The sequence below is a fragment of the Nycticebus coucang genome, chromosome 9 (assembly GCF_027406575.1).
Source record: "Nycticebus coucang isolate mNycCou1 chromosome 9, mNycCou1.pri, whole genome shotgun sequence".
In the NCBI taxonomy this organism is placed as follows: domain Eukaryota; kingdom Metazoa; phylum Chordata; class Mammalia; order Primates; family Lorisidae; genus Nycticebus; species Nycticebus coucang.
Genome location: NC_069788.1, coordinates 110516823 through 110582178, shown reverse-complemented (window position 1 = coordinate 110582178; position 65356 = coordinate 110516823). Strand labels below are relative to the sequence as shown.

Here is a 65356-nt window from a genome sequence, read left to right as displayed (position 1 = left end):
AACAAGGACTTCCTTTAAAAAAAAAAAAAAACAAAAAAGACGCCCTGGCTATTTTCCAAACCTATTTAACTATACTCAGAAAAATCTGAATTAGCTGCAATACCTATTAGAAAATAAATTTTTTTTGATATACTAGACTTATGAAGGCTTTTCACCCATGAAAAACTTTTCATAGTGTCTAAATGTGACTTAGGGAGGTCCAGGGTCAAGGCCAGTGTGGTGCCAGCTTTTACTGCATGGCAGCGCTGGCAACTTGGGGTTGCAGAATGAATTAAAATCAGAGTAGGGGTCAACCCTGTAACTGATTATAAGGGAAAGGCCTGAAAAAACTTGAATGATACAGACCCCAAGTATTAACAGCCCCTAATCCAACAGCCAGTGTGAAGGAGGCTCTCAGAAACTTTTTATGGGAACAGATGAGGTCTGGTTCCAACAGTTTGACTTTCCTTAATGTTACATCTGATCTGTATGTACTTTCATTGAGTTTTGAAACAGCAATTGGAATGTAAATTTGATGGCGTCTACTCTTTATATATTCTCTTTTCTTCATACCAACCCTAGCAGAGAGAGAAAACTTGGCCCCAAATGCCACGTACTAGTGTCGCTCTCCCTCCTCTCCTTTCTCATGTTTCTAGGATGATAAAAGCATAGAAATTCAGATACCTAACCTGCCTGCCCTAAAGGTGTTCACGATTATTTGGGCCGAGTCTCATCCCAGAACTGGAAAGTGCACTGATTACACCAACAACACATGAACACATGGGCAGCTTGAAGGGCACATGTGGTGACCTAGGTAGGACTCGTCTCTCACCAGGCAAACACTGCAGAGGCTGCAACTCAGCGGAGTGACTTTACCTGAACATCAGGGAAATACGCCTTCAGGAGGTTGGAGCTGGGGTACCGTGTGAAAAAGAACATTAGTTTGGCCTTCTTCAAATGACCAGGGTTTAGACCCTCCTGGATTTATCTCAGTGTCAAGGAAACATCAAACTTTAAAACACAGGTTTATCAAACAGTTTTATCAGATTATCCAAATAGTGGATTGTCCTATTCACTTGCAATTTTTATTGTGTCTTCCTTTTTTACTGGTTGAATGGTATACTTGCTCCATTTTTCTGTCTCTGGAAATTTTGGTCAGTTGACCTGGATACCATATGTGCACAGTTAAGTCACAGAATTTTTTAAAATGTTGATGTGTAAAAGTTGTATAGCATGTATGATATTTACAGTTTGTTGTACTTTCTGTGTATGTGTGTACTGCCAGAATAGGCTGGGAAGAGATAGCAGTTCTATCCCAATAAACCATTTGAAACCCCAAGTAGAGATTTGCCTCCCCTCTCTGCCTCAGTTTCTTCATCTATAAAATGAAAGCGGTCAACCAGATGGTTCCCACTCTCGCTCTCATTCTTATAATTGCCTTTACAGTGTCTAAGCTAGCAAGCATCTAACCAAACTGAGTACCAGCTCACATTCGCTCTTGCTCAAGAAGCTGGAACTGTTGGGCTGCACCTGCTCTGCGTGTGCCTGACAGAACTTCCCTCCTCCCCAAGTCTCAGCTCAGAAGCTCCTTCCTCTGTGAAACCCTTCCTTGCCAAATTAGGCCTGCCTTACCCAGGGCTACCAAGACCCTTCATACAGACCTGCATTGTGGCAATGACCTTATTGGAATTTTTACTACATGTTTGTCTCCCCATGTAGACTGTGAGCTACTTAAAGGCAAAGACCTTATCTTTTCATCACTGTGTTCCACATGCCTAGCCCAGTGCTGGGAACATAGTAAGTGCTCAATAAATGTTTGTTGGATGAAAAAGGGAGGGAACAATCAACCTTAATCCATACACACATGGACATTATAATCCAAGCTACACCTCACTCAGGGAACAGATTCCTCCTCCTTTAACAAGAGCAGAGGATGGGTGGCGCCTGTGGCTCAGTGAGTAGGGCGCCGGCCCCATATGCCGAGGGTGGCAGGTTCAAACCCAGCGCAGCCAAACTGCAACCAAAAAATAGCCGGGCGTTGTGGCGGGCGCCTGTAGTCCCAGCTGCTCAGGAGGCTCAGGCAAGAGAATCGCGTAAGCCCAAGAGTTAGAGTTGCTGTGAGCCGTGTGACACCAGGGCACTCTACCGGAGGTCGGTACAGTGAGACTCTGTCTCTACAAAAAAAAAAAAAAAAAAAAACAGAGGAGGGTGGCACCTGTGGCTCAAAGGAGTAGGGCGCTGGCCCCATATGCCAGAGGTGGTGGGTTCAAACCCAGCCCTGGCCAAAAACTGCAAAAAAAATAATAATAATAACAAGAGCAGAGGAGCTGTGGTGTGGGAGGGAAATATTCTTACACAAGTATACTTAGCATTCCCAGGGTCAGTCCTCAGGGTGGGTGAGAAGCATTTCACAGAGTAGCCCCGGATCTTTCTTCTGAGAGTTGAAGCTTAGGGACAATTAAGACTTCCCACAAGAAACCAAACCAACCAACTACAATTACGGCTGGCCCAGGTACCCAGGCTGTTGTGAGTAGAGCCCCTTGACTCCTGCCCTATTAATTATCCTTTCTACGGGTTCATAAATGTTATGGAAAGAATCCTGAATTTGGGAATCCAAAGTCCCAGGTTCAGATACTGACTTGTCATCTATTAGCTGTGTGACCTTGGGCAAGCCACTTTGATGCTCTGCACCTCATTTCTAAGATGAGCAGTATATTGGTTAAAGCTTGTGCCTGGCTTTCAGATCCCGGGTTTGAATTTTGGTGCCTCATTTACCTATCTTTCGGCTTTAGGCAAGTTAACTAGCTCACTGCTCTGTCCCTGCTTTTCAGATCCTAGAGTGATGATGGAGATGGTGAGATAATATTCGTACACGCCCACAACCCTTTATGTGAAATATGACAGGGCCAAATGGAGTTCGGATTTCAGAATTCCTGTTAATACAAATGTAATACGATGTGTATACCATACGTGCATTACCGTCCACAGCCCAGGAAGCCTGTAATCCAATACACTGATGTTTCTACAGCTACTTGTATTCTAAGTGGACTAAAGTCTACAAATAGCCTCCAATCAGTGCAGGTTGGGTCTTGCTACCAAAAAAGATTACATCAGTCTTGGAAAAAGTAAAAGGGTTTTTTTGAGCTTTTTTGGATTTCTGAATTGTGGCTAAGCGGTGGTAGACAGGTACACATGAACTGCTATCAAATGTTAGCCTCATTATGATCTTCACACCTGCCCTAGTCACAGGGGTGTCATACACATATGAATGTGAAATCTCTCTTAGCACTCTAAAGCTAGCTTTCATGGCCACGGCAACATACTTCTAGTGCTGGAATATATGTGGTAGGAATAAGAGGATGACTGGGAGCCAGGATGCTGCCTCGGCCCCAGATGGTTCCAGAGGTAGCCCAAGTGCTTCACCCTCACAGCTAGGCCGGATTTAGGTCTCTCTAAGGATGGGCCCCGAAACCTCCTCTCTGAAGCTTTGTGAGCCCAATCCCCATTTTATGGGGCAGAGACAGGCACATTTAGGTGCTCAACAAATATCAGCAAATGTTTAGTGATTGAGGCGTCTTGAGGTTCTTTGACCACTATCTGAATGTAATGGGGAATCTTAACTAGTTATCAAAGGCCCAGACAGAAAACGTCTCACATGTAGAAAGTTTGTCTATGTTGGTATCTCTCCATGTCGAAGATTCCCTGCTGCCCGAAGAGGGAGTAATGGGAAGTGTTCTTAGGTTTATGGTCGCTTGCTGCCTTCCGGGAAAGCTTCAGGGTGTTACCAACACCAGTGGCCAGCAGGGGGCGCGCGTAGCACTTAGGACGCAGGGCGGGCTCAGGCGTCGGAGTGAGCTGACCCCGCCCGATCCTGCCACTCACTGCAGTTGCCAGCCAGAGGACAGGACTCTGCACACCTGGATATGCGACTCCTCGGTCACATTAACCTCTAGAGACTTAACTCAAGACTACCCACGAGAAGCAGCAGCGTGAGCACATCTTTAAGTTTCTTTTTTTTTTTTTTTTTTTTGGCCGGGGCTGGGTTTGAACCCACCACCTCCGGCATATGGGACCGGCGCCCTACTCCTTAAGCCACAGGCGCCACCGTGAGCACATCTTTAAAAAAGCAACATCCCAACTATGTTCTCAGGAACTTTCATCTTGCAGATGCTTATTGGAAGAGGGTTCTTCAGTCACATGAATTTGGAGTTGAATACATTTTCCTCTTAGAGCTCCCATTGGACTTCAGCATGGGGACTTCTCTCAGCAAAGGCTCTGAGAAATCCCCCAGCAAAGAAACTCACCCAGTATTTTCCCAAGCTACTTTTTCTTCTAACTCAACAACAACTATTAACATCCTGAGAGTTACTCTGGGAAACACTTTAAGAAAGTGGAGTTGGGCTAAGGGCTGCAATGAGATCCAGATCCCTGCAGACCAGCCTGGGACTCTCAGGCTTCCCCTTGGGGGTATCTTCTCCCTGCATAGGCCCAGCACCCCATCTCCAGCCCATTTGGCTGCAGTTTGGAAGTTGTTCCTTAAACTGAAGGTTCTGGACCCCTTCTAGCAGCCTCTCTAGGCCTAGTCCCTGAGGAAAACTCCTTTGCCATCTTCCCCAGAAGTTTCTGGTCCTGTGAACGCTCCCCATGAATCATCTAGGCAGTGTAGGCTTTTTGCCTGTATAGCCAGGGGGTTGGAGAAGCCATACCTCAGATGAGGTCATTCCTTTGACTCTCTGCTAAGGTGTGTGGCAGCTGACAACCAAATTATGAGGCTCTTCCTTCCATAGGGTGTTTGTCACATTTTGGAACATGTGTGTTTAAAAACAAACCCCTTTCAGACCCAAAGGAATTAAGTCAACAGAGGCAGAATCTAACCGGTCACAGAAGATCAATGAACCTTTCCAGGATCTTAAATTCCAGAATGTGGTCACCACTTTAAAACCAATAAGCTATGAGTCAGGGAATGAAAACCCAGAAGCAACATTTTGAAGACTATGGGAAAGCAAAGCCATTCACTATGCAGTACAGTTATTTGTCCCCTGTCTTCCTCCTTAACTCCTAGTTTCCCTGTTTCTCGGGCAGTGCCAATGAGAACTTCAATTACTTGTAAAGGATATGTAGGAGGGGAAAGGACGTGCCTCAGAGACAGCCCGCAGGCCACCCTGCTCCATCTTCAGGGAGGGGAGAAGGGGCAGGCTGTCTAGATGGGGGGAGGTGAAGGGCGGGGGGCACTGCTGCTGGCTCCACACAGATGGTCGCAGTTTGGCAGCTTCCCAAGATGGTGGGGCAGACTCTGAGGATGGGTGATTTTGGGAAGATGAGTCCTGGGGAGGACCACCGTTCCAATGGCCCCTGGGTCCATGACCCAGCAGATGGCTAAGAATCTGATTTCCCTGGACGTGGGAAGGCACAGTCAGGGTACAGTTTGCTGGGGGACCCTGATAGGATTTGGAGATCATCGGTGGAGAGATAGGATACCTAGGAGAATCTAGAGGCTTGCCCAGTGGTAGGTTTCCCAGTGGGACCCCAGCTTGTGTCTGGACCCTCCCGGGCAAGGCAGTCAGAGAAAATGGACCTTTGTAGGTCCCTCCCCCGGGGGGTGAGGGCTCGCTTTTATCCTTTGGCACTTCCAGTCGCTGCCAGTCTCGGCCCAATTGAGCCAGGCGGCCCGGTGGATCCAATAGCACCTTTCGTAACACTGAGTCTACAGCCTGGGATACTGCCCCCGTGAGTTCTTCCCTCAGAATCTCCAGCAAAGCCTGTGCTCTGGGAGAGAGGAAACTGGCTTCCTCAGACTGGTATCTATCCTCAGACACTCTATGTGTTTCTGCCCCAGAGAGGTCCTTGCTGGAACCCTGGTGGTGGTCACAGTCCATGATCCAGGGCCCAGACCCACAGCCATTCCTCTGCTTTACACTCGGAGGGCCTTTGCCCTTGTTGGCGCCGCCTGGGCCCTGAGCTGTGCCCCTGGGCTCAGCAGCCTGCAGGACGTGTGCTTGCAGATGTCTCAGCTGTCGCCTCAGTAGGTGAAGTTGTTCTCTCACCCGAGGGCCCCCCTTCCTGTTGCCTCCGTCCTGGGCAGGGCCTGGCTTCAGGGAACCTTGCTGCCTGGGAAGGCTCTGCTTCCTCTTCCGCTCTCGGGCCTTCTCTAGGCAGCACGGGCTGTCCCTGGCTCGAGCATTGCTTGACACCAGAGGGCTGGGAGACAGACACATGCCTCGGACGATGGTCTCCACTCTGGCCCTTTTTGCCTGGACATGCACATCCCCAAACCAGTCAGCGTCAGTGGGGTCCTGACTCCAGGGAAAGGGGGAGTCTCTACCTAGCTCCTGGGGGCATGGGCTTCTCTCCCTCACCATACAGGGTTCTGTCAGGTGGGAGCAGGTCCGAGACTGAGGAGAAAGCAAGATGGAGTTTGGATCCATCCCCTGGCTCCCTAGGAACTTGTTCAGAGCCCCGTGGAGGAGCTAAGGAACTTCAGGAATCCCTCCTTATAATCTCCTCAGCTAGACATGCACCCAGAACCAGTTGGGTTCCTCCTCTGCACTTAGAATGGTGAAAAGGCACCGTCTCAGAGGAAGGATTCAGATTCTGGGACGTCAGGGCTTACAAACCTCCCGGGAAGACTCCTGAAATCAGAGACAGGAAGAAAACAGTACATGTGACTTTGAACAATGCTTTTCAAACTTGATGGTATAAACCAATCACATTGGGATCGTGCTGAAATGCAGGTTTAAGTTTAGCGTGTCTGCATCTCTAACTAGCTCCCAAGTGGTGCCCAGCCACTGGGCAGGACCCCACTTTGAGGAAATTCCCAAGCGTGATCCTCCAGGTAGAAAGATCTTCTCCTGCCTGGAATTACAAAATAATGATAATAACGATAATAACAATGCCAGCCAACTGAACAATTGGCATTATGCCAAGAAGATTACATCTATTATCTAATTTAATTCTTTTTTTTTTTGTAGAGACAGAGTCTCACTGTACCGCCCTCGGGTAGAGTGCCGTGGCGTCACATGGCTCACAGCAACCTCTACTCTTGGGCTTACGCGATTCTCTTGCCTCAGCCTCCCCAGCAACTGGGACTACAGGCGCCCGCCACAACGCCTGGCTATTTTTTTGTTGCAGTTTGGCCGGGGCTGGGTTTGAACCCACCACCCTCGGCATATGGGGCCCGCGCCCTACTCACTGAGCCACAGGCACCGCCCTCTAATTTAATTCTTATAAAACAACTCCATGAGAATGTTGTCATTCCCATTATTGACAAATAAGGAACTAGGCTCAGAAAGTTAAGAAGTTACACCCCAAGGTCATGCATCTAGCAAGTGACAGGGGTCAAACTAAGATCTGTCTGATTCAGGCCAGGCATGATGGCTTATGCATGTAACCCTAGCAGTACGGGGAGGCTGAGGCAGGAGGATCGCTTGAGCTCAGGAGGCCATGATCAGCCTGAGCATCAGTGAGACCCTGTATCTACTAAAAATAGACATTATGACAGGTGCCTGCAGTCCTAGCTATGAGGGAAGGTGAGGCAGAAGGATCACTTGAACACAGGAATTTGAGTTTGTTGTGAGCTAAGCTGACACCACAGTCTAGCCTAGGCAACAGAGTAAGACTCTGTCTCAAAAAAAAAAAAAAAACGAATAAAAAGATTTTTCTGATTCAGAGTGCCCTTTTTATCAGTGAATAAGAACAATAGAATCACCCAGGTAAAAATTCAGGCCAGGCACAGTGGCTCACATCTATAATCCTAGCACTCTGGGAGGCTGAGGTGGGTGGATCCCCTAAACTCAGGAGTTCAAGACCAGCCTGACAAGAGTGAGACCCTGTCTCTAAAAATAGCTGGGGCCAGGCACCGTGGCTCACGCCTGTAATGCTAGCACTCTGGAATTATAGGTGGATTGCTTGAGCTCAGGAGTTCAAGACCACCCTGAGCAAAAGTGAGGCCCAGTCTCTACTAAAAATAGAAAAACTGAAGCAAGATTGAGCCTGAGTTGGAGGTTGCTGTGAGCTATGACGCTATGGCACTCAAGCCTGGGTGACAGCTTAAAACTCTGTCTTCAAAAAATAAAATAAAATAAAATAAAAATGGCTGGATGTTGTGATGGGCGCCTGTAGTCCCAGCTACTTGGAAGGCTGAGGCAAGGGAATCGCTTGAGCCCAAGAGTTTTAAATTGCTGTGAGTTATGATGCCATGGCACTCCACTGAGGGCGACTGAGACTCTGTCTGAAAAAAAATAAAAAAATAAAATAAATAAAAATAGCAAATTCAGTAGGTTTGACCAGATCTGCTAAGTCAGACCTCTGCTCTGGTACAGGACCCTGCATTGGAAACACTGCTGTCCCACCCCTGGAAAGATCGGATTATTTATTCATCACTCAGCTATTATTTATTGAACAACTATTTACGGAGCACTTACTATGTGTCGGCCTTCCTCTTGGCAGTGCTGAGCAAGAACAGCAGGGTCTGCCCCGTGGAACTGGCAGTCTGGCAAGAGAAGCAGAGAATAACAGTGTATTTGGGGGGCATGATACCTTCTAAGAACAAAAAGCACATAAGGGGTTGGAAATTAGGGAGAAGGGCTAGAGAGAAGGAGGGAGCTGTTTCAGGAAAGGCTTCACACAGAGTATGAAACTGCACTGTGCTCTGACCAAGAGGCTCTGACACCTAACAAGTGATTGATGGTAGTTATGAGGCACTTGGAGTTTACAAAATGTCCTTACATGCCACCTCAGTGCATCTCCCACCAACCTGCAGAGTCAGTGTCATTCTCCCATGTGACAGAGGAGTAAACTGAGGCTTTGTGAGGCCAAGAGTAGCTTTCAGTTACTAAGACTCCAAATCTGACTCCAACCACACCTCAGCTACTTCTTTATAGATGAAAAGACCTCCCTATGAGACTGACCTCTCTGTCCATGAAACCAGTCCCTCCTTTCCTAGAGGTCAGTGGATTTTTTTTCCTGTACAGATTTCCACTCTGATTTGCTTCTCTGGCACAAATGCTGGCAGGAGAGAGCTAACTTTCTTCTTCCCACTTCCATCCAAAAGCTTATATGGAATCCTCTCATCTCAGCGACAGCCAGTGGGTTCTAGGCCCACCGTAGGGGTTTGCAGACTTGGCCACAGCCACTGCCTGGAACTGCCCGGTGGCTGGCAGGGAACCTGACAAGTTCCCTGTGTTTCACTCTCTAGTGATGTCACCCCAAGGGCCAGGGCGGAGGGCAGGCAGCCGTGGCAGCCGCAGTGCCATCACAGGACAAATGCTGCTGAAAGAAGGCTAACTCTTCGGTCAGAATAATTAGAAGTTTCTTGCTTTGAGTAAGACATTTGTAAATTACTAAAATAAAAATGGATGACTTACCAAATTAATATAAATTAAATAATTTGTTATTACCACGTGTATATAGTACCAATAGTTTAGATAGCTTACTACTTGTTGGAGATACATTTCTTAACTTCCTATGATAATTTGACAATGATTAAATATTATTTGTATAATATGAAAAAATTCTTTTTTAGACAGATCTTGTCATCTGATCCACTTGACTGGATCACTGTGTACATATTAACTGTTTTTTTCTAACCAAGAGTCATCCTTAAGCTGGCAGAATTGATATTTAACCAGGAGGGAAAGTATGATAATGATAAAAACGACATGTTACATTTTCAGTTAAGTAGCTTCCAAAGAGAAGAGGGGGTTGCTTCCTGTTATTCTGACTGCAAACTGAGCATTTTCTGTTTAAACTCAACTTGGTCATCCTCACATCTCACATCACCTATCTTGTTGTTTAAGCTGGAAGGTGGGGAGTTTCTTCAACTCCTGCCTAGATCCTCATGCTCAATATTGATTTGGTCACCATGGCTGTTAAATATATGGAAAAAAACAGCTTTGCCATGCCATTCCCGTTACCACTGTCCTGACTCAGGCCCACATAATTTTTCACATGGATGATTCCAATGCCTTACAACTTCATGATCAGTCCCCCATTTTCTAGCCTGTCTTCACTCTGACCTTTCTTCACACTCATTCATTCATTCCACAAACATGGATTGAGGGCTAACAGCAACCAACATCCTCTGGCCATATGGAGCTACCATTCATATAGAGGGAGATCGTAATAACATACTAAGTAAGTAATGGAAGGCCATTATGTGAGGTCTTGTTGGAGACTGCATAAAGGTGGCCTTTCCTCTGAGATAAGTGAGATAATAGAGTTACAAGAGATAAGATCTGACTTAGTTTTTAAAGGATCATTCTTTACTGGGTTGGGAATAGACTTGGGGACGGTGGACAAGGAATGAATCAGGGAGATGACATAGAAGGCTGCTGTCCTAACCTAGGTGAGAGATGATGATGGCTCAGACCAGGATGTCGCAATAGAAGTGGGAAGTCATGTCAGCTCTCATGACTTTGGAACCAATGGGATTTGCTAACAGATTGGATTTGGGGTATACGAGAAAGAGAAGCATCACTGTGCCTCCAAACTTCTTGGCCTGAGCAGTTGGAAGGATGGAGGTACATGAACTAAGATGGGGAGGACTGCAGAAGGGGCAGATTTTGGGGGGACTATTGGGAGCTGTGTTTTGGACACATTGAATTTTGAGGTAGCTGTTAGACATCTAAATGAAGATGTCAAGAAAGCAGCTGGATAAATAAGCCTGGGATTCAGTGGGGGGAGATCTGAGTTAGAAATACAACATTGTTGGTTGTCAGCATGTTGTTGGATTAGATCATTAAGGGAGTGAATGTAGATAGAGAAGAGGGCCGAGGTCTGAGTCCCAGGACAGAGGGACACAGTGAGGCCAAGGAAACGGGGGATCAACCAAGGCAACAGAAGAAGCAGAGAGGTAAGAGGAATTCCAGAGGTGCGTGAGGTCCTGGAGCAAGTGAATAAGGTGTTTCTAGGAGAAAGAAGAGGCCGAGCCAAAAAGGGAATGACCATTTGAGTTAATAATATGGAGTTATTAAGGATGCTGTAGTTTCGGTGGAGTGGAGACAGGAAGAGCCCAACAGGAGTGGATTTCAGGGAGAGAATGAGAAGAGGAGTTGGTGACGTATGACAACTCTTTCACGGAATTCTTTTTTGCAGTTGTTGGCCGGGGCTGGGTTTGAACCCACCACCTTCAGCATATGGGGCCAGCACCCTACTCCTTGAGCCACAGATGTCGCCCCTCTTTCAAGGAATTTTATAAAGACAGAAATGGGACAGTGGCTGGAAGGAGAAGTGAGATCAAGATGAGAAATAAATAACAACATGTTTGTAGTCTGATGGTGATGACGCCGTAGAAGGACAAAATCTGTCACTGTAGGCAAAAGGGGGAGAATTTCTGGAGCTTTGTCCTTGGGTAGGAAGACAGGGATGAGCTCCAGTGAATAACCCAAGGGGATTGACTTTAGACAGGGAAACACTCAGCTCACCTACAGGCAGGAGGGAGGCAGTGGATGTGCACAGGTGTGGGCAGGTGGTAAATGTGGCAATGGAGCTGGTGGAAGTTCCCTTCCAATTGTCTCATTTTCTCAGTGACATTGTCACCAACATTAATTTCCTAAAATGTAGATCTGCTTCAGCCCCTCCGTAGAGTCAGTCTTTTCTCACTTCCTGTTGACTTTAAGGTTCAAATGTCTCAGCTCTTAGTAAACGTGGTCTTAAACTAACTTCTCTGTAACCATCATCCTCAACACATGTCCCTGTTGAGCTGTCCTGGACTTCGTGGCTCCTGAGCAGGCCAAGCTCCTGCGAGCTTCCCTGTCTTTGCACTTCCTGTTCCCTGGGCTTCAATGGCACTTCTCTCACTTTTCTACTGAAAAATTCTTACTCCTCTGTCAAAATCCATGTGAAATGTCCTCTTCTCTTTCAAGCGATCAACATGTTTTCCCCTTGAGACTGGGTTCCCTCTTTGTGTCCCCCTGTAGTGCCCGACAGCCAATTGTCACCAACAGAGGTTTGCTAACTCAGTTGAATAAATTGTTTTACGAATATTTTATTTATACTAATTTTTGTCTCCTCTATAGACATACTTTCTTTCAGATCCCTTTAGCTCCAACAGGGAGCCTTGTGCACAGGGGGAAAGAAGCAATATATACATAGTGACACATGAGCAGACAGGTAGACATAGATCAGAAGAACATCTCCCTTTCCCAATTTCTAACATAAAAAAGAAAAGAAAAGCATACAACAACCAACTTTGCCTGGATTATTTCTGAGCCTCCATGTAGTCTACATGCTCCAGAAGATAGAACTACTAGGTAAGAGAAAAAGCCAGTGTGTTTAATGAAGCAACAAGGAGCAGAAATAGCTTGAGGCCAGAGACTGGAAATCCAGACAGACTACACTGTGGTTGGGTGCCCAGAAATGTTCATGCTCATAAGATCATGGCAACACTGCATCTGGGCCGCTGAGATACAGGAAACCTCTGCACTGACGCCAGCAAGCATGAGCCCTTTCTCTGAGTAAACCTGCATGAAGCAGTGATGTTCTCTGTTTGTTTCTCTTTTTTTTTTGGCAGTTTTTGCAGTTTTTGGCCAGGCCTGGGTTTGGACCTGCCACCTCCGGTAAATGGGCAGGCGCCCTACGATGCTCTCTGTTTGAAAATTAACTAGCAGAACGCTCATATTCACTAATTGAAGTAGTAATTGGCGCAACCCTTTAAAACTAGTCTTATTGCTTTTCTTAAATTCTGAAAGTAATGTAGGATCATTTTACATCCCAAATAGAGAACTGTATTAAGAGGAAAAGACAGACACTATAATGCTGCCTCCCAGAGAAAGTCACAGTTAACATTTTAGTATTTGTCATTTTTTCTAAATTCTTTTCTCTGTGCACAGAGACATTTACATAATTTCTCATACAAATTTAAATAACTAAAAATGGCATTGTACATACATAGTTCTATAGCCTCCTTTTTTTCTCTTTCATGTCAATTAATGTTAATCTAGTCTGGAGGTTGGGAGCATGGACCTCTGAGTCACATTGCTGAGATTTGAATCCATAGAGGCATTTAACGAGCTTTGTGACCTCTCTGTACCTCACTTTTCTCTTCAGTAAAATGGGAATAACCATAATAACCACTGTTATTATAGCATCTTTGTAAGGATCCAATGAGTTAGTATGTTATACTTTCAGAACAGTTTCTGGCACTTAGTTATTGCTGGCAAGTGGTAGCTATTGTTACTTGTGAATTACATTAGAATCAACACTCCTACATATATCTTTAGAAATGATACTTGTAGAAGTGTGGATAGGGAGCCGGCCACATACACCAAGGCTGGCGGGTTTGAATTGCGGCCTGGGCCTGCTAAAACAACAATGACAACTGCGACAACAACAAAAACATAGCAGGACTTTGGTGGGCACCTGTAGTCCCAGCTGCTTGGGAGACTGAGGCAAGAGAATCGCTTAAGTCCAAGAGTTGGAGGTTGCTGTGAGCTGTGACGACACGGCACTCTTTGAGACGCTGTCTCAAAAAGAAAAAAAAAAAGGGCGGCACCGGTGGCTAAGTGAGTAAGGGTCAGGCCCCATGTACCGAGAGTGGTGGGCCGGCCAAACTGCAACAAAAGAATAGCCAGATGTTGTGGCCGGCACCTGTAGTCCCAGCTACTCGGGAGGCTGAGGCAAGAGAATCAGCTAAGCAAGAGCTGGAGGTTGCTGTGAGCTGTGACACCACGCACTCTACTGAGGAAGACAAAGTGAGACTCTGTCTCTAAGAAAAAAAAAAAAAGACTAAAACTTGTATACTTCTTCCCTAACTGCCCTCCAGAAGTGTACCAACTGATTGGGGGTGGAGATGAGGGACTAATGGAAACATTTCGGTTTCTACCCTGTGTGTTTCTGCATTAATTGAAGTTTTATAAGGGTGTAGTCATATGTTACTTGTGTGTATACACTTTTAAATAGCCCATTTGCTCTCCTATGAATATTTCTATGAAAGAATTCATATCCCTTATCTTCATCAACACTAAGCCAACATGGTAGATGAAAATGTGACCTCACCTGGTAGCTCATGCCTGTAATCCATCCACTCTAGGAGGCCGAGGCCTGCGCTCACAGTTTCGAGACCAGCCTGAGCAAAAGGGAGACCCCCGTCTCTGAAAATAGCCAGGCGTCGTGGTGGGCACATGTAGTCTCAGCTCTTCGGGAGGCTGAGGCAACGGGATGGCTTGAACCCAAGAGTTTGAAGTTGCTGTGAGCTGTGATGCTACAGCACTCTACCAAGGGCAACAAAGTGAGACTCTGTCTCAAAAAAAGAGAATAGTTGCCTCCTTATGCGTACTTCTTTGATTCTCAGTAAACTTGTTCATTTGTGTTTTAAATTTGTAGTGGTGTATATTAAAAAACTTAAAAATGGGGTGGCACCTGTGGCTCAGTGAGCAGGGCACCAGCCCCATATACCGAGGGTGGCAGGTTCAAACTCGGCCCCGGCTAAACTGCAACAAAAAAATAGCCGGGCGTTGTGGCGGGCGCCTGTAGTCACAGCTACTCGGGAGGCTGAGGCAGGAGAATCGCCTAAGCCCAGGAGCTGGAGGTTGCCGTGAGCTGTGTGATGCCACGGCACTCTACCGAGGGCAGTAAAGTGAACCTCTGTCTCTACAAAAAAAAAAAAAAAACTTAAAAATGCTGGCTGAGTGTGGTGGCTCATGCCTGTAATCGCAGCACTTTGAGGAGCCAAGGCAGGTGGATTGCATGAGCTTAGGAGTTCAAGACTAGCCTGAAGAATAGCCGGGCGTTGTGGCGGGCGCCTGTAGTCCCAGCTACTCAGGAGGCTGAGGCAAGAGAATCGCCTAAGCCCAGGAGTTGGAGGTTGCTGTGAGCTGTGTGACGCCACAGCACTCTACCGAGGGCCATAAAGTGAGACTCTGTCTCTACAAAAAAAAAAAGACTAGCCTGAAGAAGAGTGAGACCCTCTCTTTACTGAAAACACAAAAATGAGCCAGGCATGGCAGCTGGAACCTATAGTCCCAGGTACTGGGGGGCTAAGGCAAGAAGGATCACTTGAGCCCAGGATTTTGAGGTTGCTGTGAGTTATGATAACACAGCACTCTACCCAAGGGCAACAGAGTGAGATTCTGCCTCAAAAAGAGAAAAAAAAAAGAAAGAAACTTAAAAATGCTTATACCATTTTAGTCAGTAATTTTATGCCTATGAAGTTAAGCCAAGAAAATGATGGTTATATCCATCAATTTATTTCAAAGATAATCATCACAGTATTATTTTTAAGAGTAAGGACTAGTTAAATGATATAAGTGATATAAATGATAAAAGTGTATCATATATATGAGCATATCTTATGTAACCATTAAAAAATATTCAAGCTGGGGCGGCGCCTGTGGCTCAGTTGGTAAGGCACTGGCCCCATATACTGAGGGTGGCGGGTTCAAACCCGGCCCCAGCTGAATTGCAACCAAAAAAATAGCCGGGCGTTGTGGCGGGCGCCTGTAGTCCCAGCTACTCGGGAGACTGAGGCAAGAGAATCACTTAAGCCCAGGAGTTGGAGGTTGCTGTGAGCTGTGTGATGCCACGGCACTCTACCCAGGGCCATAAAGTGAGACTCTGTCTCTACAAAAAAAAAAAAAAAAATTCAAGCTGGGTGGCACCTGTGGCTCTGTGAGTAGGGTGCTGGCCCCATATACTGAGGATGGTGGGTTCAAACCCGGTTCCAGCCAAACTGCAACAATAGCTGTGCTCCCAGTTACTTGGGAGGGTGAGGCAAGAGAATCACCTAAGCCCAAGGGCTGGAGATTGCTGTGAGCTGTGACGCTACAGCACTCTACCGAGGGCAACAAAGTGAGACTCTGTCTCAACAACAGAAAAAAAAAATTCAAGCTGGCGGCACCTGTGGCTCAAAGGGGTAGGGTGCCAGCCCCATATGCCGGAGGTGGCGGGTTCAAACCAAGCCCTGGCCAGAAACTGCAAAAAAAAAAAAACCTAAAAATAAAAATATTCATGGAACATTTTATAATAATGGGGGTAGGAGAACACCAGATATTAAAAATGCAAAGAAAAAATATGAGAAAGAGTTAACCAGTTCGATGAAAATATTTCAAATTGTATATAAAACCAGCACATTGTACCCCATGATTGCATTAATGTACACAGCTATGATTTAATAAAAAAGAAAAAATATGAGAAAAAAAATACATCAAAACATTAGCGTGATGGGACCATGGCGAATTTTTCCTCTATTTCTTTATATTTTTCTGTATTTTCCGAATTTTAAATGGATATCTTTTCACCTTTGTTAATAAAAATTTGCGTTTGTGGGGGAGGCTATACATGTTGAGGGCGAGGGGTAGGTAGGAAATCTGTCTGTACTTCCCATTCAACTGTGCTGGGAACCTTAAACCCCTCTCAAAACTAAAATCTATTTTTAAAAACTGTACTTTTTCTCATCTCTTTCCCAAATATACATTTCTGGTATCAGACATAAAAAGTCCCACTGGAGAAGTAAATTTAGCTACAAATACAGGAGACAGGGCTCATGAGAGAGCTGCAAAGCTAGGTAGGATTTTATAGCTAGAAAGTGTAAAATGAGGTTGAGGTTGAATTTCAAGTAATTAATGGACATAAGAGAGAAGCTGGGTGTTGTCTCCTTTTGGCTGAGGGTCAGCGCTCATGGGTACGAGCTGAAAAGGGAAAGCAGTGGCCGCGGCAGCAGCAACTTCACAGATTACCTCCTAATGTGGCAGCCTGTGCCCCTCCAGGGGACATCCCTAGAGATCTCCCGAAGCTCTAAGTGGGGGAAAGGTGAAGGGCTACCCGTGGGTCCTGCTGAGGTGAGAACTCACAAGCCGTCTTCTCTTCCGTGGTACACAGAAGGAAAAGCAAATACCTCTAACATACTCCAGCTGGGTCACCAGGGAACCCATCAATAAAGCAAAGTGAGCTATGAGGAGCCTTACCAAAAAGCCCAATGGATGCTAACTGACTCTGACTCTCGTCACGGTCACTGAAGCTCAACCCAGGTTGATAGGAACCATTTTATTGCCATATTCCTTTTTCTTTTTCTTTCTTTCTTTCTTTTTTTTTTGAGACAGAGTCTCACTTTATTGCCCTGTGTAGAGTGTGGTGGCATCATAGCTCATAACAATCTCAAACTCTTGGGTTTGAAGCAATCCTCTTGCCTCAGCCTCCCAAGTAGCTGGGACTATAGGCACCCACCACAACACTCAGCTAATTTTTCTGTTTGTAGTAAAGATGGGGTCTCACTCTTGCTCAAGCTGGTCTTGACCTCCTGAGCTTAAGTGATCCACCTGCCTCAGCCTCCCAGAGTGCTAGGATTACAGGCATGAACCACCTTGACCTGCTTAATGCTATATTCTTGATAAATTTCCTGCCAGGATTTTTATTGGAGAAACTTAGTGGCAGTATTTTGTTCATTTCCTAGATTTGGTTGAATGCCAATTGGACCAGCCTTGTGTCTAGTAGATAACCTCCCAACAATATAGTTGGAGAGATATGGAAGAAAATGTCTCATTTTGAAACAGCCTCTCCTATGCAGGAATCCAAGGACCCACCATCGGTGATTCATAAAAATGCACATTTAATCACATAATATAAATATGTTTTTATCTCACCTATGGTACTCCTGAACAGTATCCCATCCTAGTATTTATCAGCCACAGATAACTTTAGCTATGGCTTTTACACCCTTTATTAAGGTTTTCATATATCACCTCATCTCTATTTCATTCTGAGAGGCCCCCATGTTGTTCTCACTGTGCTACAAATAGAAGACCATCCCATCTGTCTCTGCATCCCTTGAGCAGCTGGGGGAACTGGAAAGGGCTTAGGGAGCATCTGGTACAGTGGGTGGTTTCCAGACTTTAAGATTTCAACTATTAATAAAATAAAAAGGCCAGGTGCAGTGGCTTGCACCTGTAATTCTAGCACTCTGGGAGCCTGAAACAGGTGGATTGCTTGAGCTCAGGAGTTTGAGACCAGCCTGAAGAAGAGCAAGACTTTGCTATAGTAAAAATAGGGGGGAAACTAGCTGGGCATTGTGGTGGCCTCCTGTAGTCCCAACTACTCGGGAGGCTGAGGCAAGAGGACGTCTTGAGCCCAAGAGCCCATGCCGTGAGCTATGATGATGCCACGGCACTCTACCCAGGGCAACAGAGTAAGACTCTGTCTCAAAAAATAGATAAATAAATAAATAAATACATAAATAAATGAAATAAAGAGAAAATAATTGGAGCAGCTTGAGAGTTGTGAACATTTTATTTTGTGAGGACACCAAACATAAGTATACTTACAACTGCAAGCTACTATCATTTTTATTTCATAAAAGAAAAGAATCTTAACCACACTGTTTTTGTTTGTTTTGTTTTTTGTTTTTTAAGAAAAAAGGTCTTGGGCAACGCCTGTGGTTCAGTGAGTAGGGCACCGGCCCCATATACCAAGGGTGGCGGGTTGGAACCCCGCCCTGGCTAAACTGCAACAAAAAAATAGCCGGGCACTGTGGCGGGCACCTGTGGTCCTAGCTACTCGGGAGGCTAAGGCAATAGAATCGCCTAAGCCCAAGAGCTGGAGGTTGCTGTGAGCTGTGATGTCACGGTACTCTACCAAGGGCAACACAGTAAGACTCTGTCTCTAAAAAAATAAATAAATAAATAAAAATAAAGGTCTTAATATACAAGTAAATTTGCTTTGTGAAAAACTCTTTATGCTGTTTTTTTCTCATTTTTCTGAAAACCAGTGACCCGTGTAGGGCTGCCTGATTCTCCATAGCATGCCCCCACTTTATGAACGAGGACACCGAAGTCCAGAGAGGTGAGGCAATATGCCCAAGGTCACACACTGGCTGCAATACCTCATTGCTCTCTAGGAAAACGTCCCTGGACATCAGAGAGCTGGGCTGTCCTCCCAGCCACTTGCCCTGGAGCCACACTTTTCTGCACTTCAGCTTTTATAAAACAGGGGTGATAATGGCCACCTCACCCAGAAGTTCTCCTGTGAGAACTTAATGAAAGAAGAGCTTCCAAAAGACTGCAGGGATGCGTACCCCACAGGGAGTAAAATGTCTCCATGTCTGAAATTTATTTGAAAGTATTTCAGCTAACAAAAAAATAGATGTGCGGTAAATACATATTAACAATTATTGAATCTAGGTGATAGGTTTAGGGATGGATATTGTTATGCTAGTCTGTCCACTTGAAAATTTTCATAACGAACATTTCATCATAAAAGAAAGGAACTCTTCCCAGGTAAACGGAAGAGATGCTATTACTCACAGAGAAGAGGTTCTTGTCCTGAGGAGCAACCAGGAGGGCCTAGAAGATAGAACAGCTCACTCTTCACCAGCCTTGGGTGTGCAGAACCATGGTCAGGAAGTGATTTTTGGTTTCCCTGCTTCCTCCCCAGGCAACCCTGGTGCCCTTGGGTGAGTGAGGGGAGACCCTGGCCCCTTCTCAGTATAAGGCACCATCTGACAAACCCAGCCCTGCAGAAGCTGCTGACTCTGGGGACAGTGGGGGCTGCTTAGTTCAGCCAACCAGCATGGGGGAGTGTATGAATATGCAAATAAAGGCCAGAGCTGGTTGGCTGCTCACCCCCCTGACGTGGCCTACCCTACCCCAACTCGGGTGCCCAGAAAAGCCAGATCAGAGAGGACTTCTCTGAAATGCCATTTCTGTTCTTGCCTAAAGACCCACAGAGCTCTTTGAAAATTTGGGGACTGAATTATCCAGCTTCTCCATTGCTCTGGCTTCTGGCAGGAAGCTCCAGACTACTGTTTTCAAATTCCCCAGTGTGGCAGTTCCAAAGTGAACATCTTTCTCCCTGTCCCTCAAGCATCCCGAGGAGACTGAAATCAGCCTCACACCAAACTATGGCACCTCAGATCTACAGGAAAGAGTAGCCTCTCCCTCCAGCAGAGATCTGAACATTGTTGGGGAGTCTGGTTGCTGGGCCAAAAGCACCTGTCCCTAACAGAGCTGGGGAGAACTCATTGGCCAAATCCACCTACCCCCCAAACATCACCTAAATTTTGCCTTCTCCGCCTCCTTCAGTGTGAGAAGTGGGGTAAATGTAGTGAAATACAACAACGAAAATCAATAAACTACAGCTCAACTTATCAACATGCATAAATCCTCAAAACAGCCTGCTGAGCAAAAGAAGTTAGTCTCAGAATGATATAGGCAGTGTTATTCCACTTCTATTAAGATCAAAAATAGATCCCTCCCCCCGCCAAATCCCAAAAGACAACAAAAATAAGGTCTAGATTTTCAGTGTGTGTTCATCACCATTATTTTAAATTACAACTGAGAGATAGACAGATAGATGGAATCTAGGTGACACAAGAAATACAGAGTGAATATAGGGCATAGTTCCTATTTTACAGAGCCCAGAGATCGAAGGATAGGCTATAACCCCACCTACCATCTGGTCAGTAAAATTCGTAAGTACATAAGCAAAGATGTGAGTGTATGGTTCAGACCACGTGCAGGAAAACTGGGGGATTTGAAGTAAGGAAAGAGAATGCCACGTCTATTATTCTAGTTGAGCTACCCACTAGCTGAGCCACTTAAACCTTTCTAAAAAGACATGTTTTAAAAAATTTGAAAATAAACACTTTTTCTCAATTTAAAAAATAGGCAAAGGCTTGTATAGTTTAGGACAATGCATACTGAAGCTATAACGAAAACGGGGGATGGTTAGTACTGTATATAATTCAGTAGGATTGAGGGGCCACATAGTGCTTTTTCATTCTTTAAGCTGAGCAGCAAATATGGAAATTCCTTTTATGATTTTTCTTAGAACTATATACATAGATTAATACATTCTCCTGAATCTAACTTTTACAATGGAAATGTTTGTAAAAATTCGCTTTTGAGGCTGGGCATGGTGGCTGATGCCTGTAATCTCAGCACTGTGGGAGGCTGAGGCAGGTGGATTGCCTGAGCTCACAGTTTCGAGATCAGCCTGAGCAAGAGCAAGACCTCTAAAAATAGCTGGGCATTGTGGTGGGCACCTGTAGTCTCAGCTATTCCAGAGGCTGAGGCAAGAGGATCCCAGAGTTTGAGGTTGCTGTGAGCTATGATGCCACGGCACCCTACTACGTGTGACAAAATGAGACTCTCAAAAAAAAAAATTGGCTTTTGAACTCTGCTATAATTTATATTTGTGAACTCTTGTCCCAATAGATGATGCCATGTCCTTAGAGGCTTTAAATGAAGAAGAGGGTGTCATCTTACGGCTTACACCTCAGACTCCCTGGAAGCTCATAGGTGAATCTCAAGGAAATCAGTTCAACTTGTATTGTCTGAGGACTTTGCATGAACTGGTGTGTGTGTGTGGTGTCTAGGACTATAACATCTGAGATTAACTAGGGTGATCACTAAAACTCAGGGAGAAATGCTTTGTCAGATTAAAACCAGGCTTGAACTTCTAAACCTATTAGAAGTTAGATAGCCGGGCGTTGTGGCGGGTGCCTGTAGTCCCAGCTGCTCGGGAGGCTGAGGCAAGAGAATCGCGTAAGCCCAAGAGTTGGAGGTTGCTGTGAGCTGTGTGACGTCATGGCACTCTACCCGAGTGTGGTACAGTGAGACTCTGTCTCTACAAAAAAAAAAAAAAAAAAAGTTAGGTTAAGAATAATTAGAATTTCAAAAATTAATTATTAAAAACTGTGAAAGAATTACATAGCTACCTAAGAAATATTAACAGCAACCCCAGCAAGAGATTACCATAGTTCTGATTACTGTCTTGGATTACTTGGCTGTGTCTAGCAGTGTTACAAGCATGGACGTATATAATCATTCCATAAATATTTATTGAGTACCCACAGTGTACTAGACATTGTGCTGTGTGTGGAGGATTTGGGTAGAAAGTAGTGTATTTCCTCCTCCTGCTGTTCCACCTGATAGAGAAGGCAGACAGGTAAGCAGGACATTAGAATACAGTACAATGGAGACGGACACAATGCTTTGGAAGAAAAAGTTATTTGATAACTTTGCCAGAGGAGATTAGGAAGGGATTCAGAAAAAGATTTAACGGATGACTAGGATTCCCTAGACAAATAAGAGGAAGGGAATAGATTGAGCAAAGATGTGAAGGAGTAAAATAGCATAGCAGGGTGATGACCAGTAATGTGGTATGAGCAAAGCTCAGATCTGTGAGAACTGGGGGAGAGGATGGGAACACCATTGCAAGCCAGATTATAAAGTGCCTGGTCAAAATGAGGGGTTTGTACTTACTCCTACAGACAGGGAGGAGCAATGGAAAAACTTTTAAGCAGGGGAGTAGGACAGGGATAGGTTTGCATTTCAGAAGATCTTTGGCACAGGTGTGAAGGATGAGCTAGAGAAAGTGAGAAGGGAGGTTTAGGCCTGCTTAGGAAACTTAAAACAATCCAGGTGAAGGATACTGAGGACTTGATCATGGGCAGCAGCAGGGCACAGATGTTTTCTTTATTTCTAGTTAGGGGTTCTGCCCATCCTTCAGAATTCCAGGGCCAGGGCTTTAGGGGTTTGGGTGAGTGAAAGCACTATGGTTCCAATGACAAGGCAAAATGACTCAGATAAAGAAACCATCATGAAAAAAAGAAAGAAAAGAAGAAAACATCACCAACAGGCACCACGTGATTCATTCATTCATACATTCCCTTGTTATTAATTCAATCAAGGGAATGCCTATTAAGAAGGTGAACTATTAAGGTGATTCGTCAGGGGCCTGAAGACTAAATTGAAGGGAGCAATTGAGGAGGGAGAGGGGTGCTGTGCGCTTTCACTTTGAGGCAGAGGGCGGAATGGAGACTCAGATTCAACTCACAGATATTGAACATCTAAAGTATGACAATGTCCGAACAGTAGTGAAGAAGACAGAATATAAACTCCATGAGATTAGTTTATACTCAAAGGGTAGTGACAAACGAACAATTTCCAAAATGCACAGGATGTATGGAGAACAATTAATTCAGCTGGGGAGAGTTTGCGTAGGGGCTGGGGAAGATCAGATGTTGCAGAAGGATAAAGATATATTCAGCTCCTAAAACGGCAGAGGGGCGCTTTAAAGGTTCTCTGGGACTCTCTTTGTTTCGGAGTTAGGGAGACAGGCAAATGACATGTGCTTTTTTTTTTTTTTTCCTATAGTTGAGGAACCTGAGGCTCAGACAGGCAGCGTCTTGTGCCCAAGGCCACACAAGTGTCAGATCAGGCAGGCTTGTCTGCCAACGTCCGAGTTCACAGCCAACGCCCGCCATTCACCCTCTTCCCGTGGTACAGAGGCAGAATGGTGCCCCCGGTTCCCAGGAGAGAAGGGCACCCAGCTCAGAGCCGGCTCCGCGGAAAGGTCGGGGAAGACCTGACGCCGGGGGCGATCTGGTTGCCAGGCAGTCTTAGGCAGAACAAGGAGAATCAGCCCACGCTGGCAGGGAGCGCAGCGGGATCCGGGAGCGCCTCACCCGTACGCTGCTTAAGAAGCGCCGCCAGGCTGCGGCGGGGGCTGCAGAGTCGTCCCCGCGCCTTGCCAGTGGTTCGCTCCAAACACCCCTGGCCGCGCAGCTAGTGCTGCGGTCCGCCTCACTTCCGGTTATTGCCGGGCCCTATATCCGGTGTCCGCCCGCCCTCGGCTCCGCTGCCGCCGCGATGCTGTCCCGGTCTCGTTGCGTGTCCCGGGCGTTCAGCCGCTCGCTGTCTGCCTTCCAGAAGGTACGGTCTGGCCTAGCTGGGGCCCCGGTGGGTGAGCAACCTGCAGATGGGTGGACAGACGGCCTGGAACGTATGGGCGCGGTGCTCCAGGCAGGCCAGCCACCAAGGGCACCGGGACGCGGAGGCCGCGCGGGCTGAGTGGCCCGAGGCCGCCTTCGCCCTCCAGGCCGTCTTGCGGTGCCTAGCGGTCCCTTGCCTTCTTGAGGCAGCCCGCGCCGACCGTGTCCTGTTGCTGTACCCCACCCTCTCCTCCAGAGCAGAGGAGCCGCGCCCGTCCGATGTTGGACTCAAGAGTTAGGGAGGAGGCGCGGGGGAGTCCTCTAACAGGATGCAGGGGCCTGTCTCCTCAGTTCTGCTAAACCAGTGGGCATCGGTCCTGTGGGGGAGTTGAGATAGTTTGGCAGGTCCAGTGTGCTGATTGGGACTGCTGAGCCCGTGTGTTGCGTTTACCTTTGGAGTTACGAGATTCACCTGTCACCAGCACTGGACAGTTTTGAATGCACTTAAAAGAAAAAGCCGTTTTCATCTTGGGTGACGTCGATAATGTCTTCTTTCTCAACAGGGGAACTGCCCTCTAGGGAGACGTTCCCTGCCTGGTAAGTTCTGCCCTTGCCGTCACCTAAAATGCTCTCCTCGGGGGCAGAGCAGTATGTAAGGAAATCGGGGTTCTGAGAGGACTCAAACAAAAAGCTGCTTAATCAGAACAACCATCATGTAGTCATTCAGCTTGTAGTTAATGAGTTTTTACTGTGCATCAGATTCTGTGCTAGGTACTCAGTAAGGATACAGCAGTTAATTATTCATGCCTGCATGGAGCTCACAAGCTGGTAGTAAAGACAAAGTGCAAATTGCTTAGCAAGTGAATAATCACAAATTTTGGTAAATGCTGAGAAGGAAGCAAATAAGGTGGACAGAAGGGACTTCATTGAGTAGTTGATGCTAAAGCTGTGACCTGGAGGATGTGACAGCTCCACCCCAGTGAAGAACGGGAGAAAGAAAGAAGAGCACATACAAAGAAGCCTGAGGAGAGAAACTGACAGTATTTAGGAACTGGAGAAAAGGGTGATTTGGCAGAGCATTTTGGTTACAGGAGAGTGTAGCATGACATAGATGATGATTTAGGGACTAATTAAGTTTAGATTGTTTCTCAGTAGTTTTTAAAAATTATTGTTAATATGTGTCATGTAGTTTATTTTTTATTACATGGCTGGTATAGGTACTTGTTGAATGAGTCCGTCTTATTTAGGGCTTTCTTTAAGCCAAACATCATCCTGAGTGCTTCTGTGCATTTTTTAATCATCACAAAACAGATGTCATCTCTGTTTTACAAATGCATTAACCCAAGACGAGAGTTAGGTGCCTTGGGCAAGGTCACTCATTGTAGTCTTGATCAAGCTGGGTCTACTTAACTCAACCTGAAATCCTAACCTATCATGTTGTGTTTACTTAAGTACTCAACAGATAATTTATCGAACACTTACTATATACCAGCTACTGTGCTAGGTCACAGGGATACAGATGGTCTCTTACCCTCAATAATGTTATGGGCTACCTGTAGAGGCAGATAGCAGGTAGACATTTATGCACCCATAAGGACATAATTACTTTGTGATTACTATGAAAGAGCAGTAAAGGGTGTGATGATATAGCACCCCCTCTAGGGAAGACAGGAATGCCGTGGCAGTGTTAGTAAAGGCTTCCCTGTGGAAGTGACATTTAGGCAGAGACTTGAAGAATACAGAAGACTAAGCCAAGAAAATAATAGTCCAGGCTCAGCGCCTGTGGCTCAAGCGGCTAAGGTGCCAGCCATATATACACCTGAGCTGGCGGGTTCGAATCCAGCGCAGGCCCGCCAAACAACAACAACGGCTGCAACCAAAAAATAGCCAGGCGTTGTGGTGGGCGCTTGTAGTCCCAGCTACTTGGGAGGTAGAGGCAGGAGAATCACTTGAGTCCAGGAGTTGGAGGTTGCTATGAGCTGTGATGCCACGGCATTCTACCTGGGGTGACAGCTTGAGGCTCTGTCTCAAAAAAAAAAATAATAATAATAATCTAGGCAAAGGAAATTGCTTGTGCAAAGGTTTTCAGACAGGAAGGGACATGAACAGTCAAAGACATGAAAAGAAAGCCTATTGGTCTGGAAAGATAGGGAGGGTTGATAGTTCAGGACAGTATAAAGTGTTTGGACTTTAACCTAAGTGTCATGAGAACATAAGGCATCTAACACAAGTGTCAGCTCATTATGGTCTCTTAGTAATAAACCTTCTTTTCAAATGAAAATCCTGAAAAATGTCAGTAAACATTTTTCTTACAATCTGACAGAATGGTGGAAAGAGCCTTGGACTTAGAGGTTTGCATCTTGGCTCAGAGTTTAACCTTGGGCTGGTCACTAACCTCCAGAAGCCCTACTTATATATGAAATGGGAATAATGGCAGATGGTTGTTCCATTTTAGAGAGTTGTGTAAGACTCGAATCAAATTGAGGGCATTATGTGAAAGCTTTTTATAAACCACTGTAAAGCACTGTACAAATGAAACTTGCTATAAAACAAACGCTGACTTAGACTCAGGGTTTCAAAAATCAGTATGGGCTGCTGGCTGTTCTCAGAGAAATGCCACGCTTGGAGTTTGTCATTGGCTGCTGGACATAGAGGTGACTGGCTTCCTTATCTTTGGGGATGTTTGTGAGGAGGTGGGCATAAGAGAGCGGTCCCTTATTTGGTGTCTCTTATGCCTATGGTTCAGAAAGCGTTGTTGATTTGAAAGCAAATAAGACATAAGAATATATTTAGGGGGCCAGGTGCAGTGGCTCACACCTATAATCCTAGCACTTTCGGAGGCTGGGGTCCGTGGATTGCCTATGCTCAAGGAACTTGAGACCAGTCTGAGCAAGAGCAAGACTTCCATCTCTAAAAAGCTGGGCATTGTGGGCACCTATAGTCCCTGCTACTATGGTAAGGACAGCTGGTGGGCAGAAAGGGGGCTCCCACCTTATTGAGAGTAACCAGAATGGAAGACTTCAGAAGGAGCATGGAAGACAATAAATTGTAAGGTGGGGAGATAATTTTCTCAGTCCTGGGACAGGCTGGTGACCCTGGGCCTTAAGTAGCCTATCTTTGCTACTAGCATTCAGGCAATTAAGATTTCCAACCCAATCCACTCGAACTCCGCAGTCACAGAGTATAAGACATCATGTGTTTTTCTCAACCTTCAGTTGTATTTGAAGAGTTGGGAGTAGAGACATTTTATTATGAAAACATAGAAATAATGAAAATTTAGGGATTTTCAAGGTTAATAAGATTATAGAACTGTTTTGGGCTGTGCCATCAGATTTTTCCCCTTTTCTCCCCAGCACATACCTACTCTCAGCCCCAAGCCCCATTGCTGTCTGCCATTAAGGCTACTTTGGAAAAGTTTGTAAAGCAGGACCCTGTGTGATAAAGATTATATCTTTGCCTGTATATCTTGCTTGTTTTTGGTGTTAGAGAGTAAACAGACCTCTTTTCTGTTCCTAGCATGTATCCTATATAAATAAGAGTTGTTGGTTGAGCTGATTTGTTTCTTGCAGGGGTCTCTTTATGCCAGGGACCAGGTTACCCTGACAACAGGAAGATTGTGTAAGTATCCCTTGGGAGTACACATATGTGGCCATGGGGTATTTTGTAAAGTTGACTATCTGATTCTTCACTACCCTCCAGACCTTGAAATTTGGGCAGTTATGTTGTGTTCCTAAACCTAACCTGGATGTTCATTTTTTTTCTGTGTGATACACCTTGAACATTAGCCCATTGTTAAGTGTTAGACCAGCAGTGTGCTTATCCTCCTCTAAATGGGTGTTTAGAATATCATGAAAGTTGGAATTGTTTTTTTATAGGAATAGACATAGAAGGGTGCTCCAAAATACTCTAGTTGGATACAGTGCAGTTAAGGACCTAGAGCTTACATTTATTGTGGAGATTGAGAGCATCCTCTTGGTAGTATATTTATTTTTAGAAACAGTGAAAGCATAAATGGTTGAGCCCTGGGACTTTGGTTTGGACACAATGCTATTATTACATAATGCAGAGTTTGAAGAAAGGCCACACATGTGTGTTTCACATTAACTTCTACTTATAATTGTTGCTTAAATACTGCTTTGCATTCCAAGTATTTTCAGAGTGGTGATGAGAGGATGCTCTCTACTAACCTGTTGAACTGCTATCAAGGTACTTTTCTCTACAGGGAGAATCTTCAAAATGAAGGGTTAACAGATTAGCTTCTTTGCTGTAAATTACAATGAGATGCTTTTTTTTTTTTAATTTGAGAAAATGCTGTGCTCCAGTACCAGAAGTATGGATTCCAGTGTTATTTTTGGAATGCAATTTGGCAATCATAAATCTTTGATTTGTGTGTGCCTTTTAACCTAGCAATTCCATTTCTAAGAATCTACACTGAAGTACTCTTGGTATACCTAGGTTTCTCTCAAAATGGCAAGCAGCAAGGGATTGGTTAAACTATGGTATGTTAACATGCTCACACTATGAGAAGTGGAAAAAGGCAGGTTACAAGATTACATTTTGTAAAATCTATTGTATATTATGTAAACATTCTTTTTGTTTCAGGGAAGATCTAGTGCTTTTGTAATTTCAAAGTTGGTTCAAAATGTATTACTCTATGCAGTTAAATGAAAACTGGGGTAATCATGAATCTCTGCAATAAATACAACAAATAACTATTTGAAAGTAAATAACGAAAAAAACTAACCTTGGGTGGGATCATCCCAACTGTATCATCCTAGTCTAATATCTATTTTTGTGTTGTGTGTGGTTGAGGTATCCACTTTATTTTTAAAATCTTTGATTACAAAACTATTTTTGATTTTGTTTTTATTTAATAGGTAATACATTTACATGGTTCAGAATTAAAAAAGTAAAAAGGCTATTTATGAGAAGACTTTTATCCCTGTCCTCTAGTGCCACCAAATGCCTCTTCCCAGACATAGCCAGCCTACCAGGTTTCTGGGTGTCCTACAGAGCAGTGTCTGCTTTTGCATGTTACCTAATAGTTCTTGCCCATGGGCAAGTCATTTTACATGGTTACAACTTTATGCAGAACATTTTGTATTCTGTGGTTTTTTTTTTAATAACTTACATTTCTCCTTGATTATACATAGATGTTATAGTTACTTTGACATTATAAAAGTAAAAAATCAAAAGGAAACTCAAATCTGTCTTTTCTATTATAAAGGTGCTTATTTTAGAATGTTCAGTCTTGAAGTGTAAAAGTGAAACTCTTCATCAGTCCAAATCATTGTGTATGCATATAACAGAAAATTATACCCTATATGTCTAAATCTCTCACTCCCCTATGATAAGTACTGTTAATGGCTTTCTGCGTACCAGGTGATATTATTCTCCAGTTTATATTATTTAAGGTAAATGTCTTTTTTTTTTTTTTTTTAAGGTAAATGTCTTACCAGAAATGTCTGGTGTTTGAGGTTCCTTTTGAATGAGTCCAGAATGGACTGACGTCTTGCCTCCTAGCAAGAGAACAGACTAGGAGATACCATATGGGTTATTGTTGGGGGTGTTTTTGCTTGTTTTTTGGCATAGCATTTTGTTTTACTTCCCAGTTGTTAGATATCATCTTGCTGCCTTATCTGATTGACATCTCTAATCCTGAGGTCAGAAATTCTTTTATACCTGGCACAATGACATGTACCCTGAGGGCACACCATGTATCTTGGATTTAGTTAAGAAAGAAAGCTAAATAAGAAGTTAAGTCCTTTTGGTGACTCTGCAAAGGACCAAGGTGTGAATTTTTTCCTTCAAAGACCCAAATGTAAGGCTCCGTTTTGTGAGAGCTGGCAATGCATTGCAGGTCATGGTGGTGTGCTCCCAGGAGTAGTTCACTGTTGAAGTCACCCTGGTCATCAGGCCTTCCTCCAGATCTGCTGAGTCAGCATCTCGGGGGGTTGGGGCCTGGATATGTGAACTTTGAAAAAAGTTTCCCCTGAGTGACTGATGGGCATCCGTGGTCAGAAATCAAGGGAAGGTGAATTCAAGGGAAGGTGACCAATGGAGCCTTAAGTAGACTAATCTGCAAGTGGCTTATCTGCTAAAGGAGTTACTTTCGTGTCTCTTTTGTAGCATTAACAGCAGTAGCGTCCTCAGTGTTCGCTTCTTCAGAACTACGGCTGTGTGCAGTAAGTACCTGCCTTCTTGGGAATGGAGTTTTAATTGGAAGAGCAATAATTGACTTAGTTTACTTAAAGAAAAACATTAAAAGGGAAAAATGGACTACTTGTGATTTCCTTTTTTGCTTTTTTCCTAGAGGATGATTTAATTACAGTCAAAACCCCAGCATTTGCAGAATCTGTCACAGAGGGAGATGTCAGGTGGGAGAAAGGTAAGATTTAGTTTTCCCACACATCTTAAATTTAAATGCTTTTTAAAAGTCTCTCCTCCCCTCCATGATAACTTGGAATTTATGGCTCTACCCTTTTCTTTACCCCTGAGGGAAAGGGTCTTATATAAACACATCTGTCAAAAAGGGTTTTGTGGCTACTGGAGGCCTCCCCCTAACAGAGTCTCTAATTATATTTTCAGCTGTTGGAGATGCAGTTGTGGAAGATGAAGTGGTTTGTGAGATTGAAACTGACAAGGTAGGCTTGTCCTACATTAGTGCCAATGTTTGATGGTCTTCCTTTAGATTCTTAAAGAAACAGGTATTTAGGCTCAGCGGCTGAAGCACAGTGGTTATGGCACCAGCCACATGCACCGAGGGTGACGGGTTCGAATGTGGCCCGGGCCAGTTAAACAATGACAACTGCAATAACAACAACAAAAAATAGCCAGGCATTGTTGCAGGTGCCTGTAGTCCCAGCTACTTGGGAGGCTGAGGCAAGAGAATCACTTAAGCCCAAGAATTTAAGGTTGCTGTGAGCTGTGAAGCCACAGCACTCTACCAAGGGTGACATAGTGAGACTGTCTCAAAAAAAAAAAGAGGTATTTAACTGTTGTCTGAAGAAAATTTTTTTAAAAGCTCATCACAGAGAATAAAGATAATTTTTAACTAGCCCTAATCTTGATTGTAAAAGTGTTAGATTAACTCATTAAAAAGAAAAAAATTTGGGGCCTTGGTGTGTGCCACACCTTCTGGGGCAAGACATGATTGCAAGAGGGACTTTACCTAATAGATGCAATCAGTGTAACCTGGCTTAGTGTACCCTCAATGAATCCCCAACAATAAAAAAAAAAAAAAGAAAAAAATTCAGTTTAATTTTAGATTGTGTTGTGTGTATAACACATAGTTTATTTAGCAGTTTTATAGCTTTTTTTCGTGTGTGGTTGAATGAGCTGTTTCTAGTTTTTCATGTATCACTTGGAAACATATTGACTAAATATTGCTCTATTGTTTCTGAGAAAGGGTGAATCTTGACAATAGCAATAACTTACCAACACTCTTACTCTGAAAGTGCGGACTAGATGTTTCTATATGCAGACTTTGTATATGTTTTCAACTCTTGTAACTCATCTTGGTTGATGAGTCTTAATTGATGAGATTAATTGATTCTGTACAATTCTCTAATGTTGGATAAAAAGTTGGACGCTTTCTCTGTCTTTTCCAGACATCTGTGCAGGTTCCATCACCAGCAAATGGCGTGATTGAAGCTCTTTTGGTACCGGACGGCGGAAAAGTTGAAGGAGGCACTCCTCTTTTCACGCTCAGGAAAACTGGTGGTAAAGAAGTTCTCCTGGTGGTCAAGGTCTCCAGTGTTCCCCTTTGGGATGGGACTGAGCATGATGTACTAATTCCCTGATACCTCAAAGACTCTTTGGCATTCCAGCTTCCCTTAGTTGATGGGAAAAGAGGGTAATATTTATATAGTGTGAACTTTAAATGTCAAATTCTAGAAGAAAAGGTTACTTTAAAAAAAAAAAAAACTTAAGATGCTGTTTTTTCCATGGATGTTTCTTTTGGTGGGCCTTTTCTTAAAGATACATAGGTTGAACATCTCTAATCTGAAAATCCAAAATCTGAAATACTCCAAAATTCTAAACTTTCTGATTATTGACATGGTGTTCAAAGGAGATGGCCCTTGTCTATTAGGAGGATTTCATTGTAGTTTCTATTCACATCTATGCTCTTATATTTCTAAGAAAGATTGTGGTTCTCTTGGGAAGAAATGAGAAACAGCAGTTTGTACTGGGTTTCACTGTCAGTATTAGAAATTGGGAAAGAAAATAACTTTCTCTGACTCTTAGTTAAATGTTATAACTACTAAAGTCTATTTCTTTCTCATTGTTAAACTAATCAAGCAGAAACATGATGAATAGTTGCATCATTGAGGTTGATCAGGGCAAGACCAGAAGCTCCAAGTAGAAAAAAATATATTGTAGAAGGCTAGGAAATAAGAATGAGTCTCTCTGTTGAAGGAATACATCGCAACTGTAAAACTGGATGTGATGAACAGATGGGTGAAAAAGATAGAATATACATCTCACTTAAAGCTGTAAACTTATGACTTGATCACCTCTTTGATTTATGAAAGTCATCCTGGATAAAATGCTTTAATGCCTTGAGCTCTACTATAAACTTTCATTTTTTTAATAGTTTCCCATTTTAACATTATTATCAATGTTACCATAATCAGAAATATGTTTGTGTATGTTTTTTATTTTCTTTTTTTTTTTTTTAATGAAGCAGTCTCACTTTGTCACCCTTGGTAGAATGCTGTGGCGTCATAGCTCACAGCAACCTCAAATTCTTGGGCTTAAGCGACTCTCTTGCCTCATCTACCCAGTAGCTGGGACTATAGGTGCCCACCACAATGCCCAGCTATTTTTTTTGTGTTTTTGTTTTTTGTTTAGCAGGCCTGGGCTAGGTTCAAACCCACGAGCTCCAGAGAATATGGCCAGCACCGTAACCCCTGAGCTATGGGTGCCCAGCCGTTGTATATGTTTTAACATTTAAATTGCCTGGGCTTTCTTTGATTGAAAGTTTGTATTTCCTTCGGCTTAGTAGGTGCTTTAAAAGTACTTCCTGAATTTGATAATCAGTACATATTTGTGAAATTGGGAAGGCAGCCAAATTGAGCCTCTTATCTGATATGGGGCATTTAGGGACCAGGGGAATAGAGAATAATGCCTTTTGTCATTGTGTCTTACAATGCCTTGCATATAACAAATACCCAGTGGACATTTGTTAATTGGTTGGAGATAGAGCTTTTGCCACTAAATTTTGCTTACTATATATGATGTGGTTGCTTTTCATTCCAGACAGGGCCAATGGCATCCATCTTTCTTGTTTTCTAGCTGCTCCTGCTAAGGCCAAGCCAGCTGAAGCACCTGCTGCTGCAGCCCCCAAAGTAGAGCTCACAGCATCAGCAGTTCCTCCTCCCCCTGCAGCACCCATACCCACTCAGATGCCACCAGTGCCCTCGCCATCACAACCTGCTTCTAGCAAACCAGGTAAGCCTTCAGCTCTCATATCTCCTTATATAGGAGACCATCTCATCTAACATCATGTTCCCTCACTGGGTAAAGTCTGAGACTCATCATGGTTCTGAATGGGCCATGTTGGCTGCTTTGTAGAAAGAACTCTAGACTTTGTATCTGAAGACATGGGTCTGTATCCCAGCATTCTGTTTACTAGGTGTGTGACTTTAGGCTAGTTAACTTCTCCGAGAAGACTGTTCATCAGTGAAGTCGGAATGATACTAATACCTTTTAGAATATCTTGAGGATTAGCCAGCAGTAGAGTATAAATGCACTGGCCTGTACTCAGAAGATGTTTCTTTCCTTCTCTGATGCAGCTGTACCTTCTCTCTTCATTTTTAGTGTCTGCAGTAAAGCCCACTGCTGCCCCACATCTAGTTGAGCCAGGAGCTGGCAAAGGTGTACGTTCAGAACATCGGGTAAGCCTCTGAGGGCCTTTTCCAGGAAATAAGCACAAAGAAATGGAGTTTAGGAAGTAACTTGTTCATAGTCACATAACCATCAAATGATATGACTAAGACCTGAGGTTTTCTGAACACTCGTCCTGTGGTTTTTCCACTATACTATGCTTACCAATGAAATGCCTTGGGTAAGTAAAATATTTGCAAGGGATGGTAGCTTAGTAACACGCCCCCTCCCTCCCACGATGTCACACATTTCAGAGAGGTGGTTTAGAGAACTCTATTCCTAGACTTCCGGGATACTTAGCTGTAGCTGAGGGATACTGCTCAGTAGCAAATAGCTGTCAAGTGCAGACACAAAACCTCAAGGAAGTATGGTCAAGAGTGTGGGTTCCTCTGCTTAAGAATACTTCCTAAAAATACAATAGCCTCAAAAATTTGTTTCTCATGAGTTTCCATTCCACAAGTAGCTATTCTCATGCAAGTCTTTATCAATAAAACTTCCCCTTTATGTTGTGATTCTTATGCTGGCTAAACCTATACCACATTCTTTTCATAAATTGTTTTGGTTTTTTAATCAAACTATTCCCAGGACTCCATTCTTGGTCAGACTTCAGGCACATTTGAATGAGTAGTTTTGGCCTATGTTTTCATGTTCCTGCTCAGAAGAGGAAGACCACCACAAGCAAGGGAGGCCCAGAGTGCTGTTGTACATAGATGCTGTAATCCTTAGCCATCCATTCCTCTTTAATCTTTCTGACTACACGGGGAATGCTTAACTCAGAAAGACCAGCTTGTCAGTGATTGTTCCACTTTCATTTTTAGGAAAAAATGAACAGAATGCGGCAGCGTATTGCTCAGCGTCTGAAGGAGGCCCAAAATACGTGTGCAATGTTGACTACTTTCAATGAGATTGACATGAGGTGAGGTCTCTAGTCCCTTTTACCCCCTGTTCCCTTTTTTCTTGGAGAATACTTGAACCGGTCTCAGGCCCTACTAGTGCTGATTGCAAACCTAACTTAACAGGTACTTGTTTGTGGTGTTGATTTACACAGAATAACCCATTGACTTCATCTCTTAATTGACTTGTCTTTTTTTTTTTTTTTTTTTGTAGAGACAGAGTCTCGCTTTATGGCCCTCGGTAGAGTGCCGTGGCCTCACACAGCTCACAGCAACCTCCAACTCCTGGGCTTAAGCGATTGTCTTGCCTCAGCCTCCTGAGTAGCTGGGACTACAGGCGCCCGCCACAATACCCGGCTATTTTTTTTTTTGGTTGCAGTTTGGCTGGGGCCGGGTTTGAACCCGCCACCCTCGGTATATGGGGCCGGCGCCCTACTCACTGAGCCACAGGTGCCGCCCTTAATTGACTTTTCTAATACTGTGCCTGCCTCTTCTGTGTCAGAGGCGTAGCCATTTTGACTTTTAAACCTATGTCTTATGATTTCTGATAAATGACAGAGGTAATAGTTTTACACTTTGATGACTAGTGTCAGGTTGCCAAGCAGAGATGGGACAACCAGATCAGTAGAGCTTATGCTTACCCCTTGGAATGGAAAACTTTTTTTTTTTTTTTGTAGAGACAGAGTCTCACTGTACCACCCTCGGGTAGAGTGCTGTGGCGTCACACGGCTCACAGCAACCTCTAACTCTTGGGCTTATGCGATTCTCCTGCCTCAGCCTCCCGAGCAGCTGGGACTACAGGCACCCGCCACAATGCCTGGCTATTTTTTTTTGTTGTTGCAGTGTGGCCGGGGCTGGGTTTGAACCCACCACCCTCGGCATATGGGGCTGGCGCCCTACTCACTAACCCAAAGCACCAACCCTGCTGCTTTCTCACGGGGACTGCTGCTTGTGCATGTCCCTAAGTGACTCAAAATCAGGGAGGTGAAACTGCCTAGCTAAGCTTGTCATATCTTTCACTTTTCCCAGGTTTGATAGCCAAATGTTTTCCAAATGCGTTTTTAAATAAAAACCTCAGCATTATTAACCACTAATCTAATTCACTACATGTACCCATTTCTGTAGTGAGCTAGATGTTAACTCACCTGTTTCCTTCAAGATTACAATGTGTTCACATATCAGCACTATAGAGAAGAGAAATTTGACAAACATGTTTTGAGTGCTTACTGTATACAAAGATGAGTAAATCACCCAGCCCCTGGCTTCTTAGAGCTTACCATCTGGTGTGGATGCAAACAAAATGTAGAAAAAATAAGTATCAGAAGGGTAAAAATCAGTATAAAGTGGAGATGTGAGGGAGTTCATTTTGAGGTTGAGGTTAGAGGTAGCAAGTGGTAGGGTCAGGAAAGATTTCTTAGAGAAAAGAGATTTTTAAAAAGGCCTTCAGGAATGATTGGCATTTTGTCAGGTAGTTTTGTGGAGAAAGGTCATTCTGATGATAACAGTGTGGACTGTGATACAGGTGGGAAAGCAGAAGACCCGTTTGAGAAATAGTTAAAAATTATTCTGAGGAATATATATATAGGAAAGAATGGTAAAGAAGGTTGGATTCATATTTCAGGATGTTTTAGATGCCAACCCTAAGACTTTATGCATGTACTTATTCCAGGAGGTAAATTATCATGTTTTTAGGTCAGCTCCTTGCTGCTTTTTGTCATAAAGGGTTAGTCTGCTCGTCTGTTTTTTGTCAGGAAAGTTTGATATTCTTTGAAAGGGGTCTAAGAATTAGAAAGGAGTAGTTTCTTGATAGTGTATTGTGACATCATTCACAGGGTGGGGCCTGTCTTACTAGATGTCTTCCATTAGAAAGCTTTCTAAAGAGACTGGATGTCATTTAAGCCAAAGATTTCTCTCCTGTCCATAGGATGTAAGGAAGGACCTTGACTAATGAATCAAAAGGCTGCAGCTTATGTTTCAGTGCATTAGGGCCAAATTGTACACAAATTGAATTGGACTTTGAAATTGTACCCAATTTCTTAAGACAAAACATGTAAATATTTGTGGCCTTGAAAGATGCAGTTGGTCCAACAGCTTTGACTGGAAAGGAAGTATAATAGCTGGTTTGCCTTTTAGCGGCTAATTGAGGTGTCACTTAACAATGGCCTGCAGTCTCCCTGCAGCCAGTAATCTGGTTTAGATCGAATGCCCTTTGGGTCTCATGCAGATCAGCTAACCCACCAGGGACCTTTCTGTGAGGACCTCCTTTACCCTCTTGTCCCAGCTTCTGCCTCTAAGGGCAGAACTCTGAAACAGAAACTACTTAATGACCAGACAATAGCATTTGGGTAGGTTTGAGAGTAGAGATGTTTTATCACTTCTCTTTCCCTCTTCTGCAGCTCCTGTGTCTTGGGAACCAGTAATGTCTTTAGGGTGGTAATCCTAGCACTAAATATGGTTAGATTTAGGACAATAAGCATTTTAAATTCAATCAGTCCCCTTAGGAAAACTTTGTTTCTAAAAAACAAGATCTGAAGGGGGCAGTAAAAATTGTACCGCATCTTATTTTTCATGTTAATGTCGAATTAGGCCATTATAGGGAGAAAGGGAGAACTGAGCATGTGGGCATGAGGTAAAGTCAAATCGATTTTTGTCACAGAATTTTATTTTAATAAATACTGAGGTTTCTGAAAAAGATGATGGGAAAGCCATTTGCCACTAACTCTGCAGTGTGTATATACAAAAACCAGTGCCAAAAGAAGAAAAGCTGTTGTTACGTTGCAAAGGCTTCTTAGAAGGCTTGCTGCTTAATCTGAAGGAGATAAGCCTAAACCACACATGGCCACTTTTCTAAATACTGAGGAAACCATATTTGTTAAACTAATCTTAAGGGCAAGACCTCTCTCTTAATTATCTTTGTATCTTGGTGCCCTGACCCTCGCACGTGGTGGGTGTTATTACCTGTTTGAAGGAACAGTGGATGGAACTGACTCTGGAGAGGTGAAGAATGAATCTACTGACTCTCCCACAAGCCTGGGAGAACACTGGGTTATACCTTTCTCTATGTAGTTATGACTGCTTGTGCTTGCATGGAGCTCATACACAATGGGGTGTTTGGGGTTTTTTTTTTTTTTTTTTTGGTCTCTGCTTATCAGGAATTAGGAATGTCAAAATTTATAATCAGGTTTGATGGTTTTTGAGAATAATTTTTTTTTGAGACAGAGCCTCAAGTTGTCCCCCTGAGTAGAGTGCTGTGGCATCACAGCTCACAGCAATCTCCAATTCCTGGGCTCAAGCAATTCTCCTGCCTCTGCCTCCCAAGTAGCTGGGATTACAGGCACCTGCCACAACGTCTGGCTATTTTTGTTATTTTTGTTTGTTTGTTTGCAGCTGTCATTGTTGTTTGGCGGGCCAGAGCTGGATTTGAACATGCCAGCTCAGGTGTATATGGCTGGCGCCTTAGCTGCTTGAGCCACAGGTGCCAAGCCTAAAATAATTTTAATAAGAAGCTCAGTGCCTGTAGCACAGTGGTTATGGCGCCAGCCATATACACCAAGGCTGACGGGTTTGAAGACAACCCGGGCCAGCTAAGCAACAATGACAGCTGCAACAGAAAAATAGCCGGGTGTTGTGGCGGGTGCCTGTAGTCTCAGCTACTTGGGAGGCTGAGGCAAGAGAATTGCTTAAGCCCAAGTGGTTGAGGTTGCTGTGAGCTGTGATGGCATGGCACTATACTGAAGGTGACATAGTGAGACTCTGTCTCAAAAAAAAAAAGAATTCTAACAAGAAATAAAAAGAATATTGCTTATTTTATAGACGTCTATGCTTTAAAACATTTTCTGTTTCCAGGTTGGATAGCTCACAATTTTCTCATCCAGGGAAGGATGTTGTGCTATATAATCTCTTCATATATGTCACAAAATTTGTGACTTAAAAGAACATGAAGGAGTCCTGTAAAGGGCTCAACCTACTTTAAAGAGAGATTGGACCTGATTCCTTTATATCCAGTTTTTATAAAAGAATAAGGTTATTGTGTTGACCTCTCGTGGACTATTTCAAAACTTGAACTAACGTTAGACAGTACAGAGTAAGAGAATGGCTTACCCAATTGTGTACATGGAGTTAGAAACCCATATGAAAGTCAAAATTAAGGCTTTGTTTGTGGTCATTTTGCTTTGTAATATGTTTTTACAGTAATATCCAGGAGATGCGGGCTCGGCACAAAGATGCTTTTCTGAAGAAACACAATCTCAAACTAGGCTTCATGTCAGCATTTGTGAAGGCTTCAGCCTTTGCTTTGCAGGAGCAGCCTGTTGTAAATGCAGGTGAGTCTCTTGTGTGCAGAATTGCAGCGGTTCTGGGAGGTAGGTGTATGAACACAGATCTCTCATATTTGGGAGGTCAACAGACCAAGGCTGTTTATTTCATACTGTAGAAATATAAATATCTTCTCCAGGGATTCCTGATTCACCTTTCTGAAATGGCATCATGATTACTTTCTCCCCACCAGCTGTGCAGAATAGTTTCTCTTCCAGTGCACAGCTTGGCAGCTGCACTGGCAGCAAGCAATTCTGGGGCAGACCAGCTCTCCAGGCTATCTTACGTCAGAGTGGAAGCTCGTGTTCCAGCTGCCCTTCACCCCAGCCCCACCCCGTGGACCTGTTATCTTGGATCCTGACTTCCACACCTGGTGAAGCTCCAGGGTGATCTTTGATCTCAGGTCAATAGGCCTCACTGGGAAGGAAACTTTGGACTTGGCCTCTCTTTCGTGGACTTGGTGATTGTTTTCTTTCCTTTTTCCTCATCTACGTCATTGACATAGTGTTGACCTAATAAGCACTTCTTTTTTTTCTTTTTGAGATACTTCTATGTTCCCTGAAAGATTGGAAAGAGGACAGTGACACTTTTAATAGTTGTCAGCACTATGGGCGACACCTGTGGCTCAAGGAGTAGGACGCCGGTCCCATATGCCGGAGGTGGCAGGTTCAAACCTAGCCCCGGCCAAAATAAAAAAAAAAAAAAAAAAAAATAGTTGTCAGCACTGTCCGGGGCCTTAGGATCTAGAAATACAAACCCTAATTCCTTCCATTCAGTTGTGTGCTCTAGGCAGGGACAGAGGCTGTCTTTGTTTTGCTCAAATGTAAACCTGTTTTTGTTTTTGAGTAACCCCTCATCCCCCACCCTGCCTGCCCATACATGCGGGCCTCTCTCAAAGTTCTCTTGGTCTTTCTTTCACTTTACATGCTTTCCTGGTATCTTATCTAATAGCATAACATAGGCTTTCTTTCTATGGAAAAGATTCCCAAGCCTTTATTTTCCCCTAAGTGCTAGATGTAAATTTTCAACTATTGGTTTGCCATTTCTCAAGGTAACATGTTTAAAGTCAGACTACCCTACTTCTTCCTGGCTCTCCTTCCCTCCTCTCCTTGTTGAGAATGGAAAGCAGAATGGGTGACATCCTGACACCCTCTTTCCTTTGCAAATTTGCCTTTTTTGGTGCACTTATTAACTTTAGACATTCCCTGCTAAGGGAGGGCTTAAGTAGAGCTAGTTTATAAGATCCTAGTGTACGCCTGTCCTGTGTAAACAAGTGTTTTGAGCCCTTGTGAGGGCTGCCAAAGAAATGGATGCTTCTGTGCTTGGGCTCAGGTAGAGGACTTGGGAGATACTCACTTGGTTAGGATGGGAGTATGTGGAGTGCCAGTTGCCATTCATAATGCAGTTTTCACGTTGATTGGTCAGCCTACGCTGTATCAAGCACTGAAGATTTTTACTCTGTTAATGCAAATATTACCTGATCAGCCTTAGCTTGGGGAGTTGTTATAACATGTGTTTTTCTCTCACAGTGATTGATGATGCAACCAAAGAAGTGGTTTATAGGGATTATATCGACATCAGTGTTGCAGTGGCCACCCCACGGGTATGTTGGAACAGGAGGTGGAGAGCACTGACCTTACACCCTCACTGTATCTGGGTAAAGAAGCGGATCAGGCTGGGCACTGTGGCTCACGCCTATAATCCTAGCACTCTGGGAGACCAAGGTGGGAGGATCTTTTAAGGTCATGAGTTCAAGACCAACTTGAGCAAGAGTGAGATCTCGTCTCTACCAAAAATAGAAAAATTAGCCGGTGCAGTGGTAGTCCTAACTACTTGGGAGGCTGAGGCAGGTGAATTGCTTGAGTCCAGAAGTTTAAAATGAGGTTGCAGTGACCTAGGATGACCCTATTGTTCTCTTGCCTAGGTGTCAGAGCGGCTTTTTTTTTTTTTTTTGAGACAAAGTCTCATTTTGATGCCCTTGGTAGAGTGCCATGTCATTACAGCTCATGGCAACTTCAAACTCTTGGGCATAAGTGGTTCTCTTGCCTCAGCCTCCCAGGTAGCTGGGACTACAGGCACCCGACACAACACCCAGTTTATTTTTAGAATTGAGGTCTTGCTCAGGCTGGTCTTAAACCTGTGAGCTCAAGCAATCCACATGCCTCGGCTTCCCAGAGTGCTAGGATTATAGGTGTGAGCCACTATGCTCAACCTGAGAGGGGCTTTTTGTCTTTTTTTTTTTGGGGGGGGGGGAGTTATTATTATTTTTTGGCTGGGGCCTGGTTTGAACCCGCCACCTCCGGTATATGGGACCAGTGTTCTACTCCTTTGAGCCACAGGTGCCACCTGGCTTTTTGTCTTAAAAAAAAAGAAAGAAAAGAATGAAAGGCAGATGAGGCTCATGTCTATAATCCCAGAACTTGGAAGGCCAATGCTGGAGGATCACTTGAGGTCAGAAGTTTGATACCAACCTGTACAACATGCCTAGACCCTGTCCCTACAAAAAATTAAAAACTTAGCCAAGTATGGTGGTGTCAAATGCCTATGGTCCCAGCTACTCAGAAGACTAAGGCCGGATGATCACTTGAGCTCAGGAATTCAAGGTTAATAACCTATGATTGGGCCACTGCACTCCAACTGGGCAACAGAATGAAACTGTCTCTCTAAAAAAAATAAAAAAGGCAGATTGCACAGGAGAAAGCATTTCTGTAATTCTGTATTTTTAGAAGGGAGTTAGTAAAAGTAACCTATTTTTTTTTTAACCATACTAAGGTCTTTTAACATTAAGCCTAAATATTGTAAGTTTTCTGTTAATCACATTGAGTGATGAGGTCCTCTGAGGAGAGGATGCCATTGACGTGGAATCAAAGGAGTAGTGACTATAGAGGGCACTATTTGCGATTGAAGCAGCTTTTCACTCCCCTCAGGGTCTGGTGGTTCCTGTCATCAGGAATGTAGAAGCTATGAATTATGCAGACATTGAACGGACCATCAGTGAACTGGGAGAGAAGGTAAAGTAGAAAGAAGCCTGTGTCTGGGCTGGGGCAGTTGAGGGAGCCCAGCCTGCAGGAGATGTGGCTTACAGGTAAGCAGTACTCATGGAACTGGAACCTCACTCGCTTCTATGAGAAGCTCGCAGCTCCTGAGGAAGGCAGGTCCTGTAAAAGCTAAGTACAGATATCTGGTGGAGCTTACTGTGCTCTTGGGACTGAAATCTCATCAAATGAGACCCACTGAAAAAGAAAAGGTCCTCTTTGAAGTCCTCAACTTTATGGAATTACGCCTTTTCTCTGGAGTATTAGAGTCACCTCAGCTGAACAACTATCATGTGAAGCTACAGCTTATACTATTGATGCAAGATTTTTGGGCTTCTTTGGATGAAAGAAACTGGGTTGGCTTAATATTTTAATTATGAAATATGTTTTTAGGCCCGAAAGAATGAACTTGCCATTGAAGATATGGATGGTGGCACTTTCACCATTAGCAATGGAGGCGTGTTTGGCTCACTCTTCGGAACACCCATTATCAACCCCCCTCAGTCTGCCATCCTGGGCATGCACGGCATCTTCGATAGGCCAGTGGCCATGGGAGGCAAGGTAGGAACCATCATTTCTAGAGTCCTGGTGGCTCATGGTAATGACAGGGAAATCTCATTATAAACGTTCACTATAATTTTCAGGCCTCAGTTCCATTTCTTAGTTTCTAGTTAGTAGCTAAAGCACTGATTCTTAAATTATGGTCTGTGGATCAACATCCTCTGGGAACCTGTTAGAAATGCAATTCTCAGACCCCATCCCAGACCTACAGAAGGAGAGCTACACTGAGCTGAGAAGGCATGTTTCTTCATCTGGGACCAGTCAGCAAGCTCCATTGTCTGGGGGCTGTATGCAGTGGGTTGTACTATTTAGATCGTTTCTTGCCTCTGGGAAACAGGACAGTGATGCACAGCAGTCTATGATGAAGCTTAGAGGTTCTCTGGGAGTTGAGGGAATGAAGTGAAGGGGCTTGAGCTGCCTCTTAGAAGATATGTTATAGGAAGTTTTTTTGTGGTGATGGCTTTATGTTTGGGGGGATGTTTTTATTTTTTGGGTTTTTTTTTTTTCCTGAGACAGAGTCTCACTCTGTTGCCCAGGCTGGAATGCAGTGGTGTACGATCATAGCTCATTGTAACCTTAAGCTCCTGGGCTCAGGTGATTCACCCACCTCAGCCTTCCAAGTAGTTGGAATCGTAGGCATGTGCCGCCATACCCTGCTAATTGTTTGTTAGAGACAGGGTCTGGCTTTGTTGCCCAGTTTGGTCTCAAACTGCTGGGCTCACATGATCTCACTTTGGCCTCCCAAAGTGCTGGGATTATAGGCATGAGCTTTTTGGGTTTAGAATCTTTTGGGGTCACTAACTCCTTTGTGAATCCAAAATCCATAGATCTTCCCAGAAAAGGCCCCCCACAACCACATTTGCATATAATTTCAGAGAATTTGCATATCCCGGGTTAACTTTTAATTATTACCCCAAAGAAGCAACTCTTTGTAGCCAGAACTGAAGGGAAAACCACCTCTGTAGGCAACAGATAAGTTAGAGGGAAGAGTTTATTTTTTGTTTTTTTGAGACAGAGTCTTATTCTGTTGCCTTCGGTAGAGTGCTGTAGCATCACAGCTCACAGCAACCTCCAACTCTTGGGCTTAAGCGATTCTCTTGCCTTAGCCTCCTGAGTAGCTGGGACTACAAGCACCTGCCACTATGCCTGGCTATTTTTTGTTGCAGTTGCCACTGCTGTTTTAGCTGACCGAGACTGGGTTCAAACTCGCCACCCTCGGTATTTGGGGCCAGTGCCCTAACCACTGAGCCACAGGCACCACCCTATTTTTTGTTTTTTAAGGGCAGTCATGAGAGGACAGGCGTAGTGGCTCATACCTGTAATCTCAGCACTCTGGGGGGCCGAGGCAGGTGGATTACCTGAACTCATAGGTTTGAGACCAGCCTGAGCCAGAGTGATACCTTGTCTCTAAAAATAGCCGAGTGTTGTGGTAGGTGCCTGTAGTCCCAGCTACTTGGGAGGCTGAGGCAAGAGAATTGCTTGAGCCCAAGAGTGAGGTTGCCATAAGCTATGGTGCCATGGCACTCTGAATGTGACAAAGTGAGTCTTTGTCTCAAAAATAAAAAATTAAAAGGCTTGGCGCTTATAGCTCAGCGCCTAGGGCACCAGCCACATACACAGGAGCTGGCGGGTTCAAATCCAGCCCGGGCCTGCCAAACAACAATGACAATTAGAACAATAAAATAGCCAGGTGTTGTGGTGGGTGCCTGTAGTCCCAGCTACTTGAGAGACTGGGGCAAGAAAATCGGTATCGGTTAATTAAGCCCAAGAGTTTGAGGTTCCTATGAGCTGTGATGCCATGGCACTCTACCCAGAGCGACAGCTTGAGAGTGTCTCAAAAAAAAAAAAAAAATTTAAAATTCAGAAAAAAAGGCAGTCATGAGGAGGTGAGGAGACTTTCATTGGTTAAGCTTAGTTTCTGAATGGGAAAGTTTTAGACTGAAGGTAAGTCTTGGGCTTGGTATGTGAAATGTCAGTATCCAGTGGCAGCATCAATAGGGAAAGTTCTGGACTACACTTTCCTACAGGCCATATTTGCTCGTCTTCTCCAGCAGGGCTTTCTCTGACCTGCTGAAGGGAGACCTTTTGACCTCTCCTCTCCGTAGGTGGAGGTTCGGCCCATGATGTACGTGGCACTGACTTACGATCACCGGCTGATTGACGGCAGAGAGGCTGTGACCTTCCTCCGCAAAATCAAGGCAGCAGTAGAGGATCCCAGAGTCCTCCTTCTGGACCTTTAGGAGGAAGCCACATGCCCTACAAATTGGTCATGCAGGAACTGAAAACCAGTCTTCTCCTTGTCCCCTTATCAGTCCCAGGTTAGCCTGGTGACAGGCAGGCACATGCTGTTGGCCTCAATCAAGGAAGCAGGGCACTATCTAACCAGCAGTTGCAGGTCTTTTCTTGGTGTTCCTGCCAGGCTCTCTCCCTCTCTGTACCCATCTGTTACCCCCAAATATCTTATTTTCTTGGGCTTGAGAGAGCGAGAGTGCCTTAATGGATGCTCATTAATATTCCTGCCTTTCTTCAATCAGCACTCTGCAAAGTTGAGTTTGCTTCTCCCCAGTACCAGTATACTAGAGAGAAACCACCGGGGACCATGTGATTACGTTTCTATCTTTTGTCTGCTCTCCAGAGACACCTAGGAGGATGCTGTGCCTCCCACGCTCACAGCAGCCCCTGTCCTGCCTGTGCACATTCTCACTTGATTCCACCTGTGTGGAGGTATTGAACACAGGTGAAGAGGTGCTGCTTTGCTGCTTAAACGGCACCTTCATTCTCAGCTGTCACTGACTTCAAGATGCCTCTTCTACCTCTTCCAGGAAGCACAGACCAGGGGATCTGGGTGGGGGGAGGGGCAGAGGTACCATGAGGTCGTATGTTGTAATCACAGAGTAGCAGACCCCAGGCCTGCCCTCACTCTCCATCATAGGTTCACACCAGAAAGGTTCATTTGGCACAATCACACATTGCTGTAGTTGTGCCAACCCTCTCCAAACCCTTTCTATGCTGCTAAGAATCATTCTAGCACATTGTTCTCACTTAGAACAGATTCTAGCACATCATGGCAGTAGGACGGAGCATGGGGATCCTGGTAGAGACTTGGGAGGGAGGCCTCCTTTGGACTGGCTCAGGTTGACTTGAGCTTTTAAATTCAAGTTGGTATAAGCAAGTAGACTGAAGAGGTGGTTCTGTTCCTTCCTGCGTTCTAGCCCTAAGGAGCAGAACCTTGGCTTTTCCTCTGCAGGACACAGGTCTGGGGGAGGATGGACTGTGGCAGAGACCAGCCTCAAGGTGTTAGTACACAGTGGTCAAATGGCTTTAGTCATCTCTAAGGCACTGCCCTTAGGTTTGGGCACAATCATTGGAATTCCTTGGAGCATGGTTAAATCCAAGTATCTTGTTATGAAAGCTACTGAGATTCATGTCTTTATATCCACCTGCATCCAGGCCTGAGGCTGCTGACACTTGACACTGGGGCCATTAGTTAGAGTAGAGTGTCCTTTTGTATCTTGAGCCAAGAAGCAAGGCCTGGGGTGGAGGGAGAGGGGAGGGGGAAGCCAATACTGAGTGCCTGCAGCATCTGCTATGTCTTCACTATTCAGAACTTGTAACTAAAATATTTAAAGAAACTGATTTTAAATGCAAATTAAAGGGCAAATGTTCTCAAACAGGGTTCCTGCATCTGTGTTCCTTTTGGTTACTGAGCTTCTATAAGTCCCCCAGCACCATTGTTCTAGACCAGGTGTCCTCAAACTGCGGCCTGCGGGCCACATGAAGTGGTGTGAATTGTATTTGTTCCCGTTTTGTTTTTTACTTCAAAATAGGTATGTGCAGTGTACATAGGAATTTGTTCATAGTTTTTGTTTAAACTATAGTCCCGCCCTCCAACGGTCTGAGGCACAGTCAATTGGCCCCCTGTTTAAAAAGTTTGAGGATGCCTGTTCTAGATGGTTGGGTTTTTTTTTGTTTGTTTTGAGACAGAGTCTTACTTTGTAGCCCTCGGTAGAGTGCTGTGGCTTCATAACCTCAAACTCTGGAGCTCAAACAATCCTCTTGTTTCAGTTTTTTAAATTTTTTTTAGAGATGGGGGTCTCGCTCTTGCTCAGGCTGGTCTTGAACCCGTGAGCTCAGGCAGTCCACCCACCTTCACCTCCTGGAGTGCTAGAATTATAGGTGTGAGCCACTGGGCTCCTGCCACCAGATGGTTTTCATTAGCACATTGAAAGCCACATAATGTCCCATGAAAAGCAAAATAATGTCCCATCCCTTATCCTGAGATGTCCCATACTTTTTTTTTTTTTTTTTTTTTGAGACAGCCTCTCACTATGTCACCTTTGGTAAAGTGCTGTGTTAATCACAGTTCACAGCAACCTCAAACTCTTGGGCCTAAGCGATTATCTTGCCTCAGCCTCCCAGGTAGCTGGGACTACAGGCGCCTGCTGCAACACCCAGCCATTTTTTGTTGTAGTTGTCGTTTAACTGGGCCAGGCTGGGTTCGAACCCACCACCCTCAGTGTATGTGACTGGCACAATAACCACTGTGCTATGGGCGCCGAGCCCCCATACTTTTGAAGTAAGTTAACCTGAGGTATTAATTTGACAGGTAGAACCCTGATTGCCAGTCAGAAAGGCATAATTGGCTCAGCACCTGTGGCTCAAGTGGCTAAGGTGCCAGCCACATACACCTGAGCTGGCGGGTTCGAATCCAACCTGGGCCTGCCAAACAACGACAGCTGCAACCAAAAAATAGCCGGGCGTTGTGGCGGGCACCTGTAGTCCCAGCTACTTGGGAGGCGGAGGCAGGAGAATCGCTTGAGCCCAGGAGTTGGAGGTTGCTGTGAGCTGTGATGGCATGGCACGCTACCCAGGGTGACAGCTTGAGTCTCTTGTCTTAAGAAAAAAAAAAAGGGCATTAATTGTCTTAGTCCCTTGCTTCCTTCCAGTGAGCCCCTTGAGCCTTTTAAGCCATACTCTTGAAGAGAAATTGGGGTCCCCACCTTGGTGAAGCTCCTCTAAAACACCAGCAGACATTTGCATTTTTTGTGGTGGGGGGCTTGCTTTATTTTTGGAATAGGTTGGGGAGGTGTTGGGGGCATCTCATAATTTAATTTAAATTTGACTGCTATGTGTGTATCAAGATACTCAAAGTCTATATAAACAAATGAGGGTAGATTGTCGCCTAAGGGCAGTGGTCTGGGAGGGTGATTGGACAGGGTTGGTGGCTAACCTAGACTGACTCCAAGTAACAGTCATGATGGCTTTCCAGTTGAAACACAGCTGTAGTTGCTATCTGCTGATCCCTCACTGAAGGTCTGTCGTGGGAAGGAAGTGAGTCCCAGAGGGTAGAACTAAAACTTGTGGGTAGAAAAAAGAATTAGGTTCGATGAAAGTAAGAACTTCAGGATTGTATGTTAGGTCCAGGGCTTGGTGTTAGAAGCGTTAATTTCTCTAGTAAACTTAGAGTAGATATTATTTGTCCCGTTTTTTTTTTCCCAAAAGGTTAGTTGACTGTAAGTCCCATCAGTGCTGGGACCACAGTGTTCTGAGCTCGGGGCCTAACAGTCCTGATGTGCAGTGTGTGCTGGATGGATGAGGCCCAGAAAGCCCAGGAGGGACGTGCACTTGAAGCAGTGGTTGGACGTGGTCTGGCCTGAATTGCGGGGTGTACCTAAAGGAACACCAGCTTGTGAATCTGCTTACAGGCTCTGACTAGGTTGTATCTTTAGCCTCTCACAGCTTTACTTTTCTCAGGAGCTGTGTCTATTTCAAGGTGTTAATTTGAGGAGTATAGTAGTATGCCCCTGAGGTACCTTGACCCTCTTTCAGGCTTCTCTTCCTATTTTCCATAGAGCTCAGTCCCAGCCCCCACCCCCTCGCTTCCCCTGAAGGGTAGGGATACTCTGTAGGGGCAGGAGTTGGGGATGGGGATGCCACTCACCTCCAGTCCTGCTTCTTACCTCCTAGCAGGCTCCAAGGTCATTCTTGACTTTGGTGGAGCTTCTCTGGCAGTGCCTTCCAAACTGCCCTAACTATAGGCTGCTCATCACATTAATGAACCAGGGATGCCACAGGCAAGAGCAAACTATACTGGGGGGACAGGCAAATCCCAGGGAAAGCCAGGACATGGACCACAAAGAATCACACATAGGCTGTGCTTTCTCACACGCTCTGTGCCCCCAGAGTAGACCTGAGGCATTATCCCCGGGGTGCAAGTCTCTAGCCAGAGACCTGGGCCTTCAGAGCCAGAGGTGCCACCTGGTGGTGACAGAGTGACAGGAAAGAATCTAGAGGCAGTAGTGGAAGTTTCTCAGTGTCATACCCTAGTGAGTGATAGGTGAGACTGGAGAGGAGCCCCGAAAGCTGGGGGAGATTAGGGTAACCACTCACACCAGTTCTTCAGAGCTCAAAACATCTTTCTTCTGGCTAAGAGCGTGGGTAACCATTCCATGTGTTTTGTGGTTTCTTATTCCAAAAGGGTATGAAGTCACAGTGCGCGATGATTTAGTGGAGCCTTGAGACTAAAGTGCAGAATGTAAGCAGAACAGTTGCCTGAGGAGGGAATCCTAATGGGCATGAGTCTTAGCTGCTTCAGCCTCGGCTGAATAGCTGTGTCCTCTCAGACCCCTGGAGCAGTCTCCCCAACACACACACACAGGTGGGCCACCGGGGGAAAAAATTCTTTATTCTGTTTTCAAACTTATTCTTAGTGGCAGAGCTGTGCATTCCCTCCCTCTACCCTACCTCCCCTCTCCTGTTCTCTCCCCACCATTCTTTTTACTGTCCAAAGTCTGAAATCACAAGACAGAGGACCTAGTCAGGAGTGGGGTCTGGGGTTCCTTCCCAGCCTCTCCACCCCCTGTGGAACAGCTTCTGGTGGAAGAGGCCCACTAGTTGCATTACTAAGATAACCAGCCAGGACAGCCTGGTTTGGATCCTCTGAAACAGTGGATCACTATCCTGAGATGAGTCTCCAGAGATGGTCCAAATAGGGCACAACATGATACCGAGTCACAAAACCTCGGGAAGGCTCAGCAGGTGGTCAGCAGTTCAGAGCCAACGCCACAGAAGGCACACTTTAATGTGGTAGGTCCATGTTGAAGGTACAAGGCATGCGCCCAACAGGTGTCTGTTGACTGATGGGTGGAAGGTGTGGGCTGCTGAGCAGGGTGAGCCTCACTGCCATTCCTCCATTTCTGGGGGAGGTGGCCCTTCCTAGCCAGTGGCAGTAATCACTGAGGCCTAGGGGGAGCTGAGCAGGAAAGGCAGCTGGCCTACATTCTTCACCTGAAGCCCATTGATCAAAGCCACTCTGAGTGACAGGCAGAGAGAAGAGAGGAGACCCAGACCAGTTGCTTCCCATCACTGGTTCAGCACCTCTTACCCCACCAGTTTGCTCCACTGTATAGTTCTGAAAAAGGGGTGGGACTTGAGCTTGCTGACACCGCCATCTCCAGCACCCAGGCGCCGGTTCGGATCAAACTGCAGCAGCTGTAGAGAGAGGCCTGGTAGTTCTCTGGGCAGGCCTTCCTCATTCCAGGGACACCCACCCATCACCATGGCTCCTAGGGGGCTTGCTCCATACCAGCCCGACCGGCCCAGTTTTACTATAGGGGACATGGTGGTGTTTGGCTACCACCACACAGAAATTTCCTGTTCTTATGCCCTTCCTGCACCCACATAGGACAATAAGTATGAAACATACATAGTTCACAACCAGTTTGCCCCTCACCCCCTACCGTTAGGCCAAGCAGCTGCCTCCTCTAGGCCAGGCTCCATCTCACCTCAGTCAGCAGGGAGGCTGCTGGACGACTGAGCCACTCCGGCAGCTGGAGCTGGGTATGGGCCTGGATTCCTGAGGGGTGGCTCCAGGACAATGCCTGGGAAGACACAGGGAAGGGCCTCTGAAGAGACATCCCCAAGAAAGTCTATATCCCAGCCTCGCCCCCCTGCCCCCGTCACATCCCATGGGGATAATGACCATCGCCTTGTGCTTTGCATCTCCTTATAAACGCCTGGCACGTTAGCCATTAAAGATGGGAAGCAGACTCAGGCAAAGGAACTTGGGTGAGGTCAGGGTTTGAACCCAGGTCTGTCCAGCTCCCAACTTAAAAGTATCTATCCTGGGTTTCAGTTAAGGCAGGTACTCTATTGGAAGTAGCACTGGAACTTTTCTCCTTATAGAAAAAAATCTCCATAGTTACTCACTGGACAGCAGGCCATGGAATGCTATCATCAGTGCCAAAGCAGGGGTGTGGCACCAAAAGAGAGTAGGACCTCTCCACACCCCAGAAAGGTGTAGCTTTGGAGAGTCTGGAAGTAAGTATGAGCTTCAAGGAACTCCCAAGAAGGCCAGGAACTGTGGGCTGGAGGGGTCATGCTAGACCAGGAGCAGAGAGCCACTCTGGGTTATTTACAGCCAGGGCTCTCGGAAGCCCTGGGCTGTGGGACAAAAGCAGGAGGGAGCCAGGAAGGACTGGCCAGATCTGGACTTCAGGTCACACTGCATCCATTCTGGCTGTTTCCTGCTCAAATGCAGTGTGGCACTCCCTTGCTGCCTAACTGAAATGGTTTCCTATGAGCTTGTGGGGGTGTCGGAGAGAGTCAGGGAAGACCTAGGGCAGGGCCATCATCCTATGCGGGAGTGTTTGCTGGAGGAATTGAGTTCTGCATTGACCCACGTTGCATGAGGTGGCTGCTGGCCTTGATAGAAGAGTCCATCTCTCCCGCCCTGGAGCTAAGGTCTAGGAGTTATAGCCCCAGAGGTCATGGGTCAGTGGGCAGTGGGGAAATGAGGTCCAGGGAAGGATCCAGCAGCCTCCCAGGGAAGAAGAGCTGTGTCAAATTTTACACTCCCTTCAAACCTAGGCCCAGGCTTTCCTAGAAATCTTCCCTGACCATCCCAACTCAGCTTACTCATCTAAGTTGATAGTCTCATTAGCTATAGCCCCTAGTGTGGTGGGGGTGCTAAGTATATCCATGGTCAGGGATGGCTGTACTGGGAGGGCACCCAGCCCAATGGCCAGGTCTTAGAGAACCAGGCGGCCTCTGCCCAGACACTGGTTGGATAGCCTGAGCCCTGCCCTTCCCCCAGTCAGTGGCACCCACCAGGGCTCTACACCTCCTTCAGCTACTCACCGTTCCTGTCAGCAGTTCATACAGCAGAGACCCAAAGCTCCACCAGTCACAGGCCTCAGTCAGCTCAGAAATCCCACCCACTTCTGCAGAACAAGAACACACATGATCAGGCCTCACCCCAGAGGGTCCTCTCCATTCTCTTCCTACCCAGACACCACCCACTCCCTCTGTCATCTGCAGGCCCCAGGCTCAACTCACACAAAGGCACCCAAGATCCAGGGCCACCCTGACCCTCCCTGCTTCTTGCCTGGGGCACTGTACAGGTTGTCCGCAGCCTCCCTGCAGCACTGGGGCTCCACTTCTGACCACTGGCCAAAATACGTAAGCCGGATGTGACCTTCTCATCCAGTATATAGGGAGGAATAAGTGGGACAAAAATTTGAGGGTAGCCAGCACTGTGCAGCTGGCATGGGTAAGGGGGTCCCAGGGCTTTCCCAGCAGAAGCCAATGGTGTGCTGGGCGGTTTCCTCTGGGCATAGCCCCCTGAGGGCCAGAGACCATGGGGTACTCCTAGGAGATGCTGCCCTGGGCTCGTGGGGGAGAAAGGGCTTGTTTTCAAGCTCTGCCTTGGATAGTAGGTTAGATGGGGACAGGAGAAGCAGACAACCTCAGGGATCCCTTGGTTTGGGGGAGCTCTCGTTCTCTATCTGGAGGCATTAAGGTGTCCCACTTGAGGGGTAGGGCAGGGCACCTACCTGCCTTGTCCAGGAGCAGGTTCCGGGGGTTGAGGTCTTGGCACAGCACCCCCTGCTCGTGCAGCGCCTCCAGAGCCACAAGCATCTCAGCTGCCCACTGCTTCACCTGCTCCTCCCTCACCTTCCAGGCAGTCCTGCCACACCCCTCGCTGGCCCCATTCACTGACATTGACAGGTGGCTCTGAATCCTGCCTTGACCACAGCCTCCCAATACCCGGTCGGCCCCCTCACGAACCCAAGGAAGCCCCCAAGGGGGCTTAGGGTCTGAGCTTTGGCCTGCCCGCCTGGCTTGAAGGTGCAGGTGACCACGAGAGGCCTTTGGAAGGCCCAAGGAGCAGGAAGTGCTGGTCCTGGCTGTTGGTTCACCTTCCGCCTCTCTCTTAGGTCTGATGGATGGGGCCTCCTTGGCTGGGGGCAGGCTCTGAGAAGTCCACGGATGCTCCAGGGAGATTCTGTCCTGCCTGGGGGTGTGGCCCAGGGGGAGCCGTGCTGGAGTTAGAAGGCTGAGGTTGGAGTTGAGCTGAACTTTCATCCTTTCCTGAGTGGAACCGGGCCTGAGCCCAGAATGTCTGTGGTGCGCCTGGGAGAGCAGGTGGGACCAGAGAGTGCCTCCTGGGCCATGCAGAGGGAATGGTGAGCATGGGGATGGGGAGAAGAGTTTGATCCCTGTCCCACTTTTGCCTCACCTCTTAGGCATGGACCCTCTGCCTTCTGGGTGTCTTGGCCCTCCTTCTGTGCCCTCTCCTCCCACGACCTGACACACCTTAGATGCTTAACCTCAAGTAGATGTAAAGTATTAATCAATGTCCTTGGTTTGGGTGAAGGGTTTACCAGTGTTCAACATATTATACATTTTTTAGGGAGACTGGTATAATGAAATTTAAAAGCCAGGAACAGACCTGTGATGACTATATGTCATGACCCAGGGATGGGTATATCATTTTTTAAAATTATCAGTATCATCAGTATCAGCTGTAGACCCAGTTCCCGTGTTTATAGCTTCAGTCACACTATCCCATGTGGGGGATATCCTGAGGGATGGGCACAGCCCAGAAAAATGAAAAGAGCCAAGACTGGAGGAAACAGGTGTCAGAGACAGCTGCATAAATGCCCTCAGGCCCACCTAGATGTGGACATCCTACCCAGGATGTGGCCTTCCCCTTAGCACTACACAGGGGCTCACAGCAGCCTGATCTGCCATCAGCCTCCAGAAATGCTTGGTCCCCTGGTCTCTGCTGTATGTCTGCTGCAAGCTACATCCTTCCCCAGGGCTCAGCATTAAGGGGGTAGGTGGTGACGATACCCCAAAGGAATTGGCAGGGGCTCCTTAGGCCCCCTCACCTTGCACATGCTCCAGGTGCAGGAAGATGGAGTCCTCGCTCACAAAGTAGCGCAGCAGCTTGGCCATGTAGGGGATGCCATGTGGGATGATGGTCAGCCGCTCCCGGCTCGCCATGTGGCACCTGGGGAGGCTCTAGGAGGGGGCAGGGCACAGACTATTAGGGAGCATCCTGGCTGTGGTTTGGGGGGCATCTAGATGGGGGTTGGGAGCCACCCTGAGGAGCAGCTGCCTCCCCCAGTTCCTGACCCGGCCTTCACCTCTGCTTCCCCCTCAGAACCCAGGTCCTCCACCCTTTGGCCAAGGATGAGGCTGTGTGTGTGTGTGTGTGTGTGTGTTGTCTGTCTATCTGGAAGGGAGGGGTCATCCTCTGAGGCAGAGCACTCTGCTTTTGGACTTGGAGGGGACATAGGCTTCAGATGCAGGTTCTGGGTAGAGATTTCCAAGAGCTCAGAGAAAGTCCCAAGGGAATGCACATTGGCAGGGGCTGGGTGGCACCTGCCTTCACCACGAAGGTCCCTCCAGTTGCTGGGTCCTGGACCAGCTGCACCTGCCAAAGTCCAGGAGGCACTGGTCACGGCACATGCTAGCTTCTGGGGCTTCATGACCCCAGCTATAGCCCCCCAGGTTCTTCCACCAAGGCTGACTCACTCCAGGGGCAGGGCAAGCAGTGGCGGTGCAGACTCCCCTCCTCAGCCTGACATTGATGCTGTCCTGCTCGTGCACCCCTGTGAGACCTGTGGGTCATGGCTCAGGTGCTGCCTCCTCCAGGAAGTCTTCTGAGGATTAGAGGCTGGGGTCCATTGCTCTCTGGACTCACCCTCAGGGAGCCTTATCACACTGTGTCTAATCTGTCTCCCCATGGGACTGTGGGCTCCGAGAGGCTCTGGATCCCTAGAGCCCTACTCAGGGATCCAGCAGGTGGTTCTCACATGTGTGGTGAGTGACCCAGAAGCTCAGCCTGAGTGGGGGGCACTTGAGAAGAGTGCCCCTTCTCTCCCTGCCAGTGCTGGGCCTGGCCCCATGCAGCCCGTGGGAGAGGGTTGAGGAAGCCCCATTCCAACTAGACCCACCTGGGCCTCGGCTGGAGGAGGGAGCACTCGGCAGCACTGAGGGCAGGAAGGTGGAGGAACTGGCCCAGATGAGGGGCATGTGGAGGCTAGACCTGGTGTTGGACTCCTTGGCCCTTGGCCTGCCCTACACACACTCCCCAGGGAGAGCCTTGGCCAGCTGTGGGGGGTGCATAGTGAGAGCCTGAGGCCACAATATTGGGCCATGAAGGCTGAAGCCTAGGATCAGGGTAGGAGAAATGCCACGGGGTTTAGATCTCAGGCAAGTGAATTGATTTCTCATCTACCAAACAGGAATTAAAAATGCCCACTTTTCCTGCATTGCTGGTTTGTTGAAGCCATAAGTGGGTAAGCTCTCTGTGAATGCAAAAGCTGTAAGAATGTCTGCCAAGTCACATGGCCTGTCTGAACCTTGCTGTTTTTAACTCAAAACGGGGTCACAGCAGTTACCTCCTTCAGAGGGTCATTAGGCAGATTCTACTAACGCCAACAATCCCTGTACAGCAGCAGCTGCTCCTGCCACAAAACACATCTCAATCACCCCTATGGCTCTTATCAGTGCTGTCAGAGGGGAAGCCCACATTGCTATGAAGTATTTAATTCTGTGCCAAGCACCTTACATAGTTTATTTGATTTTATTTCTACAACCCTACTCGGTAAGAGGTATCAGTAACTCATTTCAAAGCAATTATGTTGCTGATACTCCCACTATTGAAAAGTGGTAGAGTCAGGATTTGAATCCAGCCAGTCTGATGCCAGAGCCCTGCAGACTTAACTGCAATTGAAGGCACAGCCAGTGACCTTAGCAAATGCCTTCCCTTCAGTGTGTCAGTTTCCCCATCATCAGTAAAATGAAGGCAATTGTCTAGACCAGCACCCAGGACCCCCTGCAGAAGGAGCAAGGTGTTCCTTCTGACCACCAGAGGTCTCTCCTCCAGTGGCCAGAGACCAAGCCCAGCCTGGCCTTGGCTCCCTGACCAAACTTGTGCAATGTTAGAAAAAGAAAGGAAGAAAACTCTGGAGTCATTTAGGAGAAAAGAGTTTCCCACAAGTCCTGACATCCCAGATAATTCCCCACCATCCCTTGCCAAGCGGGATTCCCCAGGACTTTATCCTGGGCAAGGTTGTCTAATTTAGAGTCCAGAAAACCAGCAGTGAAGATTAGGGAAGTCAGAAATAAATCCTGATCCATACATCGAAACAACTGTGTTTTAAAAATAAGTATTAAAACCAACCTGGTTGGGCGGCCCCTGTGGCTCAAGGAGTAGGGCGCCGGTCCCATATGCCGGAGGTGGCGGGTTCAAACCCAGCCCCGGCCAAAAAACCACAAAAAAAAAAAAAAAAACACCAACCTGGTTATCTAGCAAGAATTAGACCCAGACATTAACAGCGATTATCTTGGTGTTTGGATGGCAGGGGATTTTTCATCCCTGTATTTTAAATCCCTTTCTCTTTTGTTATACCTCAAAGGGGCAGTAGAGGGGATATTTTCCCATTAATACAGTCAAACAAAAATCTCTTCTTTTGCTCAGTGGTTTTGGGGACAGAGCACTATCTAGTCACTGGACCCCCCATGTACCTCACTGTCTCTATAGAGTAACCATTAAAACACAGTACTGTGCAAAAGAACTTCTGTCGTGATGGAAATATAAATCTGCACCGTTGAATATGGAAGCCACATGAGGCTATGGAGTCTTTGAAATGTGGCTGGTGCACCTGAGACAGAGATCACTTTCCTTTAATTAATATTAGTGCTACAGTCCTGTGTGGTTAGTGTCTGCTGTGTTGGACAGCACAGTATAATGCCTTTCCCTCCAGACTGACTGTGAGGATTTAAATGACAACATGCCTCAGCTGTCAAGTGAGCTTGAGCTTGCCTTGTAGGAAAGATCGGAAGGCAGTTCTGGGCACTTGCTCTTACCTTTTTTTTTTTTAGAGACAGAGTCTCACTTTATCACCCTTGGTAGAGAGCTATGGCGTCACAGCTCACAGCAACCTCCAACTCCTGGGCTTAGGCGATTGATTCTCTCACCTCAGCATCCTGAGCAGCTGGGACTACAGGCTCCCACTAGAACGCCTGGCTATTTTTTTGTTGCAGTTTGGCCAGGGCCGAGTTTGAACCCGCCACCCTCGGCAAATGGGGCCGGCGCCCTGCCCATTGAGCCACAGACGCCGCCCTGCTTTTACCTTTTTAAAAAGGCCATTTTGGGGGCAGTGCCTGTGGCTCAAAGGGGTAGGGTGCTGGCCCCATATGCCAGAGGTGGCACATTCAAACCCAGCCCCGGCCAAAAACTGCAAAAAGAAAAAAAAGGCCATTTTTGCTACTCGGCTGAGGCAAGAGAATCGCCGAAGCCCAGGAGTTGGACGTTGCTGTGAGCTGTGACATCACAGCACCCTACCAAGGGCCATAAAGTGAAAAAAGAAAAAAAAGGGCCTTTTCTTTTTTTTGTAAAGAAACCCCCCTGAATTCTTTGGGACACAAGAACAATTTAAAGTTTTGGTGAAACACAGTAAACTTTTTCTCTTTCAAGATGCACAAAGTGGGCTCAGTTCCTGACCACAGTGGTTACAGCGCCAGCTACATACACTGAGGCTAATGGGTTCAATCCCAGCCTGGGCCAGCTAAACAATAATGACAACTGCAACAAAAAAAATAGCTAGGTTTTTGGGTGGGCACCTGTAGTCCCAGCTACTTGGGAGGCTGAGGCAAGAAAATCGCTTTAGCCCAAGAGTTTGAGGTTGCTGTGAGCTGTGATGCCATAGCACTCTACCGAGGGTGACACAGTGAGACTCTGTCTCAAAAAAAAGAAAGAAAAGAAAGAAAGAAAAACAAAAAAAGGATGCAGTCTCAAAATCCCAGGGGGAATCACTCATGAAACAAGTCCAGGCTCAGTGCCTGTAGCTCAAGCAGCTAAAGTGCCAGCCAAATACACCAGAGCGAGCGGGTTCGAATCCAGCCCAGGCCACCAAACAACAATGACAACTACAACCAAAAAATAGCCGGGCGTTGTGGCGGGTGCCTTTAGTCCCAGCTACTTGGGAGACTGTGGCAAGAGAATCGCTCAAACCCAGAAGTTGGAGGTTGCTGTGAGCTGTCATACCACAGCACTCTACCCAGGGCGACAGCTTGAGGCTCTGTCTCTCAAAAAAATAAAATAAAATAAAAAAGAATCCAACAAACAAGTCCAAAAGCTTCATACAGGTTCTCAAACTCAAAGGCCCACAGGGGCCAGAGATGTGAGCAAAGTGGGCAGCCCCTCCCCCACTCCCCCATCAGGTGGGAAGGTGAGCCCAGCATCTCCAGATTTAATTTTTCAACAGAAGCAGGAAATTTGGACTTTTATTAAAAATCTACACATTTTAAAATTTTGGTAAGAATTTTTTTAAAATACCCTTGTGTTTGAGCCAAGTAAAACAAGAAGTGACTTGGATGACCTTTTTCTTCCCATCCTGGACTCAGAGCCTAGTTCATGGACAAGGCTCAGCAAACTCCCAGTGATATCTCCCCAGCCCCCAGGCTCCCCGAGAACAGCCCCTTGGGTATTCCAGCTGCCTGCCTAGTTCCTCGGCTACCCATCTCCCACTGCCTTCCAACCCCTCCACTCCTGCCAGCATCTCTTCAGCCCCTGGAGACCCCCTCAGCTCAGTTAACCCTAATAACTAAACACCTTTGGGGACACTCAGGTTATCATCCTGAGCACAAGTCTTCGCTCCCTCCCCAGGCCTGTGGGCTGCTGCTGGCCTTATGACCCTCCCACCCAGATCTGCCTGGGCAGAGCTGAGGATTGGAACCAGGACTAAATTTGAGGCCTGACTGCAGGGACCCAGTGGCTGGAACTTAATACCTTTCCTAATTTGCATGGGAAAAGGAAGCAGGATGTCAGGAGTGCCCCAGAAAGGAAAGAAGGGCTTTCCATCTACATTAGGCCTCACAATACTAGATTCCTGAAATGCTTTCCTGAGATTAAACAAATATGGAGAATTCTGTGTCTCAGATCACCCTCTCAGAGACCCCTGGTATACGTTTGCATCCAAAAAGCTTCAGATGCCTATAGGAAACTTTGTTTCCCAAACCTATTCAACTCAGAAACCCTCTCATCATCAACACCTGTGGTTCAGTGGAATCTCACTCAGAGAAATGCTGTCACCCACCTCTCAGCCTGTCCATGGGAACAGCTGTGCCTGGCCAAGGTCGGGCTGCAGCCACTGACACTATGGCAGTGGGAGGGGAACTGGAGCAGATGGCAGCTGGCTGGGCCTTAGCTGACAGTCTGGGGCCTGTTCCAGGGTCCGGGAGAAACAGCTGGAACAAGGCCCAAGGATGGGAGCCTGCGTGCCTCCCCCTCGCTCCTGTCATTTGCACTGAGAGCCATCAAATGTGTATGCAATGTCTTAACCATGTGCCAGGCCTTTCCCCAAAATCAGTTCATTCTACTTCCCAGATCACCCTGTGGGGGAGATTTCTAACGCCACTGTACAGATAAGGAAGCCCAAGCTCAGGGCTGAGGGACTTGCCTGTGGCTGCCCTGTGCATTGCAAGGTGTGCCCCCCCCCACCCCCCCGCTGCTGCAAGTTATTCTCTCTCCCGTCTTTTTTTTTTTCTATGGGCCGTTAGATCCCCAAAATCACTGGACAAATATTTTGAATTACAGATTCCCAGGCTCAGCTCTAGAAATTCTGACTCCACAGGCCTGGGCACTTATATTTTCAGGGAGCTGTTTCTGATAAATAGCCAGTTTGAGAAAGAACTGCTTTAGTGACTACTTGAGTGTCTCTGGGCTGGGGCAGAGGGGACTACAGCTGGCTCTGAGAATTTGACCTGGCAGTTTGCCCTTCTGACCTCTCTAATGACAGTGCCCCAAGTAAGGGTGGGGTGTTACCTCCTATCTTTCTGCCCTGAATTAAGGGAAAGGGTGCAAGATGGGGTCATGTCCAGGGTGACCGTAGAGTTGAGACAGGAAACAAGGGAAGGCAGGGTTGCCAAAGCCCCAGAGGCGGCACAGGCTGGCATGGCCCTCTCTGGACAGGTTTTGGGAGACGAGCACACTCCAGCCATAGGAAGTTCCCAGCTGCAAATGTTAGAGAGAGACTCTTGGCTGCAGCCCTGCAGTGAGTGGAGTGAGTGTGGGCGGGGGCTTGTGGGAAGCGGGGAGTGGGTAGGGAGGCGAAGGCTGGCAGGGCGCCTGGGCAGAGCTCGGGTGGTTTCTGCCTGGACTCTCTGGGAGCGGTTTTCTGGGTCTGAGCTGGAGGGCTGTGTAGAGGGGGGGTGTCATCTTTGTGTTTTCCTCTCCAGGACATATGTGATGGGGAAGGGGAGAGGTGGGAACTGCCCGGCACAGCAGCTCTGCCCTCTGATCCTGTGCTTTCTTCTGGAGTAGTGAGGGCAGATGCCCCAGCCCTGTTCCCGCCACACCCTGTCTCTCCCCTCCCACAGTGCACTGTCCACTCACTCACCTTCTCAAGGACCCCGACCACCCGACAGCCCCTCAGCTGCTCCAGGGCTGAGCTCAGCGTGCGGATGGGCCGGAGCCTCAGGCTGCTGAAACCCTGCAGGGGAGGGAGACAGGCCACATGCAGCCTCAGGGCCGGGCCCTCCTCAGCCATCAGCCCCTCACCAAGCCAAGGACAGGGGCTTCTGGCTGCCAGGAGAGCAGTGGCAGAGGCCATCTCGGGGAGGCCTGGAGTATAGCAGACCCCACCTCACAGGGACAGACAGAGCAGAGAAGCTAAACTTTTTTTTTTTTTTTTGAGACAGAGTCTCACTCTGTTGCCCTGGTTAGAGTGCCGAGGTGTCACAGCTCACAGCAACCTCCAACTCTGGGGCTTAAGCTAAGCCATTCTCTTGCCTCAGCCTCGTGAGTAGTTTGGACTATAGGCGCCGACCACAGCACCTGGCTATTTTTGTTGCAGTTGCCACTGCTGTTTTAGCTGGCTGGGGCTGGCTTCGAACCCGCCACCCTCAGTATATGGGGCTGGCGCCCTACCCACTGAGCCACAGGCACCACCCAAGAGAAGCTAGCCTTGACTGGCAGGCAGCCACACTGGTCCAGGTTGGCCAATCTGACTTCTGCTCAGCCCTTGTCCAAGGCCTGGTGCGTTCTTGGGGCTTCAGAAGCCCCCTCTCAAAAGCCCCATCTGCAGGGTGGGGGCAGAGATGCAACAGGGGAACAGGTGGGTTCAGGGAACATGGCTTGAGGACAAGCACCTGCTTTGGGGAAATGGCGTTAAAAGGAGCCCTTAAAAGAGGAAGTGGCGTTAAAAGGAGCCCTTAAAAGAGCCCCAGGAGGGCTCATGTGCATCTGTGCCCGCCTCTGGGATAAGTGTGTGTGCATCTTCAACCTCTCCCGAGTGCTCACTTGCTTAGGAAAAATCATATGGGGAGAGTCTCTGTGCACACATGGGTGATGGGGTCTGAGTGCCAGTTCACAACAGAAGCAGGCTCTGGAGGCTCTGAGTGGGTACACATGGAGGCGACCATATGGAATCGTGTGCAAGCTTGGTAGGTGTGTATTTACAAACATGTCAAGAGCTCTGTGAAGGAGCCCAACTGGACTGGGGGTTATTCAGTCAGTACGAGTGTGAAAATGAGTGAACCGCGAGGGTGTGGGAGAGAGGAGGCCAGGAGAGTGGGGTGGCAGCCCTGGCACAGTCCAGCAACCTGACTTTCACTCCCCACTGCCCAGCCCGCCTTGCAGCCCAGGCGGGCCTGTGGGTGTGGTGGCCTCAGCTCTCTCCTCTCAGAGCCCTCCTCCCCTCTGCAGGCCTTTGGGGAGGGTCCCCTCACCGTCCCAAGGCTGGCTCCACTGCCCAGTGTCCGCTGCAGGTGGCAGTTGAAGATCTCCTCTGCCCGTCGCAGGTACTTGGTAATTTTCAGCTTGACAGCCTCACATCGCTCCTTGTTGGGGTCGACTGTGGGGGACAAGGGTCACCAGGGCCCACCCTGCCCTACACACTGGCCTTGGAGGGTTGGGCTACCCTCTGACCTCCACAGGGGACAGCTCCTGTTTATAAGGCTGGTTCAGCAGATTCTGACCCTATGTCTGTTCTCAAGCCCCTCCTCTGGGTGGGAGACCAGCAGGGGAGGAGGAAGGAAGCTGGCCAGGGGAGGTTGGGAACCACAGTCATCCCTCAGCCAACAGCACTTTACAGTTGGTACCCACCACCTCACTGGCCACCATCACACCCTGGGAAGGGACAGGGTGGGGATACCCATGTCCATTTTTTCAGAGGAGACAGAAGCTTCCAGAGACCACTGCTCTTCCATCTTGGATGCCCCGGGTGAAAAAGGCCAGGGTCAGGACCAGGATCAGAGGACAAAGGAATTCATTGCATAGGCTGGAAGCCCAGGCTTGGAGGCAGCAGAAGGGTAGGAAGGGTGAGGCAGGGCCCTCCGAGGCCCAAAGAGATCTCCAGTTAGGGTCAGCACCGGCCCCACCTCTGGCATGGAAGTGCCTTGCTCTCTGCCTGAGAGGCCTCTGCTCTCAGCACCAGGCCATGGCAGTCCCTTTTTTGGGACACCATCCAGGCCTTCACCTGGACCACATGTCCATCACTCTCCAGGGCTCAGATAAGAGTTTCAACTTTTAGAAACTGCCTTATGCCAGCAGAGTTTGGCCCTCTTCTCTCCCTTCACTCCCTCCTCATTCCTCTTCCTATCTGGTTCTATCACTGTCCATCATCAGCTCCCCGCCTTCCCCCACCCTCCTAGAATGTAAGCTCCCCAGGGCAGGAGCCCAGCCCAGCTCCCGGGGCAGTCAGCTATGGGGGGCCAAGTACACAGCCTTTGAAGCCAAAGCTGTTCAAAGCCCAGCTCTGCCATTTGATAGCTGTGGAACCTTGGAAAAGCTATTTACCTGATCAATGTCTCAGTGTCCTCATCCAGAAAATGGGAATAAAAAACAGTTCCCATATACTTGGAACTTCATGCAACCATGTATAAAGAAATTTCTAATACTGTGAGGCTCTAATGAGTTAATCTGGGTGAAGCCCTTAGGATGGTGCCCAGTATATAGGAACTGCTTAATAAATGCTGGCTATCATTACTGTCCTCCACAGAGGCCCTACAAGGCCAACACAGTGCTCTGCTCACCCAGTATGTGTAGACAGAGGACAGGACAGAAGAATGGCAGGACCAGCCCTGCAGTGGTCCTTCCCCACCTGCCCCCATCCCTTCTCAGCCCTGGCCCTCACCATGTACACCGCGGAGCAGCACGTCCACACCATTCTGGTAGTGGTTGAAGGCCGCTTCATAGTCCTCACTAACATCACGCTCCAGGGCCAGCCGGATCTGTGTGGCTGCATCCACCAGGTAGTCACGCTTGGTCGTGTCAGGCGCCCCCATGGCCACCAGGTTGTGAATCTGCTCCAGGTACACGTGGGTCTGGGACTGTGCTCATGAGCAGGGCTCAGTCTCCTGGCTGGGGCTGGGTAGGCACTCGCAGGCTACCAGGCTCATGGCTGCCCTAAGGCTGAGATCTGGAATGAGCAAATATATTAGAGAGGCCCCAGTTGGGAGCACCCCAATTTCCTCCACTGAATATTTGGGGGACAAATATTCACTTCCAAAGGTTGGAGGGATCTGAGCTTCCAAAGGTATGTTCATTGGGCTGGGTGCCTGTAGCACAGTGCTTACAGCACCAGCCACATGCACCGAGGCTGGTGGGTTGGAACCGGGCCTGGGCCAGCTAAAAAACAATGACAACTGCAACAGAAAAATAGCCCGGCATTGTGGCAGGTGCCTATAGTCCCAGCTACTTGGAAGGCTGAAGCAGGAGAATATCTTAAGCCCAAGAGTTTGAGGTTGCTGTGAGCTGTAATGCCATGGCATTCTACGAGGGCAACATAGTGAGACTCTGTCTCAAAAAAACAAAGGTATGTTCATTGATTGATCTAGATCCTTCCTAAGTGGGGGCAGTGACAGAATTATAACACAGCTTAAGGCTCTGTTTTCCTTTCCATTCAAATTCAGCTCAGCAAGAACTCAGCACCTACCATTTGTTGAGCACTGGAGAGAGCTGAGGATGTCTGTGATGCAGAGCTGCCTTCTTGGGGCCTCCACAGAGCAAGGCTGGTGTCTAGTACACATTAAGCAGGTGGAGGCCACATGCTCTGGCGCAGAGGCCGTTCCTCATGCTGTTCTCCCAGACCTGCTCCTACTGTGGGAATAGCATTTATCCTTCCCAGTCCAGCTCAGTGACACCTCTCCCTGAACAGTATGTGTGTTTGGTATCCCTTAGTCATGGGGTCAGTGTGGTCAGTGAGTGAGGACTCTGGCAGCAGCAAGCCAGGCACAGAGCTGGGCCTTTAAGGCCTGTTGACAGAGGGAACGGCTGAGAGGCAGATTGGGTGCCACGTAGGATGGGGTTAAATGAGAGAGGGCAGGGTGACCTAGCCCCAGGAAGAGAATGGTTCTGTCCTGCTGGCACTATCTTGAGAAGACCACGTGGCTTCCAAGGACCTGACAGCAATTCCTCCCTAGCAATATGTGACACAGTTGGCCAAAAGGATAAGATCAATGGCTGTGGGAAAGGAAGCGGCCCAGAGACAGGCTGGTAGAGCTGCCTCTGCCCTCACTGCAGCCCCTGCTACCTTTGCTCTTTCAGGTCCCACTGGGAAGGGGCAGGGTCCGGAACTCCAACCCTAGGCCATTTCAGCCTCGGAAGAGAGAGAGGGAGGAGAACACAGGATGGGTGGTGGGTTGGAGAGGGAAACGCTCATCCCAGCCAGTGGGGACTGAACCCTGGCCAGGGTGCGGGAGGTGGAGGGAGGCCGCACCCTTCTTGCTCGCCAGGCCCAGCCCAGCAAAGGGGCACATGCAGCTCTGAGGCCTTGCTCTGGGGGACGGGGGTGGGGGTGGGGGTGGGGCGGGGGAGGGACGCCAAGGCCGCATGGGCCGTCCTAGGCTGGGCTGCCTGGGTCGGACCGGCTGCGGAGACCACCTCACCGGGCCGAGTCCAGCCTAGCCGCGCCTGGACACAGCAAGCGAGTCAGTGGAGAGGACCCCTCGCCTGGGGAGGATGGAGGAGAAGCCGGGCAAATACCATACCTGCCCGAGCCTGGAGCTCGGTCCGCGGGGCCAAACCCGTCCCGGCCGCCACCACCCCTTCGCCCCCGGCGGCAAGCGTGAGCCGCCGGCAGCCGCGTTCCTCCCCGCAGCCAGGTGCGGACTTGGGCCAGCGCGGCCCCGCCATTGGCTGCAGATGAGCTCATCCCGCAGCGTTAGAATAAACCACCAATCACCGGCCGTCTGGGCTTCCTCTGGCCCTTAGAGCGCAGGGTCCGCGCGGCGGGAGCCGGGAGGGGGCGCGGCCGAGAGGGCGGTGGGGCGGGTAGGAGGAGGGAGAGGTCTGCAATCACCCAGGGGTGCGGGGGACGCTGCTTCAGAAATCTAGGCTCACCGTCAAAACCCATGCCATTCTAGGACTTTCCTCATTCATTACTTTATTCGTTTATTCTGTTATTTAGTGATTATGTATTGAGAGTCAACTACGCACGAGGAGCGAGATGTTGAGATACGGTGGCGACGGACTAGACGGCTCTGCTCACGTCCATGGTCCTCGTGGGGTTTATAGTCTAGTGAGTGTACAAGGATTGCAAAATTGAACAATAGAGTTGGTATTTCATTTTGCTGACGTACTTATCACTGTTAGTATGCTAGATAATTTACTTTTTTGTTTCTATGTTTATTTTCTTTCCTACCCCTAGTATAAGAGCCACATGGCCAAGGTGTGTCTGCTTTGTTCACTGCTGTATCCTAAGTGTGTAGATAGCATATGACACGTAGTATTACTGAAATATTTGCAG

The 65356-nt window shown here is 47.0% G+C and overlaps 3 protein-coding genes across 3 annotated transcripts in view; 1 reads left to right on the top strand and 2 right to left on the bottom strand.

Annotated features, from left to right (window-relative positions):
• PROX2 (prospero homeobox 2) overlaps positions 1-6404 on the bottom strand; it is a 9153-nt gene extending 2749 nt beyond the window's left edge. Inside the window, 2 exon segments of the mRNA XM_053601602.1 lie at positions 856-975; positions 5106-6404. Of these exon segments, the coding sequence (XP_053457577.1) occupies positions 856-975; positions 5106-6404 (1419 nt within the window).
• Positions 6405-23500: 17096 nt separating this feature from the next.
• On the top strand, positions 23501-45986 carry DLST (dihydrolipoamide S-succinyltransferase). The gene is made up of 15 exons (XM_053601782.1): positions 23501-23621; positions 24184-24217; positions 27190-27238; positions 29750-29805; positions 29934-30008; positions 30209-30264; positions 31231-31342; positions 32918-33073; positions 33443-33519; positions 34327-34424; positions 38593-38723; positions 40245-40318; positions 41643-41726; positions 42144-42311; positions 44417-45986. The coding sequence occupies exons 1-15, from the start codon at positions 23559-23561 to the stop codon at positions 44549-44551; spliced, it is 1368 nt and encodes a 455-aa protein (XP_053457757.1). The 5' UTR covers positions 23501-23558; the 3' UTR covers positions 44552-45986.
• A 941-nt stretch (positions 45987-46927) lies between these two features.
• RPS6KL1 (ribosomal protein S6 kinase like 1) lies at positions 46928-63029 on the bottom strand. The gene is made up of 11 exons (XM_053601781.1): positions 62744-63029; positions 61338-61462; positions 60008-60100; positions 53986-54033; positions 53486-53618; positions 52145-52756; positions 51697-51786; positions 51450-51532; positions 50096-50191; positions 49696-49802; positions 46928-48832 (listed from the first exon to the last, which is right to left on the bottom strand). The coding sequence occupies exons 1-11, from the start codon at positions 62892-62894 to the stop codon at positions 48799-48801; spliced, it is 1572 nt and encodes a 523-aa protein (XP_053457756.1). The 5' UTR covers positions 62895-63029; the 3' UTR covers positions 46928-48798.
• Positions 63030-65356: the final 2327 nt, after the last annotated feature.

Coding starts and splice junctions, on each gene's coding strand:
- DLST (XM_053601782.1), top strand. CDS start 23,559: ATGCTGTCCCGGTCTCGTTGCGTGTCCCGGGCGTTCAGCCGCTCGCTG. Junction 31,343..32,917: donor CACGCTCAGGAAAACTGGTG/GTAAAGAAGTTC, acceptor CTTGTTTTCTAG/CTGCTCCTGCTAAGGCCAAG. Junction 42,312..44,416: donor CAGTGGCCATGGGAGGCAAG/GTAGGAACCATC, acceptor TCCTCTCCGTAG/GTGGAGGTTCGGCCCATGAT.
- RPS6KL1 (XM_053601781.1), bottom strand. CDS start 62,894: ATGGGGGCGCCTGACACGACCAAGCGTGACTACCTGGTGGATGCAGCC. Junction 53,619..53,985: donor GAGGGACCTTCGTGGTGAAG/GCAGGTGCCACC, acceptor GCCCCCTCCTAG/AGCCTCCCCAGGTGCCACAT. Junction 48,833..49,695: donor CAGTGGAGCAAACTGGTGGG/GTAAGAGGTGCT, acceptor TCTGCACTTTAG/TCTCAAGGCTCCACTAAATC.